Source organism: Prunus dulcis, chromosome 7, assembly GCF_902201215.1.
Source record: "Prunus dulcis chromosome 7, ALMONDv2, whole genome shotgun sequence".
NCBI classification, from domain to species: Eukaryota; Viridiplantae; Streptophyta; class Magnoliopsida; order Rosales; family Rosaceae; genus Prunus; species Prunus dulcis.
This window is the reverse complement of record NC_047656.1, coordinates 2802058-2872929: the sequence shown is the minus strand read 5'-3', so window position 1 is coordinate 2872929 and position 70872 is coordinate 2802058. Positions and strand designations below refer to the sequence as shown.

The 70872-nt window shown below is 38.6% G+C and overlaps 5 protein-coding genes and 1 long non-coding RNA gene across 27 annotated transcripts in view; 4 read left to right on the top strand and 2 right to left on the bottom strand.

Moving 5' to 3' along the window:
• Positions 1–1537: 1537 nt before the first annotated feature.
• LOC117635755 lies at positions 1538–4908 on the top strand. Its single transcript, XR_004586944.1, has 5 exons — positions 1538–1847; positions 2059–2151; positions 3882–3974; positions 4070–4207; positions 4834–4908. It is a non-coding gene; the product is annotated as an uncharacterized LOC117635755 (long non-coding RNA).
• A 15908-nt stretch (positions 4909–20816) lies between these two features.
• Positions 20817–24870, top strand: LOC117635674 (phosphatidylinositol 4-kinase gamma 8-like). 5 transcript variants are annotated; one of them, XM_034370013.1, is made up of 5 exons: positions 20817–21061; positions 21311–21353; positions 21558–21665; positions 21764–21863; positions 22756–24870. In XM_034370013.1, exon 5 carries the CDS (start codon positions 22842–22844, stop codon positions 24510–24512), a length of 1671 nt encoding a protein of 556 aa, XP_034225904.1. In that variant the 5' UTR covers positions 20817–21061; positions 21311–21353; positions 21558–21665; positions 21764–21863; positions 22756–22841; the 3' UTR covers positions 24513–24870. The 5 variants fall into 5 exon arrangements, with proteins under 5 accessions (XP_034225904.1, XP_034225900.1, XP_034225902.1 ...); XM_034370009.1 differs by having other exon boundaries at positions 21558–21680; positions 21777–21863; XM_034370011.1 differs by having other exon boundaries at positions 21558–21680.
• A 3022-nt stretch (positions 24871–27892) lies between these two features.
• LOC117634496 (Werner Syndrome-like exonuclease) lies at positions 27893–28911 on the top strand. Its single transcript, XM_034368629.1, has one exon. The coding sequence runs from the start codon at positions 27984–27986 to the stop codon at positions 28593–28595; it is 612 nt and encodes a 203-aa protein (XP_034224520.1). The 5' UTR covers positions 27893–27983; the 3' UTR covers positions 28596–28911.
• Positions 28912–34730: 5819 nt separating this feature from the next.
• On the top strand, positions 34731–42176 carry LOC117635189 (uncharacterized protein DDB_G0290685-like). Its single transcript, XM_034369540.1, has 2 exons — positions 34731–35297; positions 41892–42176. Exons 1-2 carry the CDS (start codon positions 34731–34733, stop codon positions 42174–42176), a joined length of 852 nt encoding a protein of 283 aa, XP_034225431.1.
• A 5334-nt stretch (positions 42177–47510) lies between these two features.
• Positions 47511–54588, bottom strand: LOC117633905 (death-inducer obliterator 1-like). 4 transcript variants are annotated; one of them, XM_034367752.1, is made up of 6 exons: positions 54291–54560; positions 52058–53880; positions 51520–51976; positions 49631–49751; positions 48922–48981; positions 47511–48823 (listed from the first exon to the last, which is right to left on the bottom strand). In XM_034367752.1, exons 2-6 carry the CDS (start codon positions 53784–53786, stop codon positions 47789–47791), a joined length of 3402 nt encoding a protein of 1133 aa, XP_034223643.1. In that variant the 5' UTR covers positions 53787–53880; positions 54291–54560; the 3' UTR covers positions 47511–47788. The 4 variants fall into 4 exon arrangements, with proteins under 4 accessions (XP_034223643.1, XP_034223642.1, XP_034223641.1 ...); XM_034367751.1 differs by having other exon boundaries at positions 51520–53880; positions 54291–54588; XM_034367750.1 differs by lacking the exon at positions 54291–54560 and adding an exon at positions 54173–54272 and having other exon boundaries at positions 51520–53880.
• Positions 54589–64332: 9744 nt separating this feature from the next.
• The window catches only part of LOC117634433 (exportin-4), an 11490-nt gene continuing 4950 nt past the window's right edge, over positions 64333–70872 (bottom strand). For 4 of the 15 annotated variants that reach the window (XM_034368539.1, XM_034368540.1, XM_034368541.1 and 1 more), the window contains 19 exons: positions 70749–70808; positions 70460–70569; positions 69914–70018; positions 69414–69487; positions 69091–69166; positions 68340–68531; positions 68058–68129; positions 67643–67714; positions 67500–67564; positions 67299–67401; positions 67093–67224; positions 66597–66740; positions 66320–66427; positions 66175–66225; positions 66034–66111; positions 65838–65951; positions 65380–65576; positions 65219–65288; positions 64333–64812 (listed from right to left, as the gene is read on the bottom strand). In XM_034368539.1, the coding sequence (XP_034224430.1) occupies positions 64624–64812; positions 65219–65288; positions 65380–65576; positions 65838–65951; positions 66034–66111; positions 66175–66225; positions 66320–66427; positions 66597–66740; positions 67093–67224; positions 67299–67401; positions 67500–67564; positions 67643–67714; positions 68058–68129; positions 68340–68531; positions 69091–69166; positions 69414–69487; positions 69914–70018; positions 70460–70569; positions 70749–70808 (2012 nt within the window). In that variant the 3' untranslated portion in view covers positions 64333–64623. Of the gene's footprint in view, positions 64813–65218; positions 65289–65379; positions 65577–65837; positions 65952–66033; positions 66112–66174; positions 66226–66319; positions 66428–66596; positions 66741–67092; positions 67225–67298; positions 67402–67499; positions 67565–67642; positions 67715–68057; positions 68143–68339; positions 68532–69090; positions 69167–69413; positions 69488–69913; positions 70019–70134; positions 70252–70459; positions 70570–70748; positions 70809–70872 lie in introns of those variants that run through there. The other 11 variants (XM_034368544.1, XM_034368542.1, XR_004586772.1 and 8 more) reach the window with 11 other exon arrangements.

Sequence of the window (70872 nt, the reverse complement as noted above, 5' to 3'; positions counted from 1 at the left end):
AATGTTGTAACTAATAATTTAGTATTAGTTCAATATTTCCGTTACACAAGTGTAGAGGGCACTCTCAAGGAGGAATTTTCATACAGTGATGTAATTGGGATCTTTAAAGAGTATTCTATGTAATTAGACTAATGCTTTTCTAAGAGGAAAATTCAGAACATAGAACAATAGTTTCTCACCTAAAAAAATAGCTTAATTCCTACCAACTACATTGTTACAATTTGCAATCTCTTCAATCTCAAAAGTTCTATGAGACCAATATTAGAACGTTAGACAAATGAAAATGAAAAATTATCAAGAATTAAGGATGTATGTCCAAACCTTCCATTCAGGCAATCAAGCAGAGTTCAAAACTTATTTATAAATGTGAATTAAAGCCAAATCATTTCATCCCACACCAATGACAAGGCTGGCCTAACGAATTGTTAGATCCATATAGTCTTAATAAATCAATAGATACAGAAACTTTGCTTGAGAAGAATCTGATCTAGAAAATTGAAATAACGGATCTATTGTTAGATCCATATAGGTTGGCCTAACAGATCTACAAAATTGAAATAAGAATCTGATATAGAAAACACATATCTCACTAGATGAAAAACAGAGCTTCGCGTAAAAAGAAGGAAGATGAGAGAGAGGGTGTCGTTGTTAATGGAGCAAATAAGGAAGAGGAGAGAAAGCAGGTGTCGTCGTCGTTGATTGAGCGAAGAAGGATGAGGAGAAAGAGAGGGCGTCGTATCGTCAATGGAGAGAAGAGGGCGTCATCATCGCTGGAGTGAATAAGGAGGAGGAGAGAGAGAGAGAGGTGCTGAAATCTGATTTTAAAACAAAAGGATAAAATTGTATTTTACCTTTATAATTTAGACAGGCCCAACGAATTTGGGCCTCCTCTTTGGCCTAATTCAAAATAACAACTCTTTTCTAAGTATTAAAACCCAAACAAAATGCCCAATGTCTCAAATACTAATTAGTAAAGTTAATACAAAATTAGTGAAACACCTATTCCTAGACATGAAACTATAAATATACCCTACACAATTTAAAACATAGAAACACACCCAAAACAAACCCAAAAATCAACAATTGTATATTTTTTAATTTAATTAATAAGATGAAATATCTTTATTACCCTTTTTAGCATTAAGTTAGTTTTGGATCTCGTTTGAAGCCTCCCTCAGGTTTGACAACCTCAGGTTTGAAGCCTCAAGCCCTCCTTCAGGTTTGAAGCCTCAAGCCCCTCTCCTGTTTCAAACCACCATCTCTCCTCTGTTCTCTCCCTTCTTCCCTCTCCATGCCTTCAAAGTAAACCAACAGTCTCAAAGCCATGGACCAACACAAGACCGACGACAATCTCCGTTACGTAGGTGGCCTCACACGTGTTCTCGCCGCCGATGCCTCCATTTTCTTTGCAGGTTTGTTCAATATGCGTCAATTCGTTATTTTCATTTTGATTTTTACTTAATTTACTTGAATTTCTACTTGATTTCTCTTTCGCATGCACCAACCCCGACGAATCGCCGATTTCCACTGACGATATATTCCAAAATGGCCAGATTTGTCTTGTGTTCCTGATTTTCAACCTGGATCTCTTCTTCGCAAATGCCGACGACGATGATTTTTCCATAGCCAAAGAGGCTGCCGCTTCCTCTTCCTCTCTGCGGTCGCCATTAAAGAAGCTCTTCTTTGAAGAGCGGAATACGCCGAACTCGGCAATGTCGTTTTAGAACTCAGAAGGTGGACTCAGGTCCTGATCCATGAGAGCAACCAACTTCTGAGTTTGATCATCAACACCTGTTACAGCATAAAAGGAGATCTTTCTCTGTGAGCTCATTAGTGATGCCTCTGATGTACGTATTTTCACCGTTTATTCTTATGTCGATTGCTCATTTCAGTATTTTCTAGTTTTATTGTATGAATTGTTGTGTTTTCTGTTTGTGTTTGGCTTGTGAACATTTTAAATTCAACAACTTAGTTTGTATGGCTTGTGAAAATTTTGAAGTAATGATACACTGTAAGATGTGTGCCATCAGATTGGCTGCTAACTATCAGGAATTGTAGGAAGTGGACCCCTGTGATGATCTAACTGATGATGATTTTCGAATGGCTATTCAAAATGCTTCTGGTGTAAGAAATGCTTTATTTGTGCCTGAGGTATAATGATGACATATGCTGATCAGTTCACAATTGTATATCATTTTGTACCCTTCTTGCTTATGATTTGGTTATGTTATTGAGTCAAACATGTGCTTTTAATCCCTTTTTCTGTTTATCATTCAGTTCATTGGGCCTTAGGTAACAATGGTGTCTTTGGATAAGAAAAGATGCAAAATGGTGCAAAAACGAGCAGACTGGGTTACCAACTCATTTCGGCCTTAACATCTTCCTCCGAACTTTGATTTGCCCAAATAAATTGTGGTTGGAAAGATGAGAGTCTGAACTTCAAGATGGACTACTCAAATGCATCAGATAATGAAGTTGAGCCCAATTCGTGAGCCCATGTACACACCAGACCAAACATGTTGAGCAATTGAGGGAGCAATTGAGGGAGCAATTAAGGGAGCAATTGAGGGAGCAATTAAGGGAGCAATTGAGGGAGCAATTAAGGGAGGTCTTTCCTTGACTTTAGACCCGACATGTTGAGCAATTAAGGGAGCAATTAAGGGAGGTGTGTCAGCTACTCAAGTGCAGAGGAGTCACTCCATTCACCAATAATTCACTCCAGCCATCCTACATCACTTCATTGAGCCCAAAATCAAAGGAGGACTCCAACAAGCCTTCCTTCCATATTCCTACGAATTTGTTCTTTCTCTGCCATCACCAGCCACCCAAACTCATCCCAAATCACCTCTTTAGTTGCCATACTCTAGACATGAGAAAGTTCTTTGAGTAGCATTAGAAGTGGATAAGCACCTGGAGAAGCCTTGGAAACCACAAGCAACTTCAGAATTGGTTTTCTCTACTCTTATTGCATTCAATATGTTTTCTCATTTTTGTTTAAGTTTCATTTCCATTATGAGTAGCTAAATTCATAACTAGGGCTATGATGTAACCTAACATGAATATTCTGGGTTTATAAGTTGAAGTTTTGAGTTTCAAGTTTGATTCATGATTCATATTCCTATTCTTTATGCTTATCAGTTAATATGCTTGTTTGGATGATTGATCACCATTAGAAATTGTATATTAGCTACCTTGGTTTGAATCAAGAGTAGACACCATGCTTTGATTTTAATTGAACTATGAATAAGAAAAGTATGTATGGACATTCGACAACAGGGATTAGATACATGCTTGGTTGTTTAACTTGTTCTTCTATGCTTAATGGGTTCCTAATGCTTAATTTAGATTAGACAACAAATAATCAAGTTAGGGAATTAGGAGCACAAGGTTAGGACCAGACACCATGGCCTAATCATACTTTAGCTAGAATCAACCTTTGAATCCGAATGAGACTTGTCACTTGACTCCTTATAACCCAGAATTGAATTGTTATGGTGAATCGAATGCCCTAGTCTCCCAATCTGTTTTCCAGCCTACAAAAGTACTCTTTGTTACATTTGTTCACCTTGCTTTTGTTTGAAATTTCGCTTTGCCTCATTTGTTCAACAATTACAACCACTCTTGCTTTAAATTCTGTTTTAGACTTAACCTCCTACTTCCTTGAATTTGGTAATCTAAGTACATAACTAGTTTTAACTTCTCAGTCCTTGTGGGTACGACCTCGTACTTGTCTTGCTATACTACTAATTGGCCCGTACAATTGCGAGTTAACATTTTAACAACATATGCTGCAGTCTTTCATTTTCCCTTGTGTTAAATATTAGAAACTAATGGCTTGATTTTACACTGCATTGGCTGATAAGTTTCTGAATTGGTTTTAGGTCCCATTTGAATTTTTAGTTAGGAGACAAATTGCTCGTCTGTTAGACCCAAGCCTTTAGTGTCTTCGATTTGTTTATGATGAACTAATGAAGGTGAGTAATAAGGCATATGCTACGGAGTTTTAATTGTATGTTTCCATGAATCATGAGATGTAGATGTAATCAGGAAGATAAAATTTTGCCTGCAGATAAGCCACGCTTGTGAGGTAATTGAGTTGCAAAGATTTCCAGTATTGAGAAAGCATCTGGATGAAGTCATGGTAAAATTTTTGCACGATGGTGTAGAACCTGCTGAGAGAATGATAGGAAATCTTATTGAGATGGAGGTATCTCTTTGTTAACCTCATTACCACTATAGTTTATTCACTCAGAATTAAGATTTAGGACATTGTTGCGTTTATGCTTTTTTTTGTTAAATTTGTTTCAAAGAGTCTCAAAATTCTGTTTAAATACTGGAATATACTAAAATCTAATCAAAATGAGTCGGCAGTTGTAACTGGTAAAATAGAAAGAGTCAACCTTCCTCAACACTTTGATATGGCATTTGCAACAAGCCAATTTTGGCTTTTTGGGTGGTTGTAGGTCTAATATATGACTTCTGTAAATTTCAACAAGTTAGTAAGTTGATTTGTAGTATACAATTTGTTATCTGTAAGTCGTATGAGCAGTTGTTAACTTCCAGTAAGTGGTATGAACAGCTGTTATACTGTTCATACCCTGCAACTGAGTTGATTTATATAACATAGTATTAACAGTGTACTTCTATGACATAGTATTAACAGATTTTCAGTAACAAAGCACGCTCTATATTTTGCTCTATATATGGCTGTGCACTTGAAGTTTATGATATGCAAAATGTGATTTTTACTAGGACAATAGTTCTATGACATAGTATTAACAATGTACTTTTGTGACATAGTATTAACAGTGTACTTGTTTTTTCCTTGTAAAGGTATTTCCTTTTGCCTTTGCGATTGTATCTGGTGAAACTATGGACAATTGGAGGTGGCAGCAAAGGATATCGAATCTCTTGTTAGGGTTTTTTGGATTATTTGTATGAAATGGTATTTACAATGTTTTTGTATGAAATTGTATTAAGAATGTTTTTCTATGAAATTGTATTAACAATATACTTTTATAGCATGATATTAACAGTGCATTTTTATGACATAGTATCAACAATGTACTTTTATGACATGGTATTAACAATATACTTCTACGATATGGTTTGCGGAGGTTTGATGGAGAATGAAGGGTCGTGGGGACAAACCCTTGGTTTTCGTGATTTTTTATTTTATTTTATATTAAGTTTGGGTTTTTTCAAAAAAATCTAATATGGGCTCGCTGAGCTTGTTTTGGGTTCTTTTGGGAATTTTGTGTTGGGCTTATTTTAAGTTAATCAATGACAGAGATGTAATTTATAGGAACTTCAGTACTAATTTTATATGTAGTAAATGATTTTTGATTGTGTTTCTAAAGTGCATTCTATGTGGGGTTTTTTTTAATAATTACAGCCCTTATTTTGGGTATATTACTAAAGCTCCCTAAAGTTAATTATGTCTAATACTTAATTTTTCTTAGTTTCTATTAAGTGTATAAGTTAAATATATTTTTGGTCACTAAGTTTTAAATAAAATTTCAATTAATGGAGGAAAAAAATTTAGTCAAAAGCCATACAAATGCTATGCCCTTGCACATGTTGCCCGTAGGCTAAAAAAGCTTTAATTAATTCATGTTAATGAGGTTTAGCAATACCCTAAAGCAGTCAGGTATACGACATAAAAACAATAGCAAGGAGACTAAAAAGAATCATATTATAACAAAATAGGTTCATATCTCCACAATTGTTTCACAAAAAGATAAATACATCTCTTCAAAAAAGCGCCAATCATAATCCTAACTATTATCATACTCTCACATTCACAAAAACTTAAATTCATAACTATGTCAATATTTTGCACTATAATAACACCACTGGTAATGCCATTTTGCCCTGTAATTACACCAATATAGTTGCTCACACAACCCCTAGATTGCTAATCTTCATAAATGCAACAAAATTTAGTGTCTCAATAAGTGTAGGTATCGTTTTTTTTTTTTTTTTTTTTGAGGACCTTTCCTATTGAAAGGGGCGATAGCATATTAAACTCATACACACAACACAGATACTAGAAATTGAACCCAGGACTTTGCCTGAGAGAGTAAATACTCCAAACCACTACACTAGTGAGTCCTTTTATGGTTTTCCTTTTCGTTCTTGGTGTGAAACATTCCTCCCTCTCTTTATTGTTGTTCCTCTTATATTTAAACTTTGTGACCCGTAGACAAAAATAAGCTCCTGTCTCTCTCCACTGTTTTGAGAGTCAGCCGCTCCTCCCACAAGGAATGGATGTTCCCTCCCTCTGCTATGTCTCAGATCTGGGGCTTCTTCCTCCTTTTGGTTTCCTTTCCCCTTCCTTTTCATTCGCAGTTTATTTTCCTTAAATTTATGCCTAAATCTACACTTTCTCCCTTCTCTCCCTCCCCCACCTACCAACATTGTGTTTCACCCTCCACTTCTCATTTCTTCACTCCCATTTTTCCCTCTCTGTTATGGTGTCATCCACCCTTCACCTATTGCTGCCTCTTGCCATCACACCACTGACCTTCGCTCCTCGAGTTTACGAATGTCTCCTTCGCTGCTCTTCTTAGTTGGCGAGTTTGGGTATGAGGATGTGTTCAAAGTGAAATATGTAAAATTTTCTTGGATTATGGGAGCACATTTTGCGCGGGTGGCTTACTCACCCCCATTATCCGTTCGTACTTTTGGTTCACCTAGTTATGAGGGAGTCCTCCTTGCTGGTTGTGGACTTGCAATGGTGGTTTGGATGCTGTGTTGCGGCTCTGTAAAGGGATCAGATATACCTCAATCCAAATCCTAATATATTTATATTCGGATTATTGGATTTGGATTGTATTCGGACTATCAGATTGCACTTATCAATTCATATCTGTTATGTTTCGAATCGGATTAGACCAGATCAGATTATTATCGGGTTTATTTTGAGAGGTACAAAAAATCAAAATTTCATTCGCCCCGTTCTTTTATTGTATTTATATACTTTTATATCAAATTTTGATATTTTACCATAAATATCAAATTTTGATATTTTACCATAAAAATTTGTTTTAAGTGGATTCTTAGTGCATATAAAACTAAAATTACTCATTTACATATATAAATCCCCAAAATAAGAAAAATTCGTAGTAATTAGCATATGATACATTACTTATTTTTGTTTTGGATATGGTGGATGAGTTTAAAATTTTATTTTATTAAAAGCCAATGGCCTTACCCATGTGCTCTTTAAGCTTGTTTAATTTGTATTTGAAATAATGTTTTTGCCCTTTGTATTTTAAATGGGAGGCGGAGAAGTAGTCTTTCGTCGTTTTCTGACAGAGAAGCAATCGACGACAGAGGAGGTGTTTTTTGGCGTAGAAGCAATTGATGACGACCATGGCTCGTCCTGGCGTCGCGATTGCCGACGGAGAAGGCGTTTTTCGATCCATGGAAAAGCAATCGGAGGATCGATGTCAGCGAATTCGCAAAGATCAAAGGCTCTTCCTGCTATTTTGGCGACTCGGCCTAATAGATCTCCGTCTCCTGGGTAATTCATAACCTATACTAAATATTGTGCTGCTTTTGAATCTGATGTGGTCTAGTTTTTATGTTATGCGATTGAATTACTTGGAAATGGGCTTTTCTTGAGATTTTTTTGTTTAATTTCGGTGGTGTTGTTTTGAGATTTGAAATGTGGCTACTTTGTTGTGTTTTGAGTTCGTTTATGAATGTAATAGAGTGGTAGCTTCTCTTCATCTGAAAACCTAGTGGCATTATCACTCTCCACACATGTACTGCCCTGTCCTTCACGTCTATAAGTTCTTATTGAATTTTATTTTATTTTACTTTGAATTTGCTATAGGCTGGTAACGCAGACAACTTTGCTCATACCAGGAAGTGTAGTTTTACCTCCTGTGTTCAATTTTTCCATCCCTAGTTTTAATTGATATTAACCTGTAATAAAACTAACTGCTAGACAACACTTCAAAATATCAGTAGTGTTTAATCAGGCGATTTTACAATTTTTATTGTTAAACTTGGATCCTTACTTCTATCGAATTGCAATATATTTCGTCGCACGGTCAAGTAGTACTTCTCCCATGTGTTTTTATGATGAAAAGGATGAGGTTCTTATCTCATGAAAGGATCCACTAGCTCAAATGTTGGTTGTTAAGATGTTCTGAGTCCAATTTGCCATTGGACCTTGTCTTGAAGGCACCTAATCTTTGATGGCTGATGAGCACCCAATTTTAAAATAATCAAATCTTACATGCATCAGCTAGACAAAATAAATAATCTTGTACAGGTTAAATACTTCAACTATTATGCCTTTCTTTTGGGAAGGTCTCCAGTTTCTTTTAGCTTGTTATGGAATTTCTACCTCATGTTTCTTGTAGTTCAATTTATGTTTGCATTGCAGTTTTGCACACACTGCATTGTTGATATTTATGTGTTGCACTACAGTTTATATTTTTATTTGTTGATTTGATTTTTTTAGATTGTTTGTTCATAGGTTTTGTCATGTAGTTTTTTTGTCTTGAGTTGATGATTTTGGTAGTTTTTGGCTCAAATTCAACAATGCAGTTTCCGTTTCTCTATAATTGGTTTTTTAAGAAACTGTTGCACAACAGTTTCCATTTCATGTACACTTGTGTAGGGATCATTTGGATTTTAGTATGAATGTGTGAAGTACATGGAACTTATACAATTCTATCAGCAAAGTATTTGTCTTTTGATTATTTTAGTACTTTCATCATGGTTTTGCCTTTTAGTTCCTCATTTCCCCCTCTCCCAACATGGCTAGAATTTTTAAAAAAATATTGTTTTGTTTTGTATAACTCTAAAGCTGATCATGAGGGATTTATTAGATTGTAGATTGATTATTGACACAAAATCAAGTTCTCGGAGATGAATGGCAATTTTCAATGACACAAAATCTTCTTCTTCTTTTTTTCGAAAATTGCAATGCAGAAAACGGAAGCTGCAATGCAGAAAACGGAAGCTGCATTGCAGAAAATGAAAATTCCAATGCAGAAAACAGAAGCTGCAATGCAGAAAATAGAAGCTGCAATGCAGAAAACAGAAACTACAATGCAGAAAATTAAAACTGCAATGCAGAAAACAGAAATTGCATTGTAGAAAACAGAAACTTCATTGCATAAAATGAAAATTGTAATGCAGAAAACATAACTTGCAATGTAGAAAGCAGAAACACGAATAACCTATTTTAGAGGGTCTTCAGTCCGATTTCCCCTCGCCCAACATAAACACGAATAACCTAGTTTTGTTTTGTTTATTTTGTTACTATTATAGTTATGTTTTTATTAGATTGTAGATTGGTCATTGTTATTAAAATACACAATGTTGCTAAAATATGAAAACTATGAAAGAATATTTGTTTGTGGGAATTTTCTGTGTATTCTTCTCCTTGTAGGAGGTCATATTTATAATGTAATGAAACCTGAATGGGCAAGTAAATAATAAATTCCTAAATCTATTTGCAGTAGGAAATCAGGAATTAAGTAAATCAATTACAATTATAATAGGAATTCTTGGTGTGTAAGGAAAGTAAGTCAATATCCACAAGTCGCGCCAACACTCTCCCTCACGTTGGTGCATAGATGTCGCCAATGCCCAACTGATCTAGTGAATTGTGGAATGCTTTGCTGGAAATCGCCTTTGTCAAAATATCCGCCAATTGATTCTCGGATTTCACAAAAGGAAACTGAAACACTTTAGCCTCAAGCTTTTGTTTGATGAAGTGTCGATCCACCTCAACATGTTTAGTACGATCATGCTGAACCGGATTCTGTGCAATGGCTATAGCAACCTTGTTGTCACAAAAGAGATTCATTGTGGATGTAGGTTTATACCCAAGTTCAGTAAGCAACTTTCTTAACCAAAGAAGTTCACAAATCCCTTTAGTCATGCCTCTGAACTCGGCTTCTGCACTGGATAAAGCTACTACATTCTGTTTCTTGCTTCTCCATGTCACCAAATTACCTCCCACGAATGTGAAGTAACCCGATATGGATTTTATATCTGTTACATTACCTGCCCAATCTGCATCTGAATAACCATCAATATTTAGATGACCATGCTTTGAGAACATAAGTCATTTTCCAGGTGTAGACTTCAAATATCTAAGTATCCGAAGAACTGCATTCATATGGTCTTCACTTGGAAAGTGCATAAATTGATTGACAAAACTCACCGCATAAGCAATGTCTGGTCGAGTATGTGACAAATAGATCAATCTTCCCACTAACCTTTGGTATCTTTCTTTGTTAGTTAGAACTTGATCCGGATATTCTCCAAGATGATGATTCTGAACAATAGGAGTGTCCGCAGGTTTACAATCTAGCATTCCTGTGTCTGTCAACAAGTCTAAGACATATTTCCTTTGAGAGAGAAATATGCTTTGCTGCGATCGAGCCACCTCAATTCCCAAGAAATACTTGAGTCCACCTAGATCCTTCATCTCAAACTCCGTAGCCAGATAGTCTTGTAGCTGTGATATTTCATGTTTATCATTCCCAGTAATAATCATATCATCAACATAGATTATTAATGCTGTTACCTTCCCTTTTCGATGTTTCAAGAACAGAGTATGGTTTGAGTTGCACTGTTTGAAACCATTGTTCTTCATTGCCATGGTGAACCGTCCAAACCATGCACGTGGTGACTGTTTCAATCCATACAATGCTTTTCGTAACCTGCAAACTGTTCCAGTCTGAGTAGTATTATATCCAGGAGGAATGTCCATGTACACCTCCTCCGTGAGTTCGCCATGTAGAAAAGCATTCTTTACATCAAACTGGTGTAGTGGCCAATCCAAATTAGCTGCAAGGGACAATAAGACTATGACGGTGTTTAACTTTGCAACTGGAGCAAAGGTTTCTTCATAGTCTATACCATAGGTCTGTGTGTACCATTTTGCCACAAGTCTTGCCTTGTATCGCTCGATAGATCCATCTGCATTGTGTTTTATAGTAAACACCCATCTACATCCGATAGTCTTTTTTCCTCGGGGTATAGTCTCCAATGTCCAAGTCTGATTTTTCTCAAGGGCTTTCATCTCCTCTTTTATAGCTTGGACCCACTTAGGATTTTTCAATGCTTCAGAGACCTTGGTTGGAATATGGATAGCAGACAACTGATGCACAAAAGCCTTGAGTGGTTCAGACAGCTTCTCAGTGGATACATGATTTGCAATTGGATACTTGGATGTCTTGCCAATATCAGGTGAATAACGGTTTGGTGGCTTCCCACGATTTTGCCTGAAAGGTAATTGATATACAATAGTTTTATCATCTAAATGCACAAGTCTAGTAGGAGTAGTTACCTCAAGGATATTCTTGGGAGATTGGTCTGTTGGTACTGTTGAGTTAGAGGGGGGTCTTCATCTTGTTGTTCTGTATTGTCTGTAGGTGTGAGACTCGGATCAGAAATATCTTCGCATGGATCAGGTGGGTCAGGCAATTGATTGCTATGAATGGGCGATTGGTCGCTTTTCGACAGAGAGTAATCTCGTGCTCCAGACTCGGAATGATCAATCATTTCTGTACAAAGGAGAATTTCTTTATTTTTCAAGTTGCTCCAATTCTGCTCTTCACTTCGTATCTCCCCCTGAAGTGTAGAATTGGATGATGGGTCATGGAAGAACAGCTCAGATTCCAGAAAGGTCACATCCAAAGTGACATAGGTTCGTTGGGTAGGAGGGTGATAACAGCGGTAGCCTTTCTGATGAGTGGCATAACCCACAAAAACACAACGAAGCGCACATGGATCAAGTTTGCTACGTTGATTTTTGTGGAGATGAACGAAAGCCACACATCCAAAGATTCGGGGTGTGAGTACCAAAACAGAAGGCAGAGGTCTGTGTTGTGCAAGCACCTGTAAGGGAGTTTTAAAGGTCAGTACACCAGAAGGCATGCGGTTGATCAGATGAACTGCGGTGACAATAGCATCATCCCAGTGATGGCGAGGAACATGAGCGCCAATCAGAAGTGCTCGGGCGGTTTCAAGAAGATGTCGATTCTTTCGTTCAGCAACACCATTTTGTTGTGGTGTCTGAGGACAAGTCGTCTCATGGATAATTCCATGTTGTTGGAAGTAAGTCTGAAAGTCATGATTGACAAATTCTCCACCATTGTCTGAGCGAAGAATCTGGATTTGAGCATTAAACTGAGTTTTCATCTGTTTGTGGAAGGACTGAAAACAGGAAAACACTTCGTTTTTATTCTTCAGCAAATAAAGCCATGTCATCCGTGTACAATCATCGATGAATGTGACAAACCATCGAACACCAGAAGGAGCAGTGATAGGAGAAGGTCCCCAGACATCAGAATGAATTAACGTAAATGGAGTAGTACACTTGTTCGTACTCAACGGGTAGGGCACACGGTGACTCTTGGCCAAAATACAAGTATCACATGTGAAGTCAGAGTCCTTGAAACCTGAGAATAAATCTGGTATAAGATGCTTCATATAACTAAAAGACGGATGTCCCAATCGACGGTGCCACAACCAGATTTGCTTTTGTTTGCTATCAAAGGGATGTGTCACGCTGTTAGCCATGCCGGGACTGAAGTCATCGACATAATATAGCCCCCCTCTCTTAGTACCACGACCAAGAATCTCCTTAGTGTGAATATCCTGAAGCAAACAAAAACTCGGGTAAATGAGTACACAACAATTCAATTGTTCAGTAAGCTGACTAACTGACAACAATTTAGTGGATAAAGATGGAACAAGTAAAGTATTAGACAGTGAGAGAGAGGATGAGAGTGCAACAGTGCCAGCCCCTGTCACAGGATAAGTAACACCATTGGCATTTGCAATACAGGTTCGTCGAGGTTGTGTAGTATTCAGAAAATCATCAGGATCAAACGTCATATGATCAGTTGCACCGGAATCAATTATCCAGCTCCTGGAATCAATCTTATCGGAAGTATGGAATCCATAACCAGTACCATTACTGGTCATATTGCATTGTCCTCGATCTGTAAGAGTAGCCCACCAATTGGGGTAGCCATGCGATTTAAAACAAGTCTCACAAGTGTGTCTCGGATCACCACAATATGCGCAATCTGGTCCATGTGTCGGGGTCGTTAGTCTAGAAGTCATAATCTGTGCAGCGGAAGATGCATAGGATACAGGTTGAGTAGGAATTGGGATCGGAATCTGAGCCTGAGTCGGGGCCGGAGTCGGAGTCGAAATCGGGATCAGGGTCTGAATCAGAGACAAATTCGGGGTTGGGGTCATCATCGGAGTGGGGGTCGGGGTCATCTTCGGAGTCGGGGTCGGGGTCGTCTTCTGAGTCGGGGTAGGGGTCGGGGTCGTCATCGTCATAGTCGGGGTCGGGGTCGGGGTCGGGTTCATCAAAAGAGGATCCTGAATCTGGATATGGTTCGGGGTCAAAGTCTGCATCTGTAGGAGCGGAGCCATCGGGGCACTCAACTCAACGATGGTTGGTGGAGAATGAGAGAAGGAGTCGGTGGTGCTACCTCCATGAGGGTTGAAAAAATCATCAACCCCCATAGCAGCGACGGGGGTTTGAAACTAGAGTCAGCAATTCCAAGATCGCCGCTCTGATACCATGCTAAAATATGAAAACTATGAGAAAATATTTGTTTGTGGGAATTTTCTGTGTATTCTTCTCCTTGTAGAGGTTATATTTATAATACAACGAAACCTGAATTGGCAAGTAAATAATAAATTCCTAAATCTATTTGCAGTAGGAAATCAGGAATTAAAGTAAATCAATTACAATTATAATAGGAATTCTTGGTGTGTAAGGAAAGTAAGTAAATATCCACAAGTCACGTCAACAAATACAATGTAGTTTATATTTCTATAGAAGTGGTTTTTGTTTTTGTTGCAGCCTATTTTTTTTGTTACATCTTTTTTATTATTATTTACATTATTGATATCTACACCAGTTTGTTTTGTATAACTCTATAGCTAAGCATGAGGGATTTGGTACAAATTTTGCACAAATCAATGTTGAAATAAATTTTATTTTTTTTAAAAACATTAACTCTTAATATAAGTATTGCTTAACTGACAAAATATCACAACAGTAAGGTTGGTGTAGTGGTTAGTGAATGAGGCTACCCTCTTTTGAGGGTCAAGGTTCAAGTCTCTTCAAGTACACTAAATTTCCTATTTTTTTTAGGTTGAGGGCAACATAGTTGGTGATCGGCGATGGATGGCAAGCGAGGGATGGCGGTGACTGGTCGGAAGCCAACAAGGGATGGTGGAGGCTGATGAGGGATTGCGGCGGCTGGCGGGAAGCTGGCGAGGGTAGGCGACGGCGGGCCGGGAGGTGCTTGTCGCCAATGGGTGGTGGGCAGTGGCGGCTAGCCGGAAGGGTGATTGCCAAAAGTGGACATGTGGCATAGTGTGCTTGAATTAGAAGGAGTGGCATTTTGTGTAATTTTAATGTTTTTTAATTACATTATTGTAAAATTAGGGTACTACTTTTGGGTCTCCTTATGCTAATTAGGTGAAGTTGTATTCCTATGTTCCAAATTAGAAAACTATATAGTGTCTTAAAATGAAAGCTCCCTATAAAATATTAGTATAAAGCATAGAAAAACAAAATTATACTTCATACTAAGTTAGATCGGATAAACTATAATCCATATTCAAATCCATTTATAATCCAATTATTGGATTAAGAAGTCCAATTCATATCTTATTACTTACAGTGAATTTGGATTGGATTCATATTGACATGTCTAGCTGTGGGTGGTGCGGCTGCACCTTATTTTCTGATCAAGGGCTTTGTACTTTTGTGTTATTTGGGTTAAAGCTTTGTATGTGGGCCTTTCTCACATTTAAATTCTGTTTTGTATTTATTTATTTGGCTTATGTACTATTCTTCTGGCAATGTTATTGGCCTTCAAACTCTTGTACTACATTTCCATATTCAATGAATAAAGTTGGCTTTGACCAAAAAAAAAATGTAGCATTAAAATTTATTTTCCTTTCATAGCTCTGATTTTCAATACTTATTTTCCCTTTTAGGCTTTAGGTTTTTGCTTTTAAAAAAAACTTGTAACTGCATGTAAGATTAAGAGCATTTCTACCCCATTGTGCCATGGTAAGGGTAAGTAAGGGTAAACACTATTTATGTAAATAGTAACTGTCTTAATAATTATTTGATGCATTCCCACCTATTGCTATGGCAATCCAAGGGCACCCACTATTTACATGAGATATGAGGAGAATAATTTGTATGAATTTTGGTTTGAGAAGTGAAGAACATGGCTAGGTATTTATAGAAAAAAAAAATTCTGAATTTGTTGGTATTGTTTTAAAGTTTTGTTGGTATTTAAATTGGCCGCTGACATCACACTAACATCAGCATGACATCAGCAATCCAGGCAAGTCTTGCCCTTGGGCTTGCCCAGTTTCGTGGCCCACTTCTTGTCATGGCAACTTTCCATTTGTGAAGGTTGTTTTTGGAGCCTAGATCCTCTTTTACCATGGCAAAAGGGAATCCTCTTTTACCATGGCAAAAGGGGATGATTGGAATGAATAAATCTGTCAAAGTATGCCATGCCAGCTTATATTTGTTTTCTTGCGTATTTGTTATTTTTTGTGTGAAAAAATTCAACTTTTGTTCCTTTCTCTGCTTAAATTCAAACAACTACTATTAATGTTAGATAATTTGATGATACAAACACATGATTGGGGTACCCATTTTGCATTACTTTTTTGGGGTGATAAGTGATTTTATAAAATTTTTGGGAAGCCCAACCCGTTTGGTAAACTATGAGAAAATCACTTATTGTTAAAAATTATTGTGAGAGAAAGCTAGAAGAGAAAGCAGCTAATGAGGTGCTTTCATTTTCTGATTATGCAGTTATCAGTTTCGAAGAGGCACTAGGTTTAATGATTAGGCAGGAAATAGTACCAACAAAACTTTTAACAAAAAGTTTACTAAACGCCAAACTTCTTTCTCTCACAGCAAATCTAACATAGATTATTTTCATAGCACAGCAATGCCAAACTGACCCAGGTACTGATCATAACTTATTACTTTTCTTTATTTGCTACTTTGTCAAGTAAATGTTTATCTTTTACTTTTTCAAGTGGAGTAATATATAAAAAAGTAAAAAAATTAACCCAACTTAAATTCATTTTTTAATTTTAGATAAAAATAATTTATATGTTTTTTTCTTCTCTCGCCCGTGTGTTCTTGAGTATCATCGCACATTTGTTTCAAAAATGAATCCTACTATGAGTACAGTGCATTGTAACTGTAATAACCCAAAACAAAATATCAAGAAAATAACAAAATATCTAAAAAGTAGGATTAATATCTTCTAGCAAAAAGACAATTTTGCCCTCGCATTATTTAATAGGGAAAAAGTTAACTTTTTGATCGGGAAAGAATTTGGTAATTCTGCTTACACTGTTGCGTAGAGCACGGCAAAACGAGTCCGTAGACATGGAGTAGACCCGAATCGGAGTTGTAACGAAGAAAATATGGTCAAAATACCGCGAAGGGCAAAACGGTAATTTGGGAAAAAGTCAGATTTTTATTTCTTCTCTCTCCTCTCCCCCGTCAGTTTCTCTCTCCTCTCCTCTCTCTCCTCCCGCGCACGATCTCCCTCGACCTCCGCTCATTCTCGGCGTCGGCCCGGCTACCACTGGCCGAGCTGATCTCCGCCGTGAGTACCGTTGGAACCGCCACTCACTCGCCATCTTCCCCGACCGGTCTCAGCCATGGCGCCGCTCGGAGTTCGCCGAAAACTGGCAAAAACCGCCGGTTTCCAGTCGAAACTTCTCTCCTCTCGATCTCTTTCGTTTCTCCACCAAATCGTTCGAGTAAGGCACCAGAGGTCCAGTCGACCCACAGGAGGGACCTTCGAAGGGTCCAGCTAGCTCGGACCATCAGTGAGTGGACTTTCTTTCATGAATGATTTTATATAAATAAGTTATATAGATTATTTCTATAAATAAGATTTCATAAGTGATTTTATATTGATTTTATATAAATAAGTTTTTATAAATGAGTTCATCTGAATAAATTTCAGTATCTGATCTTGCATAAGTGTTATTACATGTTTTCCTAGCATGAAATGTAGCGTAAAACATCCTTATTTTTATATTACTCAGTTGAGTAGTAAATTTGAGACTTGTGATACAGAAATGGCAGCTTATCTCAGATTTATCATATTACAGAGACTTATCAGGTTTTTTTCTAGAATAGTTGTTTAAAACCACCGTGTACCCGCCTTTTTATTTGGTGATTACCCTCAGACGGACCGATGTCTACGGACATCCAGTCTGTTTACAGTTCAGTCAGTGCACTTGACTTTGCCTCACGAGTTTCGGGGACGCTCGGACCGTGAGTGCCAGGATTTGCGGCTCGGCAGACTTGGTGTCCCGAGACCTGCCAGGATTGCGGCTCGGCTGACTCTGTGTCCCCGAGACCTGCCAGGATTGCGGATCAGGCTGACTACGGTCCCCTGTATCTTGCCAGAGCGGCTCGAGTAGACTTGGTGTCATCGAGACCTGCCGGCGGATCAGGCTGATCATAGTCCCCTGATTTTGCCAGTTTGAGGCTCGGGTAGACTGCGTGACGCCCGAGACCTGCCAAGGGAATTGACGGATATGACAGGGGTACAAATAGGTGGTATTTTTCAAAGGATTTTGAGCTTTCTTTTATCCAATTATGACTTTCAGTTATTTTATACCAGTTTCTTTGATATTCGCGCATTTATATCTTTATATATTGGTTTGGTTATACGAGTATATTCATCAGTATGTTTTTACATGCTTATTTAAATACCTTGCATTGAAATATAAACAAACCATTGATTTATATCCTTACTTATTTTTAAATGGGGGTTATTATGGTTATAAATTGTTTCCAAGAACATTATTTTTGTCCACTCACATTTTCAACCTGTTTTTCGCCCCCAGGCCGTAGAAGTACGCAGGATCCACCATCGGGCCATTCCTAGCTTCCGCGCCACCAAATCAGGTAGAGTTTTGTGGAAAAACCCTTGAAACCCTGTAAACTTTAGAAAATGCTCTGATATCTCGTTTTAGTGGAAAACTGGAGCTGGTGAATACTTGGTTATTCTATTCTGGCAGTTGGTGTGGATATTTATGATTGTTTGACATGTGGAAAAATTTGGGTTTGGTTAAAATATAGGGGAGATTCTGCAGAATTTTCGGCAGAAGTCCAAAGAAAGTTTTCCTAGTAACTGTAGCAGGAGGGGTAAAATGGTCATTTGTGCCCGACAGTTGCCAGATGTCGGACACGCACAAGGCTTGGTTCGAATTCCAAAGCGGAATTAGAATCGGGTCCTGTCAGTCACAATGCTAATTCATTACAAACACTATCACTATATTGTAATGACACACTATTATTATTGCACTGTAATGACACATTGCTAATGCATTGTGGTGACAAACAATTTTGCACTATAATAACACCACTGGTGCCATTTTGCCTTGTAATTACACCAATATAGTTGCTGATCTACATAAATGCAATAAAATTTAGTGTCTCCCATAGCATGTTTCATTCACTGTAATATTTTGTGGTGAAGTTATAAGTGGAGTTGATATAGTATATTTTATGGCTAAGAACTTCTTATGGTTCTTCTTTTCGTCATTGTGATGATAAATGATGCTTCTATGAAATTTGAAGTTACTTAACGGAACCTAATTAAGGAACCGCGTGTTGTGCAGTCTCATTCTTGTTTTTATGAAATGACCTAAGGGCATGTTTGAACTTGTTGAGGACCAAAAAATTTAGGGTTGGGCCCAAATGAATTCTCGGCCCAACAGAATGCCTTATTAAGAAAAGACCTGATTTGGAACACGCGAAAATTCGTTATTCACACTTTCACGAGCCACGACCACGTGCCATGCCAAATAAATATGCAATTTATCACGCTAAGAATTAAAATGAGCCTATAAAAGGCACTGGCTCTACAAGCCCATGCTAATTATTCTGTTAAGCATTATGTCTCTTTTCAAAGACGATAACATTCAAGCACGCTAATCGACATGCCATGCCAAGCAGGAAATCATTATTTCACACCTAGCCACGCTACAAGCTTAAGTGGGCCCAAGCCACGCAAATGTCTGGGGCTTGCTTGAGTGGGTTGTGGTATGGATGGTAACGAGCTTTCATGAGGCCCATTGATGAGCCGTGAAATGGAAGTTTTGGGCTGCTTGGGAGCCCCAAAACTCAAGCCAATTTCTTGAGCCCAAATATATGGGTAAGTATAAAGGAGAGAGAAAAGCCCAATACTCTAGAAGAGATAGCCCAATACTTTAGGAAAAATTAGCTCATCATTTCAATAAAAATGGTCCATCACTTGGGAGGTTGGCCCATTCTATACTAACCCACCACCTTAGGAAGGCCCAAATAGCCTAAGTGGCTTAGAAAATATCCAAAAAATCTCCAGCACATGGTTTGAAATAAAACCACAATAGAAAATCAGGAGATGTTCTTACGCTCAGGCTACTAGGAGACTCTAGCACATGGCCAAAGACAAACTCAATGCAAGCCATCAACAAAACCAAAGGAAATTCGTACGTGTAGGAGGAATACCCATTAGGCAAAAGCTCTATCCATTCTCCTTTCCTCAGCGAGCTCAAATAGGGAAACCAAGAAGAAAAACAGGTGGCGCCTCATCCCCATGGGGGAGGTCCAGCCACACAAAAACCTTGGAACCCCAAAGAGCCTGTGACCCATCCGCTCTGGTTAAAGAAACTTCATAAAAAAGGAGTGAATGGAAAGAAGCAAAGGAAAAGTGGGAATGAAGGATTGATAGAATTAGGGTTCTAAGTGCCTACAAAAGGGAGCTTCCTCTACCCAACAAAAACCATCATCCAGAGTGCGACCAAACTTTGTCAAGCAACTGGAAATTCACTCGATCCACATACAGAGAGCAAACTTCCTCTCTTGCTTCAAAAAACCAGCAATTTCGTGCTCTATTCATCCTTCTCCCCCTATTTTTCCCTCATGGCAGACTGTTCTGTTACTTGACAGAGCTTTCGTCAAGTTGCCAGAAACTACTCAACACACCCATTATTTCTCCCATCTCTCTCTCTCTCTCTCTCTCTCTCTCTCTCTCTCTCTCTCTCTTAAAAAAAACCCTCTTAGAATCCTCTCCTCCTTTCCTTAGAACCCCTGTCTTTCATAAGAACTGACAGCTCTCTCTCTGTTTATGCTAAACTCATGATTGCTTTGCTCCCATGCCACAAGCCTCTCATGTCAAGCTAAGAAATTATCTGTAAGTAGTTGTTGTTTTTGTCGGTGAAGGTAACCAGGATGCTTCCTAAGGCTTCATTACCCTTTCGAAGCATTCTTGGGGCTTGATTCTTGAATTCAGGCACAAAAGGTAATTTCACCTGTTTCTTTTTTCGGCAGGCCAAGCCCATTCGTCAGGCTGCTGGAATAAAAAGACCTCCACAGAACCAATCAGAAGGGTTTGATTCGATTCTTACATTGAAAAGGTTTAATTTTAGCTAAAGTAGAACCAAATAGCACTTAGTCTAGTTCAGTTCGGTTCGGTTCATTTGGCTATATTAATTATACTATTCTTTTACACTTGACATTTTCTTTTTAGTTATTACTATTTACTATTATGTTGCATTACCCATATCAAGCTGAAGATTAACCAATTTGGCTCCTAGAAAGTGAAGAAACAAAGAAACAAATAAACAATACATGTCTGAAAATAGAAAAACGTTGCCTTAGGAGTCGCAGCAAAAAATAAGGGGACGTGGTGAAACCAAACCCAACAACCACCAAAAAAGAAAGATGAAAATTAAAAAGGGAAAAAAAAAATAAAAAAAAAAAGAGGGAAGGAGGGGAGAAGGGGAGGAGGGGGATCAAAATCGAATAGAGAAGGAGCAAAGGTTGGGGTGCTGCAGATTGGGGGTGGTTGAAAGTTAAAAGCATTCCCATTTAATATCCAAAAGAGTGGGAGAAGACATCATTTCACAGGTTTTAAACACAATTGGGTGACAAACTGTTTGTCTCTCACGCTCCCCCCTTCTGTTCGTCTCCCTGAATGCCTTGCCAGTGTTCAGGGTATGCTTCTTTATTTCATGCTCCTTTATTTATTTTTTTATTTTATTTTATTACTAACGATGGGTGGAATTTGTAGGTTTCGGGAGTTTGTGTATGCGTTTATAAATGTCCAACAAATCGTGTATGGAATTCAAAAATGCTTAATAGTTTAGGGGGCTTTATTCAGTTAACCCCCTGACTTGATTCACGTTCATACTGTAACATGTTGTTGCGCCTGTAATCCTGACTTGCATTTGCTCTATGTTCCAGACTATCGTGGCGATTTATATGCGGAGGAGCGAGGGAAAAATAGGTTGGTGTTTTTAGTTTTATGATACAAGCGACTTTAGGGTTATGGTAACCATTTGAACCACCAGTCCCTTATTTTTTATTTTTTGTTAATAAGTAAATTTTGAATTAAAAAATTTATTCCTTAACGAACAAGAAACAATATTTGCTTTTCTATTGCTTGTCCTGATTTCTGGGTGATTGTGATATGAATGATGAAAATATGCAGGTTGTGATGGATTTATGCGAAATGGAGAGAAGTTGGGGTGTATCTTTGGTCATTCACGAATTATGGGATTAGTTAGTTGAATCCAGCGTATGATCATATTCGCCACCTGTATGCCACTCTCTGGTCAGATACATCATTTAATCATTTCCTTCCAAAACTTTTATGCTTCTTTTGACATCATTTTATTTCAATTTCAACAATTTTAGTTCTATTCTATAGAGGATTGGGGGACTGGGGAATCGAATGTAGAAGCCTCGAGTGCATGGATAGACGCTCTTAATCATTTAAGCTACAAGTCCCTTACATGTAATGATTACTTTTGAGTACGGTTATTTTAACCTCGATGTCCCATTTTCCTGCTCACATTTTAATGAAAAATTTAATGACAAGTTTACCATTATACAAGGCAAGATATGAGTCCATCTACCTTCTCTTAATCATCTCTATAGTTGCACCATAAATATTGACACTCAAGTTGCAAACCTGTTGGCTTTTTCATATAGGAAGATCCACCCTTGATTATAGTTCCAAGAGGCAATGCTTTCACATCAACTATATGATAGCTAGGCCAAAAATTACAATGATTATTATCTACTTCTTTTATCAAGCAATAATTTATCTATTTAATGAAGCAATGATCTGCACAAATGGCTTGAATATCATCTGACAGATTTAGTTATGAAAGGCTGCAGTAGTGTATATTCATATACTGAACTGCTTTTTAAAACCCAAGAGTATCTGTTTGTTGAAGTTCCCATAGGAAATATGACTCAGATTGCTTCTTCTCTCTTCTCCTTCAAAGTTTCTTGAAGTAAAATACCAGCAGTAGATCAGCACTCAACACTGATATCCTCTCTTTTTCGTTATCGAACAGAGAATAATTCTTTCTTCTTAACTAGAATAGAAAGGTCCTTCACATGACAGGGCCTTTTCTGAAGATAATGAGATATTATCTTTGTTTTCGTTATTTTCCTTTGTATATATATTTCACTTTTACATGTAGAAATAGGAATTTGAGCACGGCTTTATATTTTGTTTGTAATGTAATTCTGATATGCATTTGATGAATGGAAATTGACGGCCAACTTTAAGTTTGTGTCCAACAATATTATCTTTTGGTTGCTAAGATTTTTCATAATGCATATTATATTGAGATTGTTGGAAACTGATGTGAAGTGTGTTTGTGTTAAAAATGCAGCTTAATCTCCCAAGGGAAGAATAATTCTCAGGGGATCTTTTGAGAAAAGGTGCCCCTGGCATGCACTCCCTTCCGTTCTTACCTGTATGACATTTGTCAAAATGGCTGTAGCAGTTGATCAACACCATGGATTCAGGCCATTCAGCCGATCCCAGAGATGCAGATTACAGTCCTACACTCAACTCGATTACAGCATACTTGCCCACTCCTTAACACATGCATTTGGTGATGCTAATTTTCACAAAAGCTTCTCCACCCCTTGTCTATCCCTAACCACTGCATTGGAGGAAGATTTTGACACAAATCCAAGGATTGAAATTGTTGGAGGCAGTAGGATACCTAGGGTACATGCTCTTGTAGTCGAGGTAGCCATAGCTATGGCGTCTGGTGCTGATCTCTTGCCCGTGTCAAGTGGACTAGGGGGTGCCTACTACTTATGTAGTCAAAATGGTGACAGTATTGCTGTGGCAAAGCCAATAGATGAAGAACCTTTAGCTCTCAATAACCCTAAGGGCTTTGGGGGTCGGATGCTGGGCCAACCGGGTTTGAAACGCTCAGTTCGGATTGGTGAATCTGGAGTTCGAGAATTGGCAGCTTATCTCCTTGACCACGGTGGATTCGCTGGTGTTCCTCCCACAGCTTTAGTAAAAATTTCCCATGTTGCATTCCAAATTAATAACAATGCAGCCGGAATTTCAGCTACCCCTTATAAGATTGCTTCTCTGCAGCGCTTCGTGGATCATGACTATGATGCAGGAGAGTTAGGTTCTTCAGGCTTCTCAGTTGCTTCTGTTCATCGTATTGGAATTTTTGATGTAAGACTCCTAAATCTTGACAGGCATGCGGGGAATATGCTTGTTAAAAAATACGAACTGCACAATTATGCAGTTGGGGTGGCTGAGCTTGTGCCTATTGACCATGGCCTTTGCCTTCCTGAGTGGCTTGATGATCCATATTTTGAATGGTTGCACTGGCCTCAAGCTTCAGTTCCCTTTTCCGAGTTTGAAATTGAGTACATATCCAATCTTGACCCCTACAAAGATGCAGAGCTTCTTAGAACTCATATTCCTTATTTACGGGAGGCTGCTATCCGTGTTCTTGTGCTATGCACCATCTTCTTGAAGCAGGCTGCTGCAGCTGGGCTTTGTCTTGCTGATATAGGGGAAATGATGACTCGGCAGTTCTGTGCTGGAGAAGAAAGTCTGAGTGCATTAGAGAATCTTTGTTTGCAAGCTAAGGCTGCCATGCCTACTACAGTAGATGAGACGAAAGGAAAAATTGGAGAAGTTGAAATGTTTAAACTTGAAAACGAAAGTGAAGAAGGTTTGAAAGAGAATTTGGATCTTCCTCAACTCTTAGGGAGCCGTTCTGGAATGAGTAAGCCACCCATTATGTCAAGGTTTTCATCTGCAGGATCAATTACTGGGTTGACCGATGCATCTCTGTCTCCACTATTCGAGGAAAACGATCATGATAAGGACGATAATGACAGAAAGACTATGATAGGCAATAATGGTAGTGATGATGATGGGAGTACTAGTGATAGTCGTAAGGTTGGGGTTTTGATGAAGAGCATGAGTTTCTCAGTACCTACCCACAATTGTGAAGCAGGGGCAATATCTTTTGGAGACATGAGTGGAGATGAATGGGAACTGTTCTTGGATAGTTTCGAAAAGCTTTTGCCGGAGGTACTCGAGGGCACAAAGTCCCTGAGCTTGAAGCAGAAGTTGGGAACTACTACTTCCTGCAAGTTCTGAGAAATTAATATTTTGTGGGAAAGAAAAAAAAGATTTGAAAACAGACTTTGTTGCTTATATCCAGTCCAGTATGAAGTGACTGTACATTATTGCCAAATGAAGACGGTAGAGTAGTAGATTGTAAATAAATAGAATAGGTGCAACCGGAAATGCGATTGGCGAAACGCCATCCTTTCTGTGTACCTGTTTTTGTGCTTCATTATCTTGTATCGTTACCGTAGACTGACATAGAATTGGTTCTCTTGCAGAGATGACTCGCAACAGAATTATTGACATGTTCAAACGGTTGATATTAATTAGTTTGATATATTAATAATATCATACCTTCTTCTTTGAAATGGATATTAGTTTTCTTTCCTTTTCTTTTTGTACTCCGAAGTTCCAGAATGAATTGTGCCAAATGGATATTAGTTTTCTTTCCTTTTCTTTTTGTGTGCCAAATGGATATTAGTTTCCTTTCCTCTTCTTTTTGTACTCTGAAGTTCTAGAATGAATTGTATTTGGCAAAATTCATTCTGGAACTTCGGACTTGAAATTCAGGTTATATATTTCAAACGTTGACATGGAAAAAATGATGTACATCAATCAATCTGACCAGGTTTTTCAAAATAAAAGTTGCACTTCCAGATCAGAATTCAAAATGCAAATCTAGTTTTTAAAACAACACCTACCCCTTGCCCATTGCCCTTGCATTAGACATGCCCCAACAATTTTCTAGTTTTATATTTGTTAGCGAGATCCTAGCTTAATTAGGATATTTATTTCCTAATTTATTAGGATTTGACCCTACTAGGGTTATATCCTTGTACTATAAATACCTTCTTTTAAAGAATGAAATATAACATAAAAAATATTCTACTCATATTATTTGACATGGTATCAGAGCCAACTTTTCTGGTGACCTGTGTGTTGTGCCCATCCGTGTTATATTCCCATATTTTTTTCCTCTACCTATGCCGTGTGTGCCCTCTTGGGTTTGTGTGTTGTGTTGTAGTGTTTGTGCCTCTATTGTGTTCGTGTCATTCCTGTTCGTGCATCTGCCGTATTGGTGCCTTTGTTGTGTTCCGTTGTGTACTCTGCTGTGTTCGTGCATGTCTTCGTGCATCTGCCGTATTTGTGCCTTTGCTGTGTTCCGTTGTATACTCAGTTGTGATCTGTTGAGTTTCTGCTGCAATCATGGGTGATAACTCCATTGTTAGTGCTGTTGCTGCTGCCTCTGCAAATTTGTGTGTTCCTGATTCTATTCTAGGTACTGGCTCTAATACTTGGATAATTGACACTGGTGCTTTTGATCATATGACTTATGATGCTAAATTTTTTGATGAGTTGTCTAGTAACACCCGTGACCCATACATAACTAGTGCTAATAGCTTACCCTCTCCAATTACTGGTGAGGGCACAATCTCTCTCACTCATACACTGTCCTTGTCTCGTGCATTACTAGTTCCCGATATCCATTGTAACTTGTTATCTGTTGGTCAATTACTTGATACACTTAATGTTTCTGCTACTTTCTATCCTACGCATTACTCTTTTCAGGATCTCAAGACTCACGAGACGATTGTGCATGGTAAACGGATAGGTGGTTATATTATTTGACATTGCCTTCTGCACTAGTTCGTGATCGGGCCGTTAATATTGTTCAAAGTTGCAGTGTCAAAGACAAACAACAAATTTGGTTATGACATCATCACTTGGGACATCCATCATTTGGCTACCTTAAGCGTCTGTTTCCATCTTTATTCTGCTCTTGTGATGAGTCCAGTTTTAAGTGTGTGACATGTATTTTGGCCAAGAGTCATCGCACTATGTTTCCTTTGAGTGACAGTAAAGCTGCAAAGCCTTTTAATTTAGTGCATTCTGATGTGTGCGGTTCGGCTCGCTTTACTTCGAACGGATTTCATTGGTTCATCACATTTATTGATGTTGTACCTTACTCACTTGGGTTTTCTTACTGAAAAATAAACATGATGTTGTTTCCATCCTTCCAGAGTTCTGTACTATGGTGTCTATTTAGTTTCATGCTCTGGTCGAAGTATTCTGGACTGATAACAGAGACGAATATGTGAATAACACTTTGGCATCTTTCTTCCGTGCTCAAGGTATTATTCACCAAACGACAACCTCATTTACTCCTCAGTAGAATGATGTGTATGAACGCAAGAATCGTCAATTACTTGAAGTTGCCCGCTCCTTATGTTGGACATGTCTGTTCCCCATCATCTTTAGGGCATGCTGTTTTATCTACTGCCTATTTGATTAATCGTACTCCTAGCCGGATTCTTGATTTCAAGACTTCACATGATGTGTTTGGTGACTATGTTTCCCCTGTCTCAGTCTCCAAATTGCCCCCTAAAGTTTTTGGGTGTGTTGCCTATGTTCATATTTACTCTCATTAACAGATTAAACTTGATTATTGTGCTCTGCGATGTGTCTAGGTTACTCTTCTACTCAGAAGGGTTGTAAGTGCTATCATCTACTTACCCAGAAGGTGCATGTTACTTTGGACGTGACTTTCCATGAAGAAGTGCCCTATTATGTTTCTTCCTCCTCTCCAATTCAAGGGTAGAGAGTGAATTGGAGAGTTTTGGATTGGAGAATCTTGGACTTGAATTGGAAAATGATGTGTTTGAAGATACTGCTCTCGGGAAGGAAACAACCTGTCGCACTAAAGCAAGTGACAAGTCACCCATATATGAAGATGAAACTTGTGGTGAAGAAACGACCAGTCACCCTTTGGAACTCGATTGGTAGCCCATATATGGAGATGAAGCAGGTGCTCTCAGTGTCGAAACTACCGATCACACTGAAACAAGTGACCAGTCGCCTGTATCTGAAAATAATGACAGTGATTCTTGTATGGATGAGTTCAATGCAATACCCCCATCTGCTCTGCCAGTGCCTCAATCTATTCGTGATAGTGAATCAAGTGAGGAAATAACTAATGATCTGTCTGTGTCAACTTATCAGTTACCCCCACGAACCACTCTTGGGAAACCTAAAGTACAATATTCTCCTGATATACATGCCAAGTCTAAATATCTCATTAGCCATTATATGTCAATTCATCGTTTGTTTAAGTCATATGCATCATATTTGGCAGATATTCTTACGAAAGATGTGTCTACTACGGTCTTTCTCAACTCGCTTGATAAGTTGGGCATGCGTGACACCTTTGCTTCAACTTGAGGGGGAGTGTTAGCGAGATCCTAACTTAATTAGGATATTTATTTTCTATTTTATTAGGATTATATTTCTTTGTACAGATATTGTGTAATTAGGATTTTATCTTATTTTCTAGTTTAACCATACTAGGGTTACATCTGTGTACTATAAATACTTTCTTTTAGAAAATGAAATATAATCTGAAAAATATTCTACCAATATTGTTTGACTTCCTTTGACTTGGAGCTCTCCCTCTCCTCTCTCTCTCTCTCTCTCCGTGTGAGCATCAGCAGCAGCGCAGCCACAATGGCCGTCAGCATAGTAGACTATGAACTGCCACACGACACCCACAATGTGTACGACGTGTCATTTCACGGCGATCGGATCCACACTCTGGTCACTCACAGCTCGTCCGTGGTGGATTCATGGCTCGCCCAAACCAATCTCCAGTCCCGAATCGTAGGGCTTGACGTGGAGTGGCGCCCCAACTACAACCGTTCGATCGAAAACCCAGTGGCCACGCTGCAGCTCTGCGTGGGCCCCGATTGCCTGATCTACCAGCTCCTCCACACCGAGCACATTCCCCAGGCCCTCCACGCCTTCCTCGCTAATCGCAGCTACACATTCGTCGGCGTAGGCATCGGCAGCGACGTGGAGAAGCTCCTCCTTGACTACGGGCTGCACGTGGCCAATGCGGTTGATCTTGCTGTTTTCGCAGCGCATAGATTTGATTCGACGGAGCTGAGGAATGCTGGGTTGAAGGGATTGGCCAGGCAGATGCTGGGGAAGGAGGTTCAGAAGCCCAATAGGATCACCATGAGCAGATGGGACAATCAGTGGCTTACTTGTGACCAGGTTCAGTATGCTTGTGTTGATGCTTTTCTTTCCTTTGAGATTGCTAGGCATTTGAATGTTTGAAATATGGGTTTGCGTTTTCTATGTCTATGGATTTAGGTAGTGGGTTTTAGATTGCAGGAGCTTTGGAAGTGGAATTGTTTCAAATGGGTTTCTTTATCTTGTTGGGAAACTTTAGAAATTGGGATCAGCATGCTGGTTTTACTTTCTGTCTAATCAACCAGAATTTAGGGACTGGATATTATTATTATGCAGTTTTGAGCTTGTTTATAATGGCTTTGGGTTTTTCATGTGAGAAAAAGTTGTAACTTTTGATATTAGTTGGATTGATTGGATTGGATTTGGATCCTATTGAAAGCAATATGCATAGTTTGTAATGTGTTTATGCTGCAATAGTTTCTTTGTGTAAACATTGAATCTGTGCCTTTTACTTGATCACTACAAAATAGGAATGATTTATTCTCCCTGGTGATGATTATTATGGGGATAATGTATTCAGAGCAACTCCAGAATGCTCTGGTTAGGAATTCCCACTAGAGCACCCATAAGTTTTTCTAGTGGTTGGTTTGGTAGTGTTAGTAGATTTTCTCATTTTATTATTAACCTAAGAAAAAGAGCCTAGCCCAGAAGAAGAGAATAATACTGTAAAAAGGCTCAAGATAAAATACCTAAGAAAAGGGCAGGGCAGAGAAAGAACCGAGCTATTATTTGGTTACATATTTTGAGAGCTTGGATCTTCCTTCATTTGGTTTGCTCTACTATATCATAACAATTGAAACCATTGAAGGCTATCCTAAAATATACATTTACTAGCAAAAGGTAGCATAACCTTGCCCCTATTGATCTGTTGATGCTTTGTGTGTGTTAAGCAATATATATAGATAGATATATCTATCCACTTTTCACATTCTAGCTTTGGCTTCCAAGTTTTAGTGTAAATGCCACACTTAGAGAATGGTCAAATATTAATCAATGAAATCATCACCTTGTAACCTCCCTTACCATTCCAAAAACACTATCTTCTGCAATTACTGGTTTAATCAGTCACCATCAACTTCAATATGCCCAATATCGTTCATGCCAATAAAGCCACAACTAGTGATTAGTCCACTAAATTTCTTCCCATATTTCCTACTACCCTATTAATTAATTGAAAGATGAATGATTTCCAGCATGAAGACTTGAAAAGCTCCATTATGGATGGAAAATGGAACTCTTTATCTTCTTTTTTCTTTCTTTCTTGCCCTGATTCTTTGTGGTAATTATAAGAATATTGTGGGCTTACACTGATCACTGATTTAAGTTTATTAATGTTAGGATTTATGATATGAAAGCAAATATGACATTACCAGCTGTCCAATTAAGTGTGATAGTAAAGTTAAAGTTCATGGGCTATGAAATTACTCAACTTCTTAAAGATTCCTAAATTATGGTCAACTATCAAAATGTGGACGATCAAGTTATGTTTTGATGGACTTCAGTATCAGGTTAGCAACTATAACTGGTTAGGTCCCTACCCTCACATAAGATAGCTCATATAGTTAGTCTAGCTCCATCGAACGGCATTGAGTGAAGAGTTGTAGAGAGTGGGTGATCTATGCCATTTTGAGTATTCTCATGGCTTCATTTGGTATGAGATTTGGTTTATATATGTAGTGTTTTGAGTGTGTATGTGTGTGTGTGTGTGTGTGTGTTTCATTACGGTTTAGTTTATAGTAATCCCTCATTTTTCAGACCCTTATAGGAACTCATGCATATCCAAATTGATGTTAAATTAAACGTGTACCTCTTTTCACTATCCTCAAGCGGCCAAAAAAACTAACACCACATATAGAATCAAACATTTTTTTGAAAATTAAAAAAATCTAGAGCTCAAATTTGCATGTGAAGAAAAAACTATTTTCTTCTTTTCTTCGTGCACTCTCCTTGATCTGTTAAGAACCTATCAGTTTTCTTCTTTTCTTCGTGCACTCTTCTTGTCTTCAATCTAGTACTTCACATAGATTTTTCACTGGCCTCCCTTTGCCCAGGTAGCTGTGCATCTCCTTATCCTTCATCTCTCTTTCCCATCAGAACCACATAGAAAAGAGATTTTTGGATGAAATCGATTGGTTTGTATGCGCATGAATCGTATGAGCTTGATGGATGAAATCGAATGGTTTTTGGGCATGAATTATTTGAGCTCACACTTAAAGTTTCAAAGTGACATGAACTGGAATTCTTGTACACTTTCGTCTGAGATCTTTTGTTACCTTTCATCTTGTTTGGTATCATCTCGGAAAATAAAATAACCTTAAGGATTGGAGAAAAAGTAAAAAAGAACAAACATTCTTTCTCATAGAAATAAATTGACATTCTAATCCAACTATAGAAAATTTTGCTTTGCAGTCTTTAGGGAAGAAAAATTTATTCCAATTTTGTTTTTGATTACCCTTAAAGATTGAATTTTGGAAAAATGGCAAAGGTTTTTTGAGAGAAATTTCCGTTTTTAACAATTTCACAACGCCCAATCATCTCTTACATTTTCCTGCAAATGACTCAATTAAAAATGGAATTTGGAATCTTTGGGCCCTTGTGAAAACTTTTAGATAATTTATTTTTTACAATAAAAAGTTCCAGGTTTTTGTGCCTTTAAAAATTTCCACCCATTGTAGCATAGGTTTGTTTGCGATTTCAAAAAGAAGTAAAAAACATCGAATAGAGGCAGAGGGGAAATTGCTTCAGATTTTCAAGTGCGTCTTTTTGTCCTGCAGAAGAAGAGTTAAAATTGCTTGGAAAATAGAGTACTTATAAGTGAGAAACGCCAATAAGGTGTAGCCCACTAGAAAATAGTTTTGATTTGCAGACTAGAAGTTGTTGGAAGTTTGAAAGCAAATGTCCCATATTGGAGAAAACAAAAGGTTCCATATGCTTTATAAGCAAATGTCCCTCAGTATTCTGTACTTAATTTATATTTGCACATTTATACAGATTTCGTAATTTTGCTACTGTTTATATTTTAAGAGTTGTGCAATAATACAGTGATCCTATAGTATAAAACATTTACTGATTATATCCTATCAGAAGTCTCATGTGTTGAAGAATATAAGTCTCACATCGGAAACTTGATTAAATAAAATACAATATATAATGAATGATTCTACTACTAATATTACCAAGGCATTTTGTGATAAAACTCTACACCTATTGGTTTTTTAGATAGTTAAGTTGGGGACAATATCGGTGTTGTTATTAATGGGTTGTTGGCCCATCTCTCTGAATTTAACAACGTTCGAATCCCTACGGCATCGTAGTTGTGCTTGTGTGTGTGTGTGCACCAGCGAAATACCCCTTCCCTGTTGTTAGATTATCCCTTATACTAAAAAAAAATAAGTGAGAAAATAAAGGGTACACAAATTTAGGAGAGAGTAAAGGCATTAATTGTCAAATTGTCGTGGTAATCACATAGTTGTAGTTTCAATTATGGTAATTTGACCTATGTAGTTTGATTTATTGCAATTTAAGGACACGTCCAAATTTTCGTCCAATTTCTTAACGGAATAAACACTTACGTTGAGTGGTATTTTGGATGGAATTGAATGTGTCCTTAAATTGCGATAGAATCAAACTACATGGGTTAAATTGACAAATTTAAAACTACATGGACTAAAGTGAAAAAACAGGAAAACTACAAGGACAAAAAATGACTTTTTGCCTATCTTTGAGGGATCCGTCAAATAATTTTATTTAAGAGACTTTTAGGGTCTAGGGTACATTACAATATAATTTTTTTTTTTCAGGTCTTTCAACAATCCAAACAGTCTATTTCTCAGGTCTTTATTCATAGATCATTCTTGTATAATTAAAAAAAAAAAAAAAGACAATTTGAAACCATTTAGACATCTAGGTTTGACCAACAAAATAGACGAACATGGTGCTTCAAGAAAGCAATAAAATGACAACTATGAATTGAGTGATCAAATAATTTCGAATTGAAGTGATTTTTTGTAGAGATAATATTTGAAAGAATATCTAAAAGATAAACAATTGATTTTTTTTGTATAAGGGTGATGTTTCGCACTCTTATAGTATTTATAGGAACTCATGCATAATCATTTTTTTTTCATTAATTACTACATATTTTCTACACTCGTAGTGTTTGTCAGCTCGTTATATAATCAACTTACATCTGTTAAACCCATCATGCAATGCATTTCCTTCTAATATTTTGTGATAAAGTAATAGATAATTGACTAAATAAATATCATCCAAAGTTTCAAGAAAAATTTCCAAGTTTTTCATACAATTTCTTTGATTTTTATTCAATTTTTATCGTTATCGATAATATCTTGGTATATCCATTAATGAAAAAAGATTAAACACACCATAATTATTTATTTATAATGATTTACTATAATATTTTACACTTTATACATTGCATGGTAAGATAGGCCAGTTTGGCATTGCTGTGTTGTGAAAATAATCGCTGTCAAATTTGATGTGAGAGAAATCAACTGTGAGAGAAAGTAGTTTGGCGTTTGGTAAAATTTTTGTTTAAAGTGTTGTTGGTATTGATTTTACTCATAATCAGAAAATGAATGCCGATTAATTATTAAACCCAGCTCCTCTTCGAAACTGATTCCTGCATAATCAGAAAATGAAAGCATCACATTAGCTGCTTTCCCTAATAGCTTTCTCTCACATCAATTTTTAACAATAAGTGATTTTCTCACAGTTTACTAAACAGGTTGGGCTTCCCAAATTTTTTTAAAAATCACTTATCATCTCAAATAAGCAATGCCAAACGGGTACTTAGTACCACATAGAGTTCCAATAAGGTTCAAATTTGAGTTATTTACATTAACACCTCCTGAGATTTTTGGTTTTTTCACAAAACTCTTTGAGGTTTTTGAAATTACAAGAACACCCCTTGAGGTTTTAAATTGTTTTCACAATACTATTTTTCATCAAAAGATTGATGATTTTATACAAAAAAAAAATTCTCCAAATAACAAAGTTGACATTTGAGATTAGATTGCATATACCTATTGAGGTTAATTTTGGGGACATTTTGGAAAAGGCCAAAGGAGAGAAATATTTTTAAAAGAAGCCAAAATGGACAAAAATGCCCTTATTTATTTTTTGATTTTCTAAGGAATCCTTTACTTTTGCATGTCTTTGGTTTGAAAGTTGAGGGGTTTTTTTTGTCTTTTTCGAAAAAGTTTTGGCTTTTTCCAAAAGTGAGTTTTTTTGTAGCTAAAACCTAAATTTACTTTAATTTTGTCATTTGTATAAGTTTTTTTTTCCAATGAAATCATCAATTTTTGGACAAACAATCAACAAAAAGGGGTTTGTGAAAACTAACTGAAACCTCAGGTTTGATAAAAATAAAAATAAAAACACTGAAACATTAGGGGGTGTTCGTGTAATTTTTGAGACCTGAGGGGGTTTTGTGAAACACAAGAAACCTTAAGAGTTTTTAGTGTAAATAACTCTTCAAAATTTTCATTGTTTTCATCATCTCAATATTATCGATATTATAGCGATATTTAGGCCAAAATATTGCTAAAGTGTGAGAAATTATTGACATCGATATTTTTTGATATTATCTATATTTAAACGATATGTGTATGGATACGTTCCAAACTATCTTTGACTCGAAAAAATGATAATATTCTTGATATTTCGTTAATATTATTAATATTTTAAACTATGATCCAAATTGATGTTGAGTTTCCCCAACTCTTGGATTTTTAATTTAAACCTGTTGCCTATTTTAAATATCTCAAACCGCTAAAAACCTAGCTCCATATATTTCTATAAAATATTATTTTTTTAAGTTAAAATATATATATATATATATATATATATATATATATATATATATCTAGAGTAGGGTACTCTTAACACCTTCCGTGGTTCTCATATTTTCAACATCATAATTATGCGTGGAGAAAACTTAAATAAACTAACAAACACAGTAGGGCCTGTAGAATGTGATTAGCCCACTTTGTTTTATATTAAATCATGTACGCAAAATCTAATCAGTTTCCACTCACAAAGGATAATCAAAGACGCCTCTATAAATGCGTACCTACAATTATAGAGGTATACAAGCGATTCTTAGCAAGCAATATCAAGTATTATTTTCCATTTCTACATTATTCTCCCTACAAAAATCTCCAATTACATAGCTAGTTTTGGTCCAACAATTTCAAGATGAGGTCGCTGTTACTCTTAGGTGTTTTGTTTGCAGTTGTAACAATTTTTTTCTTCCCTTTTGAGGCCCATGCCAACAAATTGGTTCCGAAAGAGGGAAGGAAAGAAAAGATTGGCCATCATGTCCTAGTGAACGCCCATTCTGGCAGAAAGTTAGAAGGTGAAAATAAACAAACTGCGGAAAATGGCGGCGGTGATAGCGGAGACAACGAAGATGGAGATAGTGGTGACGGTGATGGTAATGAGGACGGAGGCAATGAAGATGGAGCGAGTGATGGTAGTGAGAACGGAGATGGAGAGAGTGATGGTAGTGAGAACGGAGGCAATGAAGATGGAGAGAGTGGTAGTGGTAATGGAGGGAATGAAGACGGAGAAAACGGTGGCAGCGGAGATAGTGCTGAGGGTGGTGATAACGGAGGAGGTAATGAGGATGGGGATAGTGCCGAGGGTGGTGATAACGGTGGAGGGAATGAGGATGGGGAGAACGGTGACAACGGGGATAGTGCCGCGGGTGGTGATAACGAAGGAAATGAAGATGGAGGCGATGAAGATGATGGTGGTGACGAGGTTTTTAGAAAAACATCTAAACATAGCCCAAAAGTTCTCCATTAATGTTATTAACTTTGAGATGAAGATAAAAGACATGCATATATATAAATAAATAAAGCGTGTATAAAGCCATTATAAGAGATGATTAAAGCACGCCATGCATGTTTCTTCAAATTTACGATGAAATCGCCATCTTACCAAATGTTTAAAATGAATGAGTAAGTGCAGGTATTGTGTTTATTGGGAAATTGATGTTATCCGAGTTTTTTCTTTGTCAAGGCTCACTTCGTGTTTGGTTTTTATACTTTGTGCTTCAGATACGGGGAAAATAAGAAATGAACAATTTCAGAGTGAAAACAACCTAAAATAGTAGTTTTCCGTTTTCATTTTTTGTACCCATATTTATTTTTCCCACATGCTTCCCATCATCATTCATCCACCTTTCTATTTCCATTATTTCTCCCATGTATTTCCCCCGTATCACACAAAAGAAAAAAAAAAGAAGAAGAAATGATTGCCAAATGAAGTAGTCGTAATTCTGTCCAGACTCGTTCTTTGGGCTACTCTTTTGTTGCTTTCTTTTCACATATCTCAATTCTGACCTCTGATAGAAGTTGGACTTTCCAAACGTTCTATTAAGGTTTTACACTGCAAATAGTGGTACTCTCGCAAATTAATACAATTTTTTTGGCCTATTTCAAAGGCTGTGAGATTTGGGGTATGATGGTATATTTTATAATATATTTAACCTCATTCTTAGTATATTTTAGTTAATATTTTGAAATTTGTTTGATACTTTGAATTATATTTTCAATATAGGTCTTTCGACTTCCTCTTGAGCAAAACATAAACAAATGAACGAATTTTGGAGTAATTCTAGTTGGAGGACGTTCGTGAGCCACTTCGTATCGAAATTTCAGATTTTTCTACCAAACGGTTATTTTCTAGCAATAAAATAAAGGAGCAGTGTGCGGTGCGGGAATAGTGACATTTTGAGATTTTATTGCTTTTTTGGAGCCCAAGATGACCTCGGATGGGTTCATGCCTTCTGGAGAAGCGTTCAGAATATTTTTATTTTTAAAATAAGCTATCTTGGGCCAGATTTGGAGGAGATTTGAGGCCAAAACGTGGCCGACCAGATTGTGGGCAGATTCTCTTAATCCAATTTGGACTTTATCTCCTAGTATTATTTTATTTTAACTTAGTTTCCTTGTGGAGATTCGGCAGCTAGGTGTTTGGGCCAAAATCCTGCGCACCCAACCCAACGCTACAAAGCCCAGAATAACAAAAGACAAAAACGCTCAGGGCCTGAGAAGTCTAGACTTTAAAAATAAACATGAACCAAAGGTCCAAAGGTCCAAAATCCAACAAAAACCCGGCCCAGAGCCTATCTCAAGCTTGGGCTTCGAAGAAACTAAATTGGGCTTGGCATGATCAAAGTAAAAAGTGGAAACCCAAAAGGAAACAGACCCACGTGATTTTTTTCTCTGACTTTGAAAGCCAAACAAATTCAACTGGGTTGATAAAAGAGTTGATAGAGGCAGGCAAAAAGAAAGGACGTCTCTGAAATATCTGCCACCACAAGATCAAGACCCTTTTTATATATTCAGAGATATTGTTTCTACTCCAAAGAAAGCACCATCTTTCAAGGGATACGCAGGCTAAAGTTCTCAAAAAGAGATAAGCAAGAAAACGGGGAGTTGTTCAAACTAGAAAAAGCAAACTGAACATCACGGTTTGAGCTGTCACAAAAGGGTAGTTGGAATTAAAGAGGGGTAAGGTTCTCTTCCAAAAAACAGAGAAGTGATTGGTCTTAAAAAGAACTGACTATTGAAAGCCTATCTGCCAGAAATTGATAAAAACCCCTTCTTCTTTATATATATATATATATATATATATATTTTTAAAATGAAAGATCTTTTGAGAATTTTTGCCGCCCATTATTGAAAGAAATAAACCCTACTCCAGAACATTTCTTATAAATATAAAGAGAGGGTAAACAGAGCAGAGGGCATTATTCAACAATCACTCAAACAATCAGAAATCAACCAGAGGCAAAAAACTCAAAATGATCACTTCATCATTGAGAACCTTCAAATAAACTGGAGCAACCAGAAGCTCATTTGAGCCACAAAAGAAGCTAGCTATAAATCAGAACTTCCAAAGTTCAGGCTTAGAGAAATAAGTCATTCAAAACAAGACTTCTCTCGTTACAAATTTGGCTCGGCAAAAGCCAAGACAAGTAGAGTTTGAGTTTTCACAAATATGAAAACCTCAACAAATTTTACAGTGCAGTTCCAGCTTATTAAGTCCTCAAGTCCAGCCACTTCTGCCCCTTCAGACTAAAGAAGCCGCAGTTCTACCCCCTCAAAAGCCTCCCAAGGCTTGAAGTAGATTAAAGCTCTGCCAAAATTGAACTTTGGTATCGATTTACAGCTAAAGCTAAGCAATTCAAGTTGTTAACAGCTCAGTCCAGCATGAATGTACCCGGTCCAGCCCGGATCAGAAGTTTCTACCCAGGCAGAAATGGGATTCCAGCCGTCTTCTTTTGTCTTTCTAGAATTGATTTTTCCCTTTTTAATTCTGTAGAAGGCAGTTCTGCCTAAAACAGTCCACTTTATTATCATCTATTTGGCCAGAATTACCAATTTTATACTGTGATAAATTATGAAGTCCTCACCAGTTTGAGGCAAGAAAAGAACTTACTTGGGAGATATTCCTCACCCAAATTCACAATCGCTTATTTAGAAATCAATAACTTGGGGAGCAAGTTATCTGTTTCAAAGAAGTCTGCTAGGATTTTTCATTGCTAGCAGTGACACGCTCGCACACCAAAGAAAATTAGCTTGTTGACTAGTCAATGGTTTTCAAGGCAATGGGGAACTTTGCCCTTCCATCACCGAAGTAAAAACAAAATGGGTGAACACTAGGTTTTAGGGGGCATTTAAGCTCATTCTCACAGCAATTTTAAGACTTCTTTTTGGCTTTTGAACGTGACATTGTGGAGAGCAATTGCTAGGGTTTTGGGTTTTTGCGACTTTAAGGTGTTTTCATTCTTTTCATTCTTAATGATATTTTCTTGGATTTCAATGATGAATATGCGTAACTAATTTTCTTTTGCTAGGGTGAAGCCTTGAACCCTAGCATGAATATGTAATTTTTATTTAATTGCTTATGATTGATTGCATGCATACTTTGAATTGTTAATTGTTGAGGCCCAAAAAATCCACAGTTCGGCCCAAATATATTCCTGGCCCAATGCGATACCTTACCGAGAAGAAACCCGATTTGGGCACGCGAAAGTTCGTCATATACGCTTGCGCACATGCCACACCAAGCAAATAAACAACATGCCACGCTACATGCTTAAGTGGGCCCAAGCCACGCAAGATGTCTGGGGCTTGCTGAGCGGGTTGTGGTATGGATGGTTACAAGTTTTCATGAGGCCCATTGATGAGCCGAGAAATGGAAGTTTTGGGCTGCTTGGGAGCCCCAAAACTCAAGCTCATTTCTTGAGCCCAAATATGTGGGTAAGCATAAATGAGAGAAAATAGTCCATCACTTTGGGAAGTTGGCCAATCCCTTTAGTGAACTAGCCCATTACCTTAAAGAATGGCCCAAGTGACCAACAAAATATCTGAAAGTCTCCATCACATAGCTGGAGATAAAACCATGACAAAAGCCAAAAGCCACTCACATTGCAGGCTGTTGGAATCTCCAGCACATTGGGGGGAACAAGTTTCAAGCAAAAACATCCAAAAAATCAAGGGATACTTGAGCAAAACACCCTTCAAACCAATGTACGTACCCATTGCTTTCCTCCCCATCAGATCTAGCCATAGAAAAGGGGAGAAAAGAAGGAAGAAAGATGGCTGAAAATGGGAGTTCTCCACTAAGGTAGTTGCGGGAAGAGCATTGAGCTCCCAAAAATCCTTGATTTTGTAAGATTGGGCAGATGAGATTTTTACCATTATAAGATAAGTCAAAAAAAGGGAGAAGAAAGAAAGGGATAAGCTTGTCCAAATTGGATAGAAACCATTAGGGTTTCTTGGAAAAGAATAGCTTCCAGCTGCTATAAATAAGACCTCTTCTACCCAACAACCAAAAACACACATTCAGATAGCAAGCTTCATCTATGATATTTGAAACCTCTGTAATTTCGTGCCCTATTCCTCCATCTCCTCCCATTTTCTCTTATGGCAAGTCATTCCAGAGTCTGACATAGCTTTTGTCAAGTTGCTGGAAAAGTACCCAAAACACCCAATACTTCACCACTAGCCACAACCACATCCAGAGAGAAAGCTTCCTCTCTTACCTCCAAAACCCAGCAATTTCGTACTTAGTTCATCCTTTTCCCCCATTTTTCTCTCATGGCAGAATGTTCCAACACTTGACAGCACCTTTGTCGAGCTGCCGGAAAAACATTTAAGCTACCCATTGCCCTCATCTCTCTCCTCAACGAATCCTCTTAGAATCCCTTCCCCCATGCCTTAAAACCCCTGTTTCTCATAGGAAATCACAGTCATTTCTCTCTCTCATGCTAAACTCATGAATGCTCAGCTCCCATGCCACAAGCTTCTCAAGTCAAGCCAAGAATTTATCTGTAAGCTGTTGTTATTTTTGTTGGTGTAGGTAACCAAGGTGTTTCCTAAGGCTTCAATATCCTTTCGAAGCATTCTTAGGGCTTGATCTTTGAACTCAGGCACAGGGGATAACTTCATCAGTTCGCTCCCTACGGCAGCCCAGCCCATTTGTAGCTGGCGAAAGAAAAAGCCCTTACATTAATTACTGTTTTAAACTATCTAATTGTCTTAATGCCTGATCACCATTAGGATCTTTAGAAAAGTAATTGGATGCCATTTTGGTCGGAAGGTTCCCTGAAATTGATGCTAGCTTCTTGTGATTGTAATTTCACTTAAGATGAACACCACGTCTTAAGGGTTGCATGATTTTTCAAAGGGTTTTCACAAGTAGAATATAAATTAGGAAAACCTAACCTTCAAAGTGGCATGTGCAAATCATAAGTAATTGGTAAAGATTCATAGGATTTGCTAGGTGATGGTGAAACCTTAGTGCTTTTATAATTTGGTATTTTAAAACTCTTTCCTTCAATTGTATTTGTTTTGTTTAAATATATATTATTTTTTTTAGTATCAAACAATTTCATAATCATCTTTCTCAACTTTTAATTCTATGTCTATCAAGAAATTGGAGCTGTTGCTGGGGATCGAACTCGGGTCACCCGCGGGAATACTTACCACTATCCTATCAGGGTAAATAGTATTTTTATCAACAACAGCTTATAGATATACTCTATCATTTGGCTTACATGTTTGGATTATTTATTTACCTTCACTATAATTCTCTAACAACACTTGAGATTAACTTTGGCACATCGTGAAAATTGTTTGTTTCGTATTACATTCTACATAGTTGAGTCTTCAGGAAGTCTTCCAAACACTTTGGCCATTGGAGATGTTTCTGAATCTGGGTTGTTGCTAGGCAATAGTACATAGAAAATGAAGAATATAGCAGTTATTTGATACCATCATCTCCTATATGTTTTTGTGGAAAACAAGAAACATGTCAGCTATTTTACCTTGACATGTTTGGTTTATGGGCAACAAATATATAAACGGAAGATCTTCTCTTGGGCACATGGACATTGTGGGAGAAAATTTTCCCACGAGAATATTTGATTGGAAAGATTCCCCTTTCTTCTTCGCCGCCTCTTTCTCCCAGCAAAATAGAACAAATAAGAGGACCACACCCGGGGGGGTGTTGGTCAAAGGCCCTCCGATGCCTAAATTAGTTCAATTGAATTATATAGAAAACAATAGCTAATAGGGTACGAAGATATGTTTATGGTGTAAACCGGCGGGCCGAGCCTTATGTAAAAGAGAAAGAGAGAGAGGAAGTGGCTAGGGTCTGTGAGGGGAAGATCTCTATAAAGTTTTAGTAGTAATTCTGAAGTACCTCAATCCTTGTGCGTAGCCAAGTATTCATAGGGGGCCTGAACGTGGTTGGTGAGGTAGGTGAGGTTAGTGTATTTAGGAATTTGATTATCAAATCCCTAATTAAGTCAAATACACCCAATCTGAATCAAATAACCTCCCAATTAATTCAAGTAACTCCCAATTAACTGGGAATTGTGGTAGGAATCAAATCAATTCTCGACCTAATTAGGTAACACTCAATTTAATTGGGGATTAATTAGGTCAAATAATCCCCAAATTGGAGGAATTACTTGACTTAGGATTCAGATTTAATTCGGTTCCCACAAATGCCCTCTAGCTTCTGCATAGCGTGTGGTGGCATGTAGGAGATGTGAATCAACTATTGGGCTGTCCAGCTGTAATTGGGCTTCCTTCTGTGACTTGGGCTCCTAAGTGGAGGAGGTTAGTGGTTTGCCCCCTGCTCAGGATGTTGAGAAAGAGGAGCAGAATGGTCCATATTCTAATGATCTGTCAGTTGGGAGGGAGGAGTGTTCTGCCAGACTCTCCTAAAAAAGGTAGGTTGTTGTCAAGTCTTCAAGAAACGAAGTTCTGGGTGAAAGATGTATCTCCGTTGAGGAAGAAATAAGTAGAAGTTGCCCTCCCTTCATCTGCTAAGGTTAAGCACCTCCTGGGGGCAGACAACAAGAAGGTTGGCGCTGTGCGAGACACTTGGGACATTCCGCTCAAGCCTCCTGCTGACAAGCTTGGAAACCGTGATTTGCTCGATGAAGTAGTCCGCTCCCGAACTAGTTTACCTTTCGAGAAGCAAAGAGATGTTGGTATTCCTCTCCAAAGTTCGAGTTGTTTGCACAAATCAAGGAATGAAGATCGAACTGGGAGGTGTGCTCATCGACCCAACATTCGCAATCCAGTTGTTGAGTCACGAGCGATCAAGCGTTGAGTTGATTCAGCATCGTCGACTCCTTTGGAGTGAGGATGGCGGCAGTTTGAGAAGACGAGAGAGTCATCTGTCCGGGTGAATGGTTCTTCTACATGTGGAAAAGTCCAGCCCTACAGAGGATGCATACATGTCTGATCTGTTGAAGACGAACCTCCTGTCAAGCCCATCTACTTGCTTTAAGCGGGTTTATCTTGAGACAGTCTCAAGTATTTCCTTGGAAAAACAAAGGGAAGCAATATTTCATCTGCTTAAAAAAGGAGTAGTTCTTGTTGCTGAAACTATCCGAAACTCGTTTGTTGTTGCCCCCTCTTCTACTGCTGACTTAGTTAGTCAAAAATATGCCTATTTCCTTCTTGATCACAAGAATCTGACGTCTACCATGAATGCGTACAACTTGGGCTACTTGCACTACTTAAATGGAAATTATCCCTTCTATGCTAATGGGGATGGAGACATCGGAAAGCTCTGTTCTGACTTTCTCCCTATGCAAAGTGAGTAGATTAATGCTGTGAACATGGAATGAGCTGAGCAGGAAGCTGAAGGGGCAGTAACTGAAGAGGATGAAGCAGAGGAGGATGCAACAGACGAGGTAAAGGCGAACGTCGCGAATCAAGTAGGTGGAGTTGCTGAGAGCGCGGCTGATTAGGCAGACTCCTAAGAGGCTATAGATTAGGGATCTCCTGCTGGTGTGTCGGAGTAGATGAAGACTCATTTATTTCTTTTCAGCTTTTGTAGTATGTTTTCTTGTATAGAATAATTAGTCTTATCTGACCATTTTCTCTTTGTTGAACTTGGTCGGTTGGTCAGCTTGCTATGGAAATTTTCATTATTTTTTTCCACTTCAATTTGCGTATTGACTTGTGAATTGCTTGCGTAACCATCCTGTATTTTGATTGCACATTTCCTTTTAGAGATTTATGAGTGCCAGGGTCCTTCTTGAAGGACTCTGGGCGTGCTCTGCATATCTCGTAGGATGGTTCCCCCTAGGAAGTTGGCGAGTGTCAGGGTCCCCTTTGAGGGACTCCGGGCGTGTTCTGCACATCCCATAAGATGCCTTAGTCGTTGCCCTGCATCTCCTGAAGGACGCTGCTTATGGGCAACTGCATGACTATCTTACCTCCCTTAGGAAACGGATAAGAAACCTAGATACCTCCCTTAGAAAGCATGGAGACCTTCTTTTGGAAAATTCATGGCGCACCTTGTGTCTCCCTGAGGACGTTTCTTTGCGGGCTGAGCCTCCCGTAGGACGCTTCTGATCGTCGCCCTGTGTCTCTCTTAGGACGCTCCTTATGGGCAACTGTATGACTATCCTACTTCCTTTAGGAAACGGATAGGAACCTGGATACCTCTTTTAGAAAGCAAATTGATGCTAACTGACTATCCTGCTGGTCGGCCACGTTGGCGACCTTCACAATTTGGTTGATGCTGACTGACTTCCTTGTTGATTTTTGAGGGTCGACCTTCTCGCCTGCACTGCCTAGGTGGTGTGTTGGTGGACTGTGCTTGTGAAGGATTTTCTGTAGCTTGTCAACTAGAATTGACTCTTCGAAAGTGAGCAGCGGAGCCCTTTTCCTCATGATCCTCATTGTGAGGGTTATCCAGTTGACCTCCCTTGGGGCCTAGCCTTTCCTGAATGCTCCTCTGCGAGTGGACAGCTGAGCGTATCCTCGTTGCAATGGTTGTCTGGTTGACCTCCCCCAGGGGCCTAGCCTTTGATGTACATTTCCCTGTGAGCCAGGAGGGCACGAAGGTCAAGTCGTGGGCCCAGCCTTTCGCGCATGAACATCATAACAACGAATAGGAATGAAACGGCTATAGCTCATATATGAACTACTGGGAAGATCATTGTGAAGAGAGGAAATCTGTCTCATTCGGGAGATAGTAAAGCATTTTGATACCGGGCTCAGAGAAGAAAGATGCAAAGGCAGGGATTGAGTCAATCTGCTCTAAGTGTGGCTTGCAGATGCTTGCGACATGTCGGCAGGCGGATCACGCTGTTGTCCCTTGCCTTGTCTGCTCACTCCTGCTCGACCTGCTTGGTACTATCGAGTTGTCTATCGGCACGTTTGTCCATCCTTCTCTCATTGCCCAGTTGTCCAAGGCCAATGTTTTGGGCCAAGCTTATTTGGTTGAGGAGCTACCTCATTAGATTGCTCTGGTCATCCATTCTCTGAGCTAGCTGGTCAACTCTCAGATTAAGGTCTGCTTGACTTCGTGGATCGGGAGGAGAGAAGTGTGTGGAGCCCAATTGCACAGGGACTAGGGTTTCATTGGATGTGTACGCGGGAGCATGTGTCGAGCATGGAGGCAATGCTTGAAGTTGCTCCAAGATTGGGCCTAGATCGGCGGTGGTAATAAGCCCACCTTGATAGGAGGTTCCACCATGTTCGACGGTGGTGGTTGGTGCAGTGGTCTCAGCTGCAAGTCCGGTAGGTGGCACAGTGGTGAGAGGTGGTGGTGCCACCATGTCAATCGCGGGATCGTGGGTGGAGTGGCTTTGGGCCGTCGCGAATCGAGCCATCGCCGCGGGTTTGCCCCTCGTCTTCTTGCTTCCAACCATGGTTGTTTGAAACCTTTGGTTGATTGGAAAATAAGTTTGGAGCACGCTTTGAGTATATCTCGTGCTCTTAATGAAAGCACCAATTTATGGGAGCAAATTTCCCCACGAGAATATTCAATTAAAAAGATTCCTCTTTCTTCTTCGCCGCCTCTTTCTCTCTGCAAAATAGAACAAATAAGAGGACCACACCCGAGGGGTGTTGGCCAAATTCCATCCGATGCCTAAATTAGTTCAATTGAATCGTATAGAAAACAATGGCTAATAGAGTACGGATATGTTTATGGTGTAAACCGGGCGGCCGAAACCTTATGTAAAAGAGAGAGAGAGAGAGAGAGAGAGAGAGAGAGAGAGAGAGAGAGAGAGGAAGTGGCTAGGGTCTGTGAGGGGAAGATCTGTATAGAGTTTTAGTAGTAATTCTGACGTACCTCAATCATTATGCGTAGCCAAGTATTTATAGGGGGCCTCGACGAGGTTGATGAGGTAGGTGAGGTTGGTGTATTTAGGGATTTGATCAAATCCCTAATTAAGTCAAATACACCCAATCTGAATCAAACAACCTCCCAATTAATTCAAGTAACTCCCAATTAATTGGGAATTGTGGTATGAATCAAATCAATTCTCGACCTAATTAGGTAACACTCAATTTAATTGGGTAAATCTCCAATTAAATTGAGTAACTCCTAATTAGGTTGAATAATTTTCAATTAAGTCAAATAATCCCCAAATTGGAGGAATTACTTAATCTAGGGTTCAGATTTAATTCGGTTCCCACAGACATCATCCACACAGTTGTTTGATTGTGGTTGTTTGGCTTATTAGATGCTTGTCCTTAATCTCTTATTTTTCTTAACACTTTCGGGTTTTATTGGCCGAAAGCTCACTATTCGAACGTCATGCCACTTTACGGTTTCCTGCAATGAAAGTTATGTGCGTTTTCCACCCTTTCGTTTTCATGAAGGGAAAGATTGAGGCTAAGCCTAAAGGCCTCTCCCATGGATTTTTTCTTTTTTTTTTTTTTTTTTTCCCAAAGAAATTTCACTTGATTTTTTTTATTTCTAAACTCCCCCTGATGTGGGACTATTTTAACTTTATTACAGGCTGGGAATGTCGACAACAAAGGAGTGCAATGGGGATGCTGGCTCCTCTTCTGACCGAAGACAACAGTGTTTTGGAGGAAAAGTTTGGTCCCTAGAGGTACCACCTGAATTCATTTGTGTATATCTTCTGGAGTCTGGCGGCAAAATAGAAACAAGGTGATTTTTGAAGCATGTTATCAAACAGAGGATATGATTTTTAATAGAGCTGTGCAGATGGCTGAGAAATATGGAGATCTCATGAGTAGAGATTCTACTGCAGCTGTTGATAAGGCTTCCAAATTGTCTTCCCCTCCTGTTGGTATGTTTAAACTCAATGTAGATGCTGCTTCGGATGGGGTGGAATTGGTGCTGTCATTAGAAATGACAAAGGGGAAGCAATGGCGGCTATGGCACTTCCCTTTGAAACCCCCACCTCCACCAAGCATGCCAAGATTATGGCACTTCAATTCATGTTGAACTTTGCTTGGGATGGTAGATTCTCCTCTGTCATGCTTGAGTCGGATTCACAAGCAGTGATCAGTAGCATAAATTCTGAGGAGGATGAGTCCTTTGCACCAGAAGGGCATCTTATTGATGGTGTGAAGAGGAGTTTACAACAGTTTCAGAATGCTACTCTCTTAATCAAGTAGCTTATTTTTTAGCTAAACATGCTTTAAACTGCATATAAATTGTAACTTGGGATAGAAGAGGTTCCCTGGTGGTTGTTGCCTTTCCTTATTGATGATACTGTTGCATCCTCTTAATTCAGTTTAATGAATTCGGAGTTTCTTCTCATTGGGTAAAATGAAATTTATAGAGGGCAAGTGCCAGAACAAAAAGTATTGACCATTGATGTGAAGCCAAGGGAACCAAGATTGCATGTCCAGATAAAGGCAATGAGCAGCTTGGCCAGCTGCCAGCAGACCTTGATTTTGTGATTGATCATGAGAAACCCCATGACACATACAAGAGAGACGGCAAATCACCTCATTGTGATCCACAAGGTGACGTTAGCGGAGGGGTTGGGTGGAATCACGGTGCATCTCACCAAGCTCGATGGTTGTGATCCACCCATCCCGGTGTCTGACTCTTTGAGCCTGGGCTACGAACTTTTTGTTGCCAAGGAGGGCATGCCAATACCAACAGTTCGGGTAGCTAACATACAAGTCAAAGCTGCATTTGTTTAGTTTGTATATTTTGTTGTCAGCAATCACTAGGGTTCATGTATTGTGTTATTGCTTGTATCCTTTTAAGTTGTTTTTTTGTTCTGGCAATATCCTGAACTCTTCTGTATTTTGCACAATATAGTTTCCTGTTCTTCAGATTCTACATGATGCCCTAAGAAAACAAGGCAGATGCACGGAATCAATCTCAACCATTGATCTGTATTCAGAATAAAAAATCTTAGATCAAAATTGGTCCCCAGAATATTTTGTATATTTTGGGTGTTATCCATTGCCTTTGCTTTTGCTTAAAATGGTGGACAGCCCAAGGATTTCAGCAGAACTAACTACCTCAAAAAATGTCTTCTTTTTTTCGGGCCATTAGATCGATCCTGTGCAGGTGAAAAGCATTTTCGGGATAACCATCAAAGTTCAAAACAAGAAGCAAATGAATACTTTGCCGTCACTCAATAACATTATGCCTTTCAGGTTAAAACCAACTAAAGTTAAATACAAAGTTAATCTTAAGGCATGCTTTTTCATCGCAAAAAGTTTCAACCACCCTCTTATTTCCGTTCTAAGATCAATAAAGTTTCATTACGGTTGCCTAAACATGAAAGTAATTTATGGGCTAAACAAAAGTTGTGCAGCAAATGCCTACGTTCGGGTTAGCAACCGTAGCTAGAATAATAGCTCGTGTTTTTGTTCGAAAAGACTACATCAACCCAGTAGAGCACTAGCGCTTACAGAAGAAAAAGATCTTCAGAATACAAGGAAAAGATTGAACTTTACATATGATAAAAATGAGAAAATCTAAAACCCTCTGCTTTTAGGAGCATTTGGTCGCCAGGCTAATCCTGACTGAGCAGCTGCTCCTCTATCGGGTTCTCCATAAAACTGACCAGCTTCGGGCTGACAACTTAGATTACTTGCATGCCTCCCACCCCCTTGTGCCGGTGGAGCCCACGAGGGGCTTTGCTGCCAAGAGAGATTAGGGTTTTGTAAGTTTGGTGCCACATTCATTGTGGGTTGAAGAGATTGCAACGGCTGCTGCTGCTGTACTAAACCCATATGTTGTTGGTTTGGCAAATGGGGTCGCAACATTGGCTGCTGGTGGTAATTATTCACCGGCCGCTGTTGCGGTGGCTGGTACTGGGTTAGGGATTCTGTGGGCGCATTAGGCTGCCACTCTGGGATGTCATCATCATCATCATTCCACGGCTGAACCGTGACACCAACACTACTGGCCTGATACGTACTACTATTGTTTTGCCCATATTTTTGTATCAGCTCTCTCATTTGGTCTACAGGGCGAGAAGGGGTATGGGACTTGGGGTATACTGGGGCCGCCACTCCGGGCCCCCTAGAGGGCCTTTGGGCAGAATACTGAGGCAGAGATGGATTTGCTCCACCACTAAAATTGAACTCTGGAAGGTCATCTTCATCACGGGAAGCTCCGGGGCCAAACCCGGGAGGGACATCGTCATCATCATGTGCAGATCTAGTGTTGGTAGGGGGTACAGCCCGAGCCTGGGCGGGTTTGGAAGTGTAATTGGTGTTCGAATTTGTATCATGTCTCCTAGAACTAGTAGTAGTAGAAGAAGAATAGTGTTGCTTTTTTGAAATGTGCTTGTGGTGCGATGATGATTTTGGTGAAGTTAATTTTCTCCACACAACAACACCAACAAGACCATTATCTATAGTGTTAAGTGCCTCAATGTGTTCCTTCTGAATGATCTTGCTGAGCATGTCAAAGGTTTTATTATGGGGAGGGCAAAAATAAATTTCCACTCCAAAACACGGCTCAGAAAAACCAACTCTCTCATCCACAATGTACGATTCTCCCACCTGCAGCGGAATAAATTTTTGATATGAAAAAGAACCTCAACTTGCAACCAGAGATCATATATAGATACAGCTATTAGATATATCAGTACGAATGTTACCTCACGAAGGCTTGCACATTCACCTTCTGACGACCCCTCTTTAGGAACAAAATGCACGACCTGCAAAAATTAAAGGAAAAAAATAAGTTAAACTATAGCTTACCCATGCAAATAAAATTCATACATAATTACCGCCTTTTTTTTTTTTCTGGTTCTTTCTAGTAACTATCTTATAAATCTGCTCGTCAATTACTGGGAGAGCCATTTCCCGCAAAGGTCCTATGCAGTTCATATTCTCATTCAAGTTGCTGAAACTTATAATGGCACAATGTTTTCAAGTTTAATTTGCTAAACCAAAATAAAGGCTGCAAATGCTAATGCAAATGATCGAAGACAATCCTGCTAAATCTCTTGAGAACAATTCAGGCACAACACAGGTTAACATAAATGACTTGACTCAATCTTAGAGTTTGTTCAACAACACTGTCCAGACAAATGCAAACATAATGTCATAGATACTGCTCGTTATGTTGGAACTAATTGAAGCCCAAAAAAGACAAAAAGTTCTTTCATTTTATATTTGCGGAGTCTTAAGAACTGATAACTCTTCCCAGAAAAAAGGCAACGCTGCACCAATGGAAAAATCAATGAAACACCAAAACAAACATTTGTTTATATAATTTTTCCTTTTTCGAGACATTATAGTATAACATAATACGGGTAGTGTTAAACCCAAAAAAACAAAAAAACAAAAACAGCTTTGAGATACCATGACAGCACGGCTTCGTGATTGTGGAAGCTCTTGCAGGAATTTCTCAAAAGCATCAAGTCTGACTCTGCCCTTGATATCGAGAAAACCAGGCCACTCTTTTGCAGAGGTTTTTTCACCACTGCAACGGAAAAAGTTGGATTAGCATAAATCAGAAACGAAAACATAAAGTTTCATACAAACCATAGAATATTTTTAACACATTACATTTGCCAATATATGCGTCCACACATGCAAGTGATACACACCAAAACAACCTTTCTTGTCTCATGCAATATTATCAAGCATAAATTTTACCTTACTACCTGGAAGTTTCCTGAGTTTTAGACTTTACTACCAAAAGTTTTTTTCATGTCAATTTTGTACCCAAAGTATGGTTTTTCTACCACTTTCATAACTCTGTTAGTTTGACTGTCAAATTTTCCATTATACAATGACATAGCAATCATGGGCCCATGTGCATTCACTTATATTGTGCCAAGTGGACTAATGAAAGATATTAACTAAATTATTAATTAAGTTAATCAAAAAATGGAAAAAGAAAAACAATTAAAGAAATGAAAAAAAACTCTCTCTACAGCACCTCCGCCTATCTCCCTTCTTCGCCGCCACAATCGACCATCTTCGTGTCGCCGATCTCCTTCAGCCCCTTCCCCTCCTTTGACACACACCCCCCCCAACCCCCCTCTAAAAAAACTTTTCAGCACACCTATCCCTCCCCCAAAAAAACATTAACTGTGACCATCAAACCAGACCCCACCTGCAACACACAACCACCTCCAGCATATCTCAGCACGAGTCCTCCATGAATTTCGAGTTCCAAGTCCATATGAAGCCAACCCAGATCTGGGCTTTTGGCAGACTTTTGAGATTCTAAGAGAGAGAGGGTGGGACTGCGTTCATGGTTCACGTCCTCTTTTGTGAATCTTTGAATCTGATCTGCCGGCTTTGTTTGTTTTAATCATTTCTTTTGTTTGACTGGGTTTGATTAATTGAAAAGAAGAAACCAAGTTCGATGAATAGAAGAAAAACAATAACTTTTCTCAGGGTTTGACTAATTGAAGGAGAAGGAAAAGGTGACTGGGTATGGATTGATTCAATCGATGGAGTGGGTTGGTGAAGACTGGAATGAGAGAGAGAGAGAGAGAGAGAGAGAGAGGGTGAGTCTGAGGAAAAAAGGAGTAAATCTTTTTTTTGATATCCTATTTTTTCCTTGTTGCGAATTTGGAAAAGGAAGAGGAGGAGGTGTTTGTTGGGGGGGGGGAGGGGATATTTTTTTAATTACAAATTTTGGGTACAAAGTTGACACAAAAAATTTTGGGTACGAAGTTGACACAAAAAAAACTTCAGGTAGTAAAGTGAAAATTACCCATAATTTTAAGTTTGTAGAACAAAAATACCATTGCAGTCGATCTTTTAAATTTACCTATCTTCCATCTAGTATCACTTAAACTTTGTTACTTAAGTTAAAGCAGCATTACTAGCAATGTGTCTGGCCCTCTCTATGCATCATCCAATCACCCACGGATTACCAAAAAGAAGAGGGAGCAGGATATGAACAAATTAGAACATCTACTACAAACCAGCCTGCAGACTGCAAAGTACAATATCCTGTCCACCTATATTATACTCTGGTACAGCCTAGTCCACAAGTAAATTTAACTTCAAAAAGTGTTTCGAGTTATGACTGACCATTATTCGTGATTTAAATAAGAAAGTTGAAAACATACAGCAACCCAATACTCCTACATGTAATAAACTTTGAATGAAAGAGCAGTACACCAATGCAGTGGAAAAGAGAATCTGCCGTGAACAAATATCAAGCCAGAAATGCAGGACAAGTCAAGAACAATGTACAACAATTCTAATGTTTGATATAAATGACAAACCTTTTATAGATGCCAATAACAGAGGCCATGGGTGAGAGATTCAGTTGGAGGGAGCCATTCCATACACGTTCACCCTTTGGTGTGCCAAGAGGTCTAGATACTGATTTTTCAGGACTGCCACTGGATTTCACATCGGCACAAACGTTGCGGGATTTTGTATCGGCATGGTCCCTGGTTTTGATCACAGCATGACTGCCGCTGGTTTTCAAGTCAGCATCTGACTTTGAATCTGTTGTATCAATTTCATCAAGCTTTTGTGGAGGGGCGTCAACAGTGTTTTTGGGACTCAGAACCGAAGGCTTCGATTCAGAGCCTGTCTCAGAATCATCCTTGTCTGAGATGGGTGTCACTTTCTCAGGTAAAATCTCGAATGGCGGCTCCGTATCCAGGGATTCCATGAACTCATCTAGGGAAACAATTGGAGGAAGATCCTTCAATCCATCATCCACCATAAGCCCTTGCATAAAATCAGTCGCTTCAGTAGAAGGAATAGTAAAGGTGCATTGAGTAGTCTTGTCTTCTATAGTGCTCTTCTCACCTGAGGCATTCCCTTCTTCCTTGGGTTTATCAGGTTTCAAAGGGGTAGACACTTCCATCTCCTTGCTTCTTGGTAGGCTCTGAGCATGTGAAGTTGTATCAACTGGAACCTCCACTGAAGCACTATCATATTGTTCAACTTCAACTTCACCCTTATGTGTTTTTTTCACTAAACGTCTCATATCAACTTCTGAATCTGGTAAAACAACCATTTGGGCAAGCTCTTCAGCCTTTGCCATCCGCCACTCAGAAAGCTCCTTTGAAGCAAGTTCCTCTGCAGTCATAGAACATAACCGTTCTGGAGGTATTTCTCCAGACATAACTCTCTCTCTTAGTTCTGGATTATTACGGTCTTTTAGATTGAACAAAAGGGACCTTCCCTTCTCTTTATACTTCTTATTCACACCTCCAAATAATTTGAAAAGTTCTGCTTCAATTCTAGAGGCCAACTCTTCTGGAGATTGAACTGCTTGTTCTTCTGGGCGTCTATCCATCTCCTCATGATCCAACTTCTGTTTTTCAGCAGGTTGAATGTCTTTTCTCTCTGTCATTTCCATCTCAGAATCCAATACCCAGGAGAGACCATTTCCCTGCAAAAGTTCATCTTTCACAAACAAGTTGTCATTAAATGAAACATCTTCATAACGCAGAATATTACTTGATTGGAATTCCTTGCCATCGCATGTTGGTGTCAATGCAGAAGCACTTGTAGTTGCATCAGCCAAAATCATTTGGCCTGCACCTTCACCATCATCACTTTTCCTAATGGAACAAGTTTCACTGGAAGTGAAATTCTCCTTAGGCTCTTTAGAGTCAGTGTAAACAGCATCAGCAGCAGGCTGGGGATTCTCCTGTGTACTCCCCTGAATTCCTCCCGCCTCACCCTGAGACTTACTCCCTGAATCCACACATTTATCTTGCTGCTGATTAACCAACGCCAATGCAGCAGCTAAAGATTCCCTCATTTTGGACCTTACAGATTCAAATGATTCTTTTTGAAGCTTGGGAGATGGTTGTGACTGCAGCATTTGAGTTTTTTGACTCGAAGACCGCTGTGACACAGACCTACCAGAAAAGGATTCCATCTTCACCATTTTCTTATTTGGGGCTAGCAAATGAGGTGATCCTGGAGCATTGTGCACAGATCCCCCGGATTCTATCTTTACCATTCTCTTATTTGGCGCAGGCAAATGAGGAGATAATGGGGCATTGTGCACAGATTCCATTTGTACAGATCTTCTGTTTGCTGCAGGCGCTTGCTGCAACCATGGTCTATGTTCCATATGTGCCACCCGCTTGTTTAGCATTGACAACTGATGTGTTGCTGGATTATCAGACATGAGTTCCGAAGGTGCCTTTCGCTTAACTGATCCCAACAACTGATGTGATTCCAAATTCTTAGGGAAGGATCCAATCTCTCCCAGATGATTGCTAGGCGACAAAAGTTTCTGTGGACCATGAGTCCCATTTGAATTGGCAATCTGTCCCATTTGCGAGTATGTCATTGATAAGCCATGCAACCCAGGATGATCAGGCACAGGTTCCAGCATCAGTCCCATTTGTTTGTTTGATATCGAAAGCTGCTGTGATTCTGAATTACTAGATACAGAATTCATCCCTCCCATTTGAATTTCTGGTACTATTGAATCCACATCTTTCATCATGGGTTCCAGCTGACCCATTTCCATGCTTGATATTAGCAACTGTGGTGACAGAAGGTTGATTGGCATGCTAGATTAGCAACATAGCTACCTAGAAATTTCCTGCTCCGTACAGTTCGCTCTTACCCTTTAAAAGGTGTCACTCAAAACAGAAAAACACAAACTGCAAAAGAAAAGAAAAAAAAAGAAACTTATCAGAGCATGCTCTTCCTTTAACAATAAAAACAATACAAAAACTCAGTTCACAGCAATTTAGAAAAAAACAATACAAAGGCAAATAAAGAAAGGAGTGCAAAGATCAACATAGGCAAAGAATTGCAAAGTATACTATCGTTAGGTGAATTTCAGCAGCAAAATCAGTGGGTTGAAAGTACAAATAAAGTTTTATCAAGCAAAATTTTACTTAATTACAAATATAATTAGGGTTGCCGAACCCAAATAACCAAACCGCCTACCGACTGACGGCGGCTGGAATGGCTAAAAATTGGGAACCGCCACCGAACCGCAAAATCGGTTTCGGTAACGCCGTTGTGAAAGAGAGGAAGGCAGTGGCTGCCATGGGTGAGAGAATACCAGATCTGCGCGGTGGCAGAGAGAGCGGCGGCGAATCAACCTTCACGCAAACCAATATCCTCCTCGCGATGAAGCTCGCCGGCGTCGAGGCAGAGGAGTGTGGTGTCTGGGCAGTGGGAAGAGGGAGAGAAGAGGGAGAGAGATCGATACAGCGAGAAAGAGTAGAGGAAGAAGACGACTTGTGACCAAAAAAGGAAGAAGACGACCAAAATTTAATAAATAAATAAATAACCAAAGAGAGAGAGAGAGAGAGAGAAGGATGAGGGGCGGCTAAAGAAAAGGGTGTTAGGGTTAAAAAAGTGTTAGGGTAGGGTTTTATATAAAATAAAGAAAACTTAATCCCAAAAACACCGTCAAAACAAAATAAATAATCTCTTGCGAAATTTCATGTACAGAAAATAAAATATTTTAAAATTTAGAAAAGAAGAAAAAGATAAAAACAAAACAAGCAACAAGCAGTTATCATTCAAAAAACAAAAGGCCAAAAGTCACTTTTTGTCTCTGTAATTTGGCACTTCAACTATTTTTGACATTATAGTTTCAATTACGTCAATTTTGCCATTGTAGTTTCATATTTGTAGCAATTCAATGACATGTTAGTATTCTTGTCAATTTCTTTAACGATGCAATGGGTAATTTCGTCAACCCAAAACCCTTAAGCGTAAAAGCTTGTCTGAAATTCTCCCCATTTCATATTTGAGCTCAAAATTCAACCACTAATCCCAATTTTTGAAGAACCATAAACCCAAATAACCAATTTCAAGCCCTAATATGAAATTAGGGAAGTTTCAAATGAGCTTTTATGCTCAAGGTTTTTGGGTTGACAAAATTGTCCTTGCACCGTTAAAGAAATTGACAGGAATACTAAGAAATTGACAGGAATACTAACTTGTCCTTGAATTGCTACAAATACGAAATTACAAGGTCAACATTGATGGAATTGAAAATAGAGGGTCAAAACTGGTTGAAGTGCTAAACTACAAGGACCAAAAGTGACTTTTAGTATAATAAAAAAGCCCAATTGCTCTCTCCTTGTGCGAGTCCTAAAGGAAAACTCCATAGAGTGGAGGAGGAAGAAGCGTTATTGTCCCTCCTCCCCATCATCTCTTCTCGTATTTTCCTTTTAGGTTAATGAATAAGTCCACTAGGGTCTTCTGAATAAAAAGTCTCTTGTGGTGATTTCTTCTGAGCTATGCTTAGATTGAAGTTCCCCACCACCCCCTTTTAATTTATGTTCTCAATCAAATCCTTCTCTCAAAACCTGCTGTCTAATGTTACTCATGTCCTCTAAATTTGATTCTACAATGTCTTTGACGGAGGTTATTGCAAATTACCCAATTGTTATTTGGCAGGGCTATTTTCGTTTATTTGTTCCCTATTATGCACAGGTAGATCGTTGAAATCATATTTTCTTCAAATCTGTTAGTGGGTGTGGCCGAGATGACGCTTTTTCAGGTTGTGGTGGTAGGGTTCATTTAGGCTCATGAGTTGTTTTAGGGTTTCAGTTATGATGGATTTGTGGGCTTTGTTTAGGCTTATGGTTAATTATGGTGATGTGGGTGTGGGAACACATATTTCGCTGGCCAATAAGAAGACGACACGTGGAAAAGAAATCCTTTTTAATTAGGAAAATTATCTTTGATTTAAGATAGGAATATCATCCTAAATCAAAGAACTAATGTCTACTAAATCTCTAAGATTAATTCCTATCATCTTTTTGGAAAGAATAATCCTAACCAAATAAATATTATTCTCCCCAAACCCTAGCCTATAAATACATGACTACACAAGGCATTCAAGGTAATTCCAAAAATCCTAGAGAAATCACTCACTCACTCACTCACTCACTCACTCACTCACTCTCTCTCTCTCTCTCTCTCTCTCTCTCTCTCTCTCTCTCTCTCTCCCCACACGGATAAGGCCACCTGACTCTCCCTATGGTATAAAACTCCATCCACTTTAACTATTGTTGTATCTTTTTCAAGGTCCAATTGAACTAACTTAGACATCAGAGGACCTTTGGCCAACACCTCCAAGTGTGGTATATTTACTCATATTTATTTTGCAAGGATCAAGGAAGAGAAAGAAGGAAGATCAAAGATCGATGAATCAACCCATAAATATTCCCTGTGCGGAAATTTGCTCAAACATATTTGGTGCTTTCATTGAGAGCATGAGTTATACTCAACGCATGTTCTTGAATCAAAGGAATATGTTTCCTCCTATTTATCACTCAACCGGAGCCTTCCAAATAACCATAGTTGGAACCATGTAAGAGAAGTTGGCCCGCCTCGAAGAAGCAATCTGTGACGAGCCAAGGCCGTACGTTTTGCTGTCTTGTGACCGAGATCGTGGCTGCACCTCCCTGCCCCTGGTCACGAGCACTGGTCCTCCTTTCATGGCCGGAGCCGCACCCCTTCTCCACGGTACCATGGCCATAGGCACGGCTCCACCTGGCAACAGCAAAGGTCTAGCAACCATCCACTCAACCACGGTCGAAACTGGGGATCATCCTAGCGGTTCCACTGTCGGATCCGACGCATACCACCAAGTTAGTACCTCCAATCAAGGCCATCTTGGCGCCACCACCAATTTTGGCTTCTTTCTGGAACAACTACAACCATTCCATCATTTGCCACCACGTTTAACGTTTGCTCCGTGTTCACCTCAAATGAAACCCTAGCCCTTGTGCAATTCTGCTCCACACAATTCTCTCCTCCATATTCAAGGAATCAAGCAAACCTCAGTCTTAGAGTAGACCAGCTGGCTCAAAGAGTAGATGACCAAAACAACTTGGTGGTACAACTCCTCAGGCAAATCAATTTGGTCTAAGACATTGGCCCTGGATCCCATGATGAATAGAGAAGGGTGGACGGGCTCGCTGGTAGGCAATTCGAGAGGTCCCAAGCAAGTCGAGCAAGAGCAAGCAGGTAAGGAGAAGGACTAGAGCATGCTGCACAACACACTAGCATATCACAAGCATCCGCGAGCCCCACTCAAAGTAGATCGAGTCTTTGACCATTAGGTCCAATGACCAACATGCACAACAGGTTGGGCCCACGATCCAATGTTCATGCCTACCTGGGCCTACATAGAAACATTCATGTGAGATTAGGCTCCCGAGGAGATCAGCCTCGCAATCATCCTCATGTGATAACATGAAGAAAGACTCTCACCTACTCGCTCCAGAAGAGCGAACTCATGGCGACAAGCCACAGAGGATCCCTTGCAAGCTCAATCCACCAACACTCTGCTCAGGCAGGACAGTCGAGGAGAGCTGCTTCGTAGAGACAATGAGGTGGTATTGCAGCGACTCCTGTGTCATGGGAGACATGGACGTGAACGTCAAGCCATGTAGGCAAAAGATGTCGAGAAACTTGTAAATGACCGACTTCGAAACTTGAAGATTGGAGGAGATTTTTAAGTTGCTCTGCACAAGAAGGTGGACCAAGTGAACTCCTCACCATTCACCGCTGAGATAGAGCAAGCGGCTCCACTGAAGCGATTCTCAGCACCTTCTTTCGCACACTTTAAAGGGGACTGTGATCCGGAGAGCCATTTGAAGCACTTCAAATGTAATATCCCGTTTCTAAATTAATATTTAATTCTAAAATTATTCAAGTAAAAGACAATTTTACCTCGATAGTATTTTAATGGGTTTTACATTGACTTTTTATTTGGGAAATAATTTCAAAATTTGAGTAATATCGTTGCATAGAGCGCAGCATACGAGTTCGTAGACAAGTTGTGGGCTCAAACTGGAGTTTTAACGAAGAAGTTACGATCAACAGAAGTGCAATGACACAACCGTAAATATTTCAAAGTCAGATTTTTTTTTTAAAAAAGAAAAAAGAAAAAAACCAAATCAAACTCTTCCACATGTTGTGGCCTTACTGGGTTTGAAGTCATGGAACTCCGAACTGGGATCGGCTCCGTTGTAGCACGATATTGTCCCTTTGGGCCCCCCTTTCTGCTCTTATGGTTTTGTTTCTAGGAGCTCACGAACAACTTCCCAGTGGGTCACCCATCGTGAGATTGCTCTAGCCCCAAACTCACTTAACTTCGAAGTTCCCATGACTCCGAAGCCAATGAGCTCCGAAAAGGCCTCGTGGTAGATGTAGGCAGGTATGTACATAAAAGGCACATCACCCCATCTCCGTTGGTCGATGTGAGATGTTACAAAAAGCCATCGTACTGTTTTTCCCTTAAGTAATAATAAAGCTGCCAAGCCTTTTGATTTAGTGCATTCTGATGTATTGGGTCCGGCTCATGTTACTTCGAACGAATTTGTTGGTTCATCACATTTATTAATGATTATATCCGACTCACTTAGGTTTTCTTTCTCAAAAATAAAAATGATGTTGCTTTCGTCCTTCTAGAGTTTTGTACTATGATGTTTACTCAGTTTCAGACTCGAGTTAAAGTATTTCGAGCTGATAACAGAGGTGCATATGTGAATAATGCTTTTGCGTGTTTCTTCCATGCTCACGGTATCATTCACCAAATGACCACTCCTTTTACCCCTCAACAAAATGGTGTGTCCAAAATGAAGAACCGACAATTGCTTGAAGTTGCTCGCTCACTCACATTAGATATGTCTGTTCTCCATCATCTTTTGGGGCACGCTATTATGTTTGCTGCCTATTTGATCAACCGTACTCGAAGCCAGGTTCTTGATTTCAGAACTTCGCTTGATGTGCTTAGTGACCATGTTTCCACTGTCTTCGTCTTTTAGTTGACCCCTAAAGTTTTTTAGTGTGTTATCTATGCTCATGTCTACTCTTATCAACAGAGTAAACTTGATCCTTGTGCTCTGCGATGTGTCTTTATTGGTTACTCTTCTACTCAGAAGGGTTATAAGTGCTATCATTTGGCCATCCAAAAGGTGCATGTTACTTTGGACGTGCCCTTCCATGAAAAATGTCCTATTATATTTCTCCCTCCTCTCCAATTTAGAGGGAGAGAGGGAGTGAATTGGAGAGTCTTGGACTTGAATTGGAGAATCATGTGTTTAAAGATATTGCTCTCGGGAAGGAAACAATTGGTCGCACTGACGAAAACGACCGGTCACCTAGGTCTGGAGATTGAGACGTTGCTCTCTATGAAGAAATGACAAGTCAACATTTGGACCTCGACTAGTCGCCCATGTTTGGAGATGAACAAATTTCTCTCAGTGATGAAATGATCGGTCGCACCAAAGAAAGCGACCAGTCGCTTGTGCATGAAAACAGTGACTCTCGTGATTCTTATGTAGCTGAGTTCGATGCAAGACCCCCCTTTGCCCAGCCACTGCTCTAATCAAATTGTGATAGTGAAACAAGTGAGGTAATCCTTGATGTTTTATCTATGCCAAGTTATGAGTTGTCCCTACGTACCACTCATGAGAAACCTGAAGTACAATACTCACTTGATATATATGCAAAGTCTAAGTATCCCATTAGTTATTATGTGAAAACTCATCATTTATCTAAGTCATTTGCATCATATTTGTGTCAATTATCTAGTGTATGTGTGCCAACTAAGTTGCAGGATACTATATTTGACCCAAGTGGATGGATGCCATGAATGTTGAAATGGAAGCTTTGAACAAAAATGCAACTTGGGATTTAGTTCCTTTTTCCATGAGGGAGAAAGTTGTTGGATACAAATGGTGTTCACATTGAAGCATAAGATTGATGGTTCCATTGACCTTTATAAGGCTAGATTGGTAGCGAACAATTATACTCAATCCTTAATCGTGACTGCCCTTGTTGCAGTTTGATATCAAGAATGCGTTCCTACACGGTGATCTCAATGAGTAGATATATACGGATTTTCCTCATGGTATTCATGCAACCTCTGAAGAGGGTGTTGTGTGTAAACTGCAAAAGTCCTTGTATGGATTGAAGCAATCTCCTAGGGCGTGGTTTGGAGGGTTTGCGGTGTCTATGAAGCAATTTGGCTATGGCAGGGCAACTCAGACCACACCTTATTTTTTAAGCATCATAAAGGTAAATTGACGACTTTGATTATTTATGTTGATGATATGATTGTGATAGGGGATGATTAGGCAAAGACTGGAATATTGGATCATAAACCTATTGATACCCCGAGTGAACAAAATCACAAATTGGGGTATATCCTGATCAAGTCAAGTCCCTACTGATAAAGAGCATTATCAATGGCTTGTATGGAAATTGATTTATTTAGCTCATGCATGTCCTAATGTAGCATATGAAGTGAGTGTAGTAAGTCAGTTTATGCATTCTCCTAGTGAAGATCATATGGGTGTTGTGATGCGTATTTTAAGATACCTAAAGGTGACTCTTGGCAAGGGGTTTTTGTTCTCTCAGAATGGCCATATGGATGTGGAATGATATACAGATGTTGATTGGGCTAGTTCAATTACTAATAGACATTCTACTTCTAGATATTTCACTTTTGTTAGTAGTAATCTTGTTACTTGGAGAAGTAAGAAACAAAACGTGGTGTCTTAATCAAGTGTAGAAGCTGAGTATAGTGGTATGGCACAAGGTGTGTGCAATTTATTGTGGTTGAAAATACTATTGGGAGAACTTGGATTTGGTCTTGAGAAACCTATGAATTTGTATTGTGATAATAAGGTTGCGATTGCAATTATTCATAATCCTGTGCAACATGACCATATGAATCATGTGGAGGTTGATCGACACTTAGTTAAAGAAAAACTTGATGATGGGATTATTGCATTTCCATTTATGAATTCTGAGTATAAACTAGCCGATGTTCTTACTAAAGCTGTGGTGGCGACTACTATCTTTCTCAACTTGCTTGACAAATTGGGCATGCGTGACATCTTTGCTCCAACTTGAGGGGGAGTGTTGGCGAGATCTTAGTTTGATTAGGAGATTTATTTCCTATTATATTAGGATTTTATTTTCTCTTTTGTACAAATCTTGTGTAATTAGGTTTTCTATTTGTTTCCTTGTATTACCTTACTAGGGTATACACGTTGTATTATAAATACCTCATTTTGAAAAATGAAAATAAATCAGAAAATATTTTACCCCATATTTTTTTACTACACCTTTTTTCAAGTTCAATTTTTGCTCTTACTTCGCAGCTGACTTTTAATTTCCTCTCATGGGTTGAACAAACTTCCATATTCAATAAACGAAGAAAGAGCACAAGATGGTGGTGTCTCTAACATCTTTAAGCAAGATAAGATGTGGGTTTGCTACACCACATAGTGAAATTCTTTTACAAATGTGGGGAGAGAGAGAGAGAGAGAGAGAGAGAGAGAGAGAGAGAGAGAGATTGGGTTTTGGTTCCATTGCTTTGGTTGAGAAGATAGAGTTTTCTTGGCATAACATGTGTGAAATAGGGTAAGTAACACAATTACTAGAGGAGACACCAAAATGATCTGGTTTATTCCTTACGCGGGATGGGTATCTCTGCTCTTAATTGTCAGCAACTGGGTTCAAAGACAGAGACTTGAAATTGTTAGACCCAATAGACAAAAGAGAAGTTTTAGATGTTTGTACCTCAGATGGTGCTACTACAGACGCATTCTCATGGGAAGCCGATTAGAATAACGGAGTGGTATTAAGAGAGGGGTTAGCTGCAGAATCAGTTCCGTCAACTTTGGTAGAGACAATATTAGTCGCAAAATTTTTTCTCTTCTAATACATTTTGTAGACCATAGGAGCCGGAATAGAGGGAAGAGATTGGAACACCTTGAAAGTCTCATTGCCCACTAAAGTTGAAGATGACTCCCTTTGAGGTTTAATGTCTATCTGTAAATATGCCAGATTCTGATTCAAGCTCAAGCCCAAAATCTCATCAACTGGTAACTTTGTCAAATAATCACTAAACTCCAAATGTGCCAAATTCTCACCTTCACAATATGGATGCTCTCTATGAAGGGGAGAATTGGAGATATCCTGAGAAAAATAAGAACTATGTTCCTGAAACTCAACATCCATAGAGACATAGTACTTGTTTGTGGGAGGATGGAAACACTTGTACCCATTTTGGGTAGAAGAAAAACCGAAGAAAATACACTTGAGATTTTATCATCAATAAATTACACAAACCACCAGAAGAAGTAGGAGTAGAAAATGGACCCCAAACATCAGTGTTAACAATAGCAAAGGGTTGTTCATTTTTATTGGAGGAATGTTGAAAAGTAACATGATGATTCTTAGCCAAAATGCAATGTTCACACCGTAAACTAGAACTTAAAACTTTGTAAATAAATTAGGAAATAAGCGTTCCAAATACAAGAAAGATGGACGTCCTAAACAACAATGCCATAACATAGTCTTCTTTGGTTCTGATGTATGATCCCCATCAACTTGAAACACAAGGCCAACAGTGTTAGTTTCTTCAAAATAATAGAGATGACCCCTCTCCTTACCAATTCCAATCATCATCTTCATGAGAAGGTCCTGAAAAATACAATAAGTTGGAAAGAAGGTTACATAACAATTTAATTGTTTGGTAATTTGATGAAGATATTGCCCCCCCTTGGCTGGAGCAGGTACTAGAGAGTGATAGGATGCAGACTTAATGGTGCTTTTTTGTTTTTCTCTGTTGGTTATTTGGAAGTGCTGTGGTACTATTTTTCCTTGACCGGATTTTCCTCCTTTGGGGGTTTTATATGTCAAGGTTTTAATGAGGCCACTCTTAGCCCTCCGTTTTGCCATTTGATTCTATTGTAAGTGTTGATGCAAGTTCAATGAAATTCTTCACTTTGATTAAAAAAAATAATTTAAAAAAAAAAACATAGAGCAAATTATTGGAAAGAGAAGGAACATATAGGATAGAGGACAATGACAGAGTAGGTGTCAAACTAAGGGAACCAGCTCCTTGAACAGAAGTAAGAGCACCATTAGCAACTTTAACTGAGCTGCGATGAGGTGCAGTAAAAGTGACAAATCGAGGAGAGTCACTAATAATGCGATCAGAGGCTCCGAAGAGGAGAAAGCACAATTGATATTACCTAGAATGGTTGAGGGATATGACTATGCACTAGATAGACAAAAGGTATCATTTCCAGTTGTGTCATGTAGTTTCAAATTTCCCCCTTATCGTACTGTAATTTGTACTTAACAAGTGTATCTTCCATTTTATGGTTTTGTTGTAGAACTATGGTCAGAAGAAACCAAAGCTTTCGAAGAAGAGTATATTTGCACAAGTGAGCCAGAGATTTGTGTACAACAATGACATGGTGAATATTTGTTTAGACCTAGATTCTTTCGGCCCTTCGATGGGCCCCGTTTTGGGTAATTGAAAAGAGGTTTTCTTTCTTACTTGAGATCCTAAGAAAATCTTGGTGATATGATTACATGAGAAAATCTTTGATGGGCCCCGTTCTTGAGCACCATCCATTGTAATTGTTCCTCCAGTATATCAACAAGATTTTCTTTTATTACAATTCAAAGTCTTTTTTAGCACTATTTGATCCATACCTCAACAAAAATTCTTAGTCTATTAAGTTTGTTTGTCTGAGTATTGTAGTTGCCTAACTCGGCGACGCTAAGCTTTTAATAAGAAAAAGCCTTGTTGCCAAGGTAACCAATGGCCGTGAGGTGTTCTTTCCTCGACCACAATCGTGCGATTAAAGATCACGATCTGACGCACTGCACACACCACAAATCTCAACCACACACTCGGCCACCGAGACTACCACTCAGCCGGTTGAAATTTGATTTCCTTTTTGTTATCATAATTGATATATGAAAAAAAAATAAAGGCCGAGAGGAAATACTAGTACAGCATGGTGACTCTGAAACCTACGGCAAATATAGTATCTCCCTAGTTTAAAACAGTGTTACAGAAAATGGGTCAGATTTCTTAACCACCAGCAATCATGCTGCATCCATTCATCCAATAAGTAAATTCCGAAATGAGACTTGTTTAGAGATTACCTTAAGGAGAACCTTGAACAACTTGCCAATGCCAGAGCCACGACGTTATAACTCAGTCCTATCCTGTTAGCTTCTCTGTGTCTGATCCTAGTTAATCCAATTCAACGAAATCATATGCAAGGTGCATATGATAAAAGGTAGAAACCAAAACATAAGGTAAACAAACAAAAGAGGACATATCTGATGGCTGAAAAAATCACAAGCACAGCCCCCCAATAATCTGGATGGATAGCAGCGCCTGGTAAAGTTACTAAATGGTTATCTCTTAACGTACCAATTGCAATCATTCAGCTTGGGATCACAACAATTCATTGGAGTATTCACAAAGCAATCATGTAAGGTCCCAAAATTGTTTTTGTTGTGCAATCGTACAAAAATGAACAGAACACCCCTTCCCACACACCTCCCCCCCTATTTACACAATAGAGTACATATGATCTGAGTCACATTGTCCGCAAGAATCCTCGAACATCAATCAGGAAGCTGTTCAGATTTTTCCTGAATACTTGATAGTTCTTCCGATCAAGAGTAGATGAAAGCTGATTCGCACTTGTAAGACACTGCAATGCATTTGTCAGCCTCGATTTCAAAGTTGCATTTGCCTGCCTCTCTATCAACTCACTGCCTAATCTCTGCGCAAAACCAAGAACAATTTGTGAGGAAAGAACAAAGAATAATTTAAGATATGAGGAGTGATAATTTATGATTGGAACCTATTTAATATAATCGGACTACACACAGGCAACTCATCTAGCAGTATTGGAGAAAACAATTGGCTCAAAGAATGGTGAGGTAAAAAGACACAGCTTTGACTACTGCCATATATCAGTACAACCTCAGAAATGTGATACGTGTGTCTATAGGGGGGCTAATTTGGGCAGAAACCCAAAAAAATCTCGAACCGATATAGCCTAGGATACAACCAGAAGTAATAGACACTTCATTACCATACAAGCACTTCAAAACATAAAACGCAAATGTCAGTCATCCAATTGAAAGACCCTGTTAACATTATAGAAAAAGCTTCGAGAGAACTACCTGGTATAGGTTTTGTTCACAAAGTATCAAAGGAAGAAGAGCATCTGCTGCACTGCTGACCAGGTCAGGACTGAAATCATGAAATGAAAGCTTTAAATTAAGATGGCAACAAAAGCAACAGGATGAACTCCTTGAACCACCATGTGCGTCTCAGCCTTTACCTATAATCCTCAAAAAGGAGTAACTGCAGTACTGAGCGAAGGAACCGGCTCAAAATGCCTTCCTTAAAATTTCCACCAGGATCCTTAAGACCTGCAGCATGTGAGCCCAAGCCTACTTTACCAGCACTTGTTTCCACGTAGTGGTAGGAAGCAAGAACTCTCAAAGCTCTCAAACACATATCAACGATTTCCACGTCCTAACAAAACGTTCAACCATGCAGGTTCAGCAAACAAATTTCTTGTATAAAGAAACAATGCATGCACATATAAAAACATAAAATCCACAAACGCCTAAAACTAACATACATATAATGCATTTTTTTAATGATGTACTTCGTCTCTTCTTGGTTGTTCAGCTTGCAGGTCACCACGAGCATAATATAGAGCAATACTTGCATATATCTGTTACCTAAATTGGTATCCACCACTATTATTTAAAGTTTAAACACTTAAACTACCTGATGGTGAAGACCAAAATCAAGAGTTCCTAGTACATGAGAAAAGGCTTCGCTGTTTAGTTGTGCAACTGTTTCAGGATAGACCTCCAATAAATGTGACAGCAATGAGAAGTACTGCACAAGAATTATACCATAAATTAGCTTCAGAAAATAAAGAAACAGGGGTTTTTCCCTCAAGAAGGATAGAAGGTCTCACATCATAGCAAAACTTGGGGTATTTCAGCAGGTCCAACGATAGGAGAGGAGTAACTATATGAAGACCAAAATAAACGACCTGCAAGAGCAACGTGTCAGATATTATCTACAATTTTGTCACAGGAATGAGATTCAAAGTTACCTGAGATATGTTTGTGGCATGTGTCGCTGTAGAATCGGATGAAAAATCAACCTGCAGTTATGTATTCATCAATAGATTCATAAAAAGCTTAATAGCAATGAACAGATGAACAACCTCAGTGCAAAAACAAAATAAAAAACCATACCAGATCTTTGGAACAAAGGCTTGAAAGGAGCTGGAGGAGAGCACGTAGATCCTTGTATTTCTCAGTCTTTGCTTCAGTAAGTAAGCTGGTTGACAGACTTATTGATATCTGCAAGAGCAATGCAGACGTAAAGCATGCAGATAGGAAACTAACTGGTTATTATAATCTTAGTGGGATACGGCTGCAACAATCATGATTTCACAATAAACAATTCATACCATCCAAAATCACTAATTACACACAAAAACAGAGTGCAATGCCCAGAAGAAGAAAATACCTTGCCAATATTGTTTGCTGAGTAAAGCTGAAGCAAACTCATGCAGAAATTAACAACAATAGCAGTTTCCTGAGCCTCTAGATAGCTTATTTGTCCATCCACCCAAGAAACTACAAACTTAAGTATCAGATATACAACTGCACACTAAAAAATAATTGAAGATCAGTATAAATGAATGTACTATCAAAATTCCATTAAAAAGATTCACCACAGGTCAAAGCATAAGGGAAAAGAAATCCTTAAGAGTTAGAGGGATTCGAATACCAATGCTTCAAAGTGAATTGCAAATACTACTGAGTGATTTATGAATGAGAAAAAAACTTAATCAAGGAAATGGGCAAGGTATCTGTACAATTTTTGAAAAACATGCACAAATAGGAAGAACAAATTTTATTATAATTACTCTAGAAAGGGGGAGGTCTGAGAAAAATGGAGCTTTGAAAGTCAACATATTGTGAAAGAAAAATACACAATTGTAAATGATTACAAATAATACCTCATGTTTGTAGACCTCAAGAAGAACTAGAACAGGATTCATTACAGAGAATCCCAACTCATAAATTGCTTTTTGTGTACGAGGTTCTGAAGCGCTGGCAGCCCCCCGAAGCCTCTCCAGCAAGCAACTGACCTACAAGATGTTGTGATGTTATATTGTTCTTGTAAGAAAATTAATAGAACTTCTTTCAGAATTTCTGTCCTCACCGGCAGGATAATATCTGGTTGTTGAGCAATGCTTTTAAAGTCAGACTTGCTTGACATTTCCACAAGATAAGTTGCCATGTGACCCATGAGATCCCTCACATACCTTAATTGAAATGTTACACAAAAATTAATCTGTACAACATCACAAGTTCTACAAGATAAATGGTAGGCAGCGAAGGAAACTTAAAATGGAAGACCTACAGGTTTGATGCCTCTGAATTTCTCAAGCCAGAAGCTGAATGAACAAGTGTCTGAGCAAGCGAACGCTGGAGCAGAAGGAACAAATAGATGACACAAATGAAAAATGATCAATAGCTCCAAGTCAAAGCATATTAAATTCTCACCTGGTGAGCTGTATTTAACAAGAACAAAGTTTTTTCATTAGCAAAAGCATTTGCCAGGTCACGCCATGAATCCTGAGAACAAAGTTAGAAAATCAAGATAGACTCACGAGCATCATTTCTTGCATATAAATTATAATGAGATAACAAATAATTCACGTCAAACTTAGTTGTAAATAGTTTCATTAATCTTAGCAAGAGAGGTAATGCACCAAAAGCTTGTTTACATATAGCTCCAGTTCTGGAGAGTTGATAATCCACAAGAATATAAAGGAATAACCACTTGAAAAGGAGCATCTGAGCTTTTACCAGTACCAAAAGTTGACAATTATAGAAAAGAATTTCTTCATAATTAATGGGATAATAATGTATTTTATGCATTTCAAAGCACAAAAATGCATGCGCTTATCTAACTCACCAATGCAACAAGGTGAACACAAATATGTTTTTGCTGCACAAGGGCATTAAGTAGCTGGAAACATGTGAGCGCCTGTCAAACAAAACTGAAAAATCATCACCAGCCTTATCTTAATCTGGACAAGAGAATAGCACTAATGTTTGAAAAGAGTACCCTCTTAACACTCTCAGTATATTATGTACCATAGTTGTAATCAAGAAACATGATAGTGGAAGTAATGTTTGAAAAGAAAAAGTACAACATCAAAGACAACCACCATGAAAAAGGTTTTGTAGCACACACCTGCAGATCCTTCTCTCCAGGATATGACATCAGTGCTGTCAAGGATATGCGCACAATAATGTCAAGCACAAATTTTCCCTGATTGTGTTCTCCAAAAAATTTGAGCAAGATGTTTCTGGAGTTTCTTTCTCTATTTTCTTCACGAGACATTAGGTATGTACAAGACCATCTTGCAATGAACCATATAACAGCCTGCACAAAACATCAGCTCTAATAACTGAACTGGTAGAATGGCTTGAAGACAGCAAGAAGGAATCCCAAAGCAGCTGTTGAAAAGGATAATAGGGATGGAATACAGGAGGCTTAATAGTTTTTCAAGAAATTACAAAACCTCAATTCCTTCATAGAGCCCAAATGAATTGTTAATCCTTAAATAAATGATAACCTACTCATCCCCTACCCATGAATGTACACTATGTTCAACATTCAAAACGTGAACTTATTCCAATTCTCAATCTTGAACCTAAACACATATAATGGAGCACAACATAGCTTCCTATTGGTTAGCAAAAATAGCATCCTATAGAACAAAACAAGATAGAACTAAGAAAATACGTTTTCTCAAAGAATCTCAAGTTCTTTAGACACCAGATCCCTAAAGGCCTGTTGGCGCTGAGGACATTTGGTTCATATATATACGCTTCCTGCAAGGTATAGTTGCACACCAGATATGCATTTGACACCCATAATAATGAAATGCATGGCACATAAGGTATGTAATATGGGACCACATAAATGAATTTAGTGTTACCTCCATGAGTCGAGGACTGAAAACTGATGCTCTCATTTCTGGTTCTAAACATTTCTCAGCAAACCTTATGATTGAGCTGCATCAAATAATTAAAGCAAGAGAAAAGCCAACACATAAACAAGATGTCTAAATAAAGGTACTTGGTTTGATTTAAGATCATGAGTTTGTGCTTTAATGTATGATGTATATATATATATATATATATATATATATATATATATACGAAGTCTAATGTTTCCATTTATCTCATTCAGTATCTTGAATAACAAAGTTCAAAGTCTAATTTCATCTTCAGAAAGGCTGACGGGAAGTGAGAACTTTACCTGCAAAGAATGACGAGAGGATGATTTTCTGCTTCCAGATTTTGTGGAAAATGAATTTGCATAGCATTTGGAATCTGAACAACACAACATAAACAATAATCAGAATTCAGAGTCATGGACATTCAAAATAGACTTTCAATTAAAGATAAAAATTTATGGTCACCCTCTTTGTCCATAGAGTGTCAACAAACGAGAAGACAGTTCAGCACACTCAAACATAAAAAAAGTGACTACTAAAATCAAGTAGATTATCCTATATACGAACAAATTTGTGTAATAAAATATCCCTCTTCCATAAGGTCTTATCTTATTATTAATTATTCTTTAGCTTTCTTCCAACAATCAAAATTGGATGTATTTAATATGAACAATCAGAGTCGGGGAACACAAAACACTTTCATACTTCCATATGATTTTATGAACTCTGGGGAATGAACAACACATGCAGTAGTTAATGCACATCAAAGCTCTCAAATAAGCAGAAATAATTGACCCATTACCAGGGGTGTTTCTCCCTCCCCTTCATCAGCGATTACATGCCCAGTAATGAGTAACAATGAGTAAAGTTCCTCCAAAGTTTCAGTTGGATCAATAATGCCCCTGCCCTAAAAACAAGTGAATAACTTATAAGTAACTGGATGAGAAGAAAAAGAAAAGAGACTTTCGCTATTTGTTACACTTCATTTGAGATAAGAAATCTCCTGCTTTATTAATAGAGAAAATGAGTTGACTATGAATGAAGAAAACTAAAGTAGCATCTTTGATTTTTCCATTCTTTTAATCAGAAATTCGGTAATTTCCATTAATTCATGTGCTTTTCCATGTGGTGCTCTCTTTCCTATAAGAAAAAAAATATTACAGTGATCAAGCCAAGAAGCTTAATAAAAGAGAATTTATGGAAAGTCAATACACATTAAATGACTAATATATTGTAGAATATCCCCCACCATTGAGTTTTAAGAGCAACATTACATTACAAATAGTACTTGAGCACCAATATATGGTTTCAATAGAGATATCCTTCTGAAATAAAATGGTAAAAACACCTGATTAAGCCGTTCAAAACGCTCAGTAAACAGCCTTGTGAGCAAAGGAATTGTGACATCAATTGCTGCTCTAGCGATAAGAGCATAGGAGCTTAACCTCTCATCCAAGGCTGCATTAACCATACAGTAGAAAGGTGAATAATATCAAACCAAAAGATTAAGTTAAGGTAATGATAATGATAATGATGATTGCTATTGTTATGTAAATACCATGCCACTTTTCTTTGTTTGAACAAGTCAACCAATATACATAATGACAGGAAGAGTCTTATATATAAGTCTCCCATACCTACAATGGATGCTTGAAGGTAGTCAGAGTCATCATCTTTAAATGCTGACGCAGAAGCAGCTGTATCACAAAGGATTCATCATCATGTACTGATTGATAATTGAAAAGAAAAGCAGGAAAAATG

Coding starts and splice junctions, on each gene's coding strand:
- LOC117635189 (XM_034369540.1), top strand. CDS start 34,731: ATGAGGTCGCTGTTACTCTTAGGTGTTTTGTTTGCAGTTGTAACAATT. Junction 35,298..41,891: donor AAGATGATGGTGGTGACGAG/GTTTTTAGAAAA, acceptor TCATCTGCTAAG/GTTAAGCACCTCCTGGGGGC.
- LOC117635674 (XM_034370013.1), top strand. CDS start 22,842: ATGACATTTGTCAAAATGGCTGTAGCAGTTGATCAACACCATGGATTC.
- LOC117634496 (XM_034368629.1), top strand. CDS start 27,984: ATGGCCGTCAGCATAGTAGACTATGAACTGCCACACGACACCCACAAT.
- LOC117633905 (XM_034367751.1), bottom strand. CDS start 53,786: ATGCCAATCAACCTTCTGTCACCACAGTTGCTAATATCAAGCATGGAA. Junction 49,752..51,519: donor GTTATTGGCATCTATAAAAG/GTTTGTCATTTA, acceptor TTTCCGTTGCAG/TGGTGAAAAAACCTCTGCAA. Junction 48,824..48,921: donor AATGTGCAAGCCTTCGTGAG/GTAACATTCGTA, acceptor ATTCCGCTGCAG/GTGGGAGAATCGTACATTGT.